This window comes from Pteronotus mesoamericanus, unplaced genomic scaffold (genome assembly GCF_021234165.1).
Source record: "Pteronotus mesoamericanus isolate MK-2021 breed Mesoamerican mustached bat unplaced genomic scaffold, CSHL_Meso_final contig_347, whole genome shotgun sequence".
In the NCBI taxonomy this organism is placed as follows: Eukaryota; Metazoa; Chordata; class Mammalia; order Chiroptera; family Mormoopidae; genus Pteronotus; species Pteronotus mesoamericanus.
Window position 1 is genome coordinate 11,143,928 of NW_026555137.1, and position 53,668 is coordinate 11,197,595.

Consider the following 53,668-nt stretch of genomic DNA (forward strand, 5'->3'; position numbering starts at 1 on the left):
AATAAAATCTTTTAAAGTAAAAGGCTCAGCAATGCTGCTCATGCTGCTGGGTAAAAATACAACGCCTTTGACAACAACCTGTCCAACCCACAACATGAAAGAAAATATTTGCAAATCATATAAGGAACTGATACCCAGAACACACGAAGAACTTAAACAAATCAACAAGAGGAAAACAAGCCGATTTAAAAATAGGCAAAAGGATTTGAATAGACATTTCTCCAAAGAAGATACACAGAGACAATAGGCATGTGAGAAGATGCTCAACACCGTTAATCATTAAGGAAAATCAAATCAAAACCACAATGAGACACCACATAAAAACAAGTGCTGGCAGGAAACTGGGACCCTTGTGCACTGCTGGTGGGGATGTAAAATGGCAGAGCCACCACGGGAAAGAGTGTGTCAACTCAAAAAAGTGAAAATAGAGCTATCGTATGATCCAACAATCCCACTTCTGGGTATACAGAGAGATGTCTGACATCTTTTACTAAGGAAATACAAATTAAAACCACAATGAGACAGCCCTTCACAGCCATTGTGATGGGGGGGAAAGCGCTGGAGGGGTTGTGGAGGCAAAGGGACCCTCAGACATTCCTGGCGAGGACGTAAAATGGAACAGCCACTGTGGGAAATAGTGTGGCTGTTCCTCAAGAATTTATACGTAGAATTATCATATGACCCAGCAATTCTGCTCCTAGGTATACACCAGAAACGAAAACAGGCATTCAAACAAATACTTGTTCACACATGTTCCTAAAAGCCCTATTCACAGAAGGCCCAGGGATGGAGACAACCCAAAGGCCATCGGAAGAGGGATTATCATTCGGTCATAAAAACAATGAAATGCTGACACATGCTGTAGCTGGATTAGCCTTAAAAATATTATGCTAAGTGAAAGACATAAAAGGTCCCCTATTGTGATGCCTTGTATATGAACTATCAAGAATAGGCAAATCCATTGGTAGAGAGATTAGTGGTTGCCGAGTGATGGGGGGGTGTTAAGAAGAGGGGGAACAGGAAGTGACTTTTTAATGTGTGTTCTAGTGTGAAAAAGTTCTGAGGTGGTGGTTGTACAATACTGCAAATGTACTAAATGCCCCTGAATTGTACTTTAAAATGGTTAAGTGTATATGATTTTCACCTAATGCAAAGAAAAAAAAAATCCAAAGATGAGTTCTATGTATTGATTACAGAGAGGTTACCAAAACAAGTTCTTCGGTGAAAAAAGCTATAGAGTGTATTAGGTAGAGGAGAAGTTATAAATTTGTATTTATCTACTTGACTATGCACAACATACATAAACCTGGTAACACTGCTTGCCTCCAGGGATCGAAGTTCGAGTCCTTGGTGGCTGGGGACAAGATGGGAAGCTCTTTTTTAAATGAGTCTTTTGAATTTTGAATTATGTAAATGTTAATATTTAAAAAAACTTAAAGGGGGGAATAAAAATAAAATACACATGGAAAAACAAAGGATCAACACTAGTCAAAACAATTTTGAAAAATAAGGGGGAGGTGCTGGTCAGTGCAGCTCACTGGACTGAGGAACAGCCTGCGTACCAAAGGGTCACCGGTTTGATTCCCAGCCAGGGCACATGCCTGGGTGGCTGGCCAGGTCCCCAGATGGGGGGAGGGGGTGCATGAGAGGCAACCACACACTGTTTCTTTCCCCCTCTTTCTCCCTTCCTTCCTCTCTCTCTAAAAATAAATGAATGAAATTTTTTAAAAATTAAAAACAAAGGAAAAATAATAAGGGAACTTAATGTACCCAGATATTAAGCTTATTTTAAAGCTAAAGTAATTAAGAAAGTGTGACATTGGTACAGTAGACAAAAAATAACTCATCAGAATAGAAAGCCCAGAAACAGACACACACACGCGAGGATACATGACTCATAAATATATAAATAAAAAAATATATATATCAATATCCTATTGCCTATTTGTATATAGGAAATACACAAATCTTTCTATAAAGGACAACTAGTCTATGAATGTTAGTGGAATAAATTTAGTTCCTATACAGAAATAAAGTAGTAGCAAACTCCTCACGGACACCAAAAATAAATCTCGGGTTACTTTAGACCTAAATGCAAGGCTCATTTTAAAATAGAGAAGGTATCTGTACATCTTCAGGGCTGAGAAAAACATATTAAAGAAGAGATGGAAAACACAAAGCGTAAGAGTTTAATCCATTTCAACTAAAACTTCTAAACAATGAAAGACATTATAAACAAAGTAAAAAGACAACCTGAAGTGTGGCACCAGTTATTGGTGCCGAACGTGACTCAGAGACTGTCATATGCAGGTGAAGGACTCTTACAAATCAGGTCAAAGCCCAACAGAATGATGATGTAAGACATGCCATTCACAGAAGGCCAGTAACATGAAAGGGTGCCTATCTTCACTGGCTAGGAAAATACAGATTAAAGCACAGATACGATTCTGTTTTGTACCCACTGAACTGGTGAAATTACAAAATCTGACAGTAAGGATGTGGAACACAGGAACTCCCGTATATTGCTTGTGAGAGTTTAATTGGTATAATTGTTTGAAGAGCAATTCTGCATTATCTAGAACAGTCGCAGACCTACATAGCTTATGACAACTCTATTTCTTTGTATAAACATGAGAGGAATTCTTGCACATGAGCTGAAACAGGCACATCCAAGAATGCTGTGCAGTGGGAACCGGAGGAAGACCCTGAATGTCCCACAGCAGACGCGCGACGCGGAGCTGCCCTTGCGACAGACAGCCGCATGATGCCAACCTAGGGGACAGAGGAGAGCAGGGAAAAGTCAAACGCTATCATTCCACATGCAAAACCATACTATCGCCTTTTTCAGCAACAGTTACAAACACCATACGGCGGAGGGTGGGGCTGGGGACTGATGGAAAGAAGGTAAAGGGATTAGTCAAAGAACCTATAAAAAGGATCCGTGGACACGGACAACAGTGGGGGACTGATTATGGAAGTGGGGCAGACTGAGTGGAGGGAGGCTAAGGGGGAAAAACTGGAGTTGTAACAGCATAAACAATACAACATTAAAACCTACAAAAACAAAAAAAAAAATCCACTAATGCAAAACACCCCGATAAACATCAAAGTCAAGACAGCACACACTTTTAGGTTGCTAACAGAAGTTGGGGACAGACGCAAGGGTGGCTTTTGGTTGCAGACTGCAGCACTCAAGCCCCAGGAAACAGCGGCAACGACCCTCGATCCCGCGAACAGGCGGCTGTCCCTCCTCCATCGGATAGGTGGCTCGGACTCCGCTGTGCGGATCCCCAGGTGCGCTGCACAGCAACAGCGTGCGGGACTGCTCTCGGGTCTGGGTCCGTGGTTCCCCCGCACAGCACAAACCAAGACGATGGCCTCCTCCTATGGCTCCCCTGTCCGAGACCCTGCATTTCAGCGAGGGCACGCCGCTCAGCGCTGTTCTGCGGGCGGCACACCTCGGCGGGGCCCTTCCACGGTAGGCCGCTGCCTTGGACTTCAAGGGGCGCACTGCACACATGGGGGGGGGGGGGGGGGGGGCGGCGGCGGCAGTGCGTGTGCGGGAGGGAATCTTATAGACGTCACGGTCAGTAAGAAGCCAGTGCTTTCTTTTCAACCATGAAGTCTGAATATATTTAATTTGTGTTAACACACTGGGGTAATTCACAGCAAAAACTAAATAATCAGCCAGAAATAGTTTTTCTTTTTAACCCTTTAAAACAAAAAAGATCACTTAAAACATTTCTTCCTGTGCCACCCAAGTGAAGAAATGCAGAACTAAGGCTTCAAGAGAGAAACTATATTAATGAAACATCAACAAGTTACAGATAAACATTTTAATTGATTAAATATATTATTTTCAGGATCTTCTTTGAAGTCGCATTTGAACTGTCCTAATCAACAGCCAAAGGCAACATAAAAGTTTAAACCCGAAATGCTCTGACATGGAGATGTGACAGGAGCCGCTGCCATGTGAAGTGACACACGCTGCTCCCAAGAACAACGGTATTTTTAGAAGATAATTCATTTAACATGTGCAAGGACAAGTCTGTAATCAAAGGCTGGAAGAAATATATATTAGTGCCTGCTTTTAAAAGTTTATTTTACATTTTAAATACAGTATTTTCTCAAAAAACAAAAACAAAAACAGAAACGCCAGGAGGCGCCTGGCCCCGCGGTTGCGGCCGCGGCCGCGTGCACGCTGATAGCCCGGCCGGGGCTCCGCCGCGCCAGTGCGGGCGCCCGCGAGCAGAGGCCACCGACTCAAACTTAGAAACACAGGGTGAGCACTTCTTAGGGAAAATAATCCAGTTTTTAAACAACAGTGAACAGAGTTAGGTATGTACAAAACCAGGTATTAAAAAACAAAGAAATGCAGCACACAAAAACAAACAGCCCCATCCTTATGTAGTGACCTGGATATACTGCAGCTAATCAATGGAGACCCTCCTACAAGAAGTGACTTATGATTTGAAATTTAAAAAATCTAAGTATTTCAGTAACAACATATAGTAACAACATGTGTGTATTGTGATCGCTGTCATTTTCTATCTGCACTACCCTCCCTGCTGAAAACAAGAATCTCTACACTAGTCAATCACACATATTTGAGGCAATTAATGAGCCCATATTTGTTTTCAGTAAAGAAAACAAAGGTGTACCCTTTCCCATCAATAAAGACATAATACAGATTAAAGCTATAAAAAATTTCAGCACGGGCATACGCATTTCTAATTCCCTCTAGTAATTTCCAAACTGGACCTGTGTAGGGGATGGGCCTAAGTGGTAACAAATTAAAAACGGACCATCTCTGGCAGTGACTTCCATTTTAGTGCAATGTTATTCTTCATACACTGAATTGTATTTAAGTGATTTTTGTCTATTTTTATCCAGTAGGTGGCAATTTGAGTTTACAAAATCCCTTACTATATGTCTGTGTAGAAAAGTTTCAATTTGAGATGCTCTATAAAGCCAAATCAAGACAAAAATGAGTTAATTTTGCTTTGCTACTGGTAGTATAAATACCAAATGAAGAGAAAAGGACCGCGAGTGCGTGGAGGCTTGCTCAGGTGGATGTTTGAGGTCTCCTATGCATACTAATACTTTAACCAGCAATCAGGTTTGGACATTCTATTTTTGGATTATCTCAGAAAATAACTCTCTGTAACATAACTCTGAACTAAATGGCTGTAACCCAAAGCAAAAAACAACCTGGGTCATTCACAACCAGATTAAATTGAGGCAATTTTTTTTTCCTATTATAATCCATGAGGTCTCAAGTTTTTAAGTTTTAAAAATGATGACCTTCGAAGTCTGCTGTACCTCACATAGACTGTAACATAAAGTGGGCCCTGTAACTGTGGGCTCTCCTAAAACAGTGAGCAGGGAGCAACGGACTAACCATCAGCCAGCGGGGGCCAACCTTGGGATACTTATTTTGGAGACTTTAAAGATTTAACACGTAGCTCATTTCACTGCGGTACCCACTAGTGACTGCCAGTCAGCGCCCGAGGGCTGGATGAGGACGAGGAATCCCCTTAACCCCGAAGGATTAATGCTAAAGAGTCTCGAGGAAAGCCTGACCCCACCGCGAGTTCACAAACCATCGGACCACAACCAGCGGGCAAACACTGACTGCAACGCTCCACCAAAGTCGAAAGAAACTTTCAAATTAAATGACATCTTCTGCCCAACCCCAGACTCCAGACTCTGCAGTAACATCTTTATCTAGTATAATAGACTCTGTAGTAGACTGATTTTGACCTCCACAAAGAATAGGAGTTGTCAAACTTGAGGAGATAGACTCCTCTCCCTGGGTATTGGTGGCTGCCGGCATACACCTCTTCGTGACAGTCCCGCCGGTACACAGGCACAATCTCATCCAGCAGGGGCTTGCTGGCGTTCTTTTTGGCTTTCTCTTCACTACTGATGTTTTCTGTGAGAGAGAAGAGAGCCACGTTAGATCCAGGGAAACCACACTGCACCAGGCGCTGAAACACCACCCTTTCTTTCAAAACTTCTCCTTAGAAATTCACTCGACCGCCACCCCCCACGACCTGCGCGCATTCCACAGGCACCGGCCGGCTGACCAGCTCCCTCGCTCACACGGCCGGGCCCTGGGAGCCCAGTGTGGAGCACGAGGCGGGGAAGCAGCAGCTGCCCCTCTCTGTGCTCTGACCACTGCTCCTGCTTCTGAGCCCCCCTCTTTCCTTCCACAGCCATTCGATTCCCAACTTCTCCCGAAGGGAGCACTCTCGCTCATCTGAACCAGAACAGGGGGCTCCTCCTCTGCCTCCTCGACGGCCTGGAAGTTGTCTGCTTAGGAAGGAAGAGGGTCTGTGAAGCCTTATATTCTACCCGTCTGAAAGATGAGGTATGAAACGAGAAAACCACGAGAAAGGCAGGCATTCAGAGACGCTCCGGAAATTCAATTATTTTCACTGGGCCTGTGTAAACTAGGGATGGTCCCAGTGACAAAAAGGCGAGCTCTGATTCCAGGTTTGCCCCAATCAATAGTTTTCTGAACTGTAACGATATAAGGTTAAGGGGAAGAATACCTATAGATACCTATAGGAATAAGAAAATGTTAAATATAAACAGCCTCAAGGAAAATAGATCAAGGGAATATTCAGCAGAGCAGATAAAAGACTTTCAGGTTTATAACACGGCAGAGTGAATCTGGTGACTGTGTTAACCGTGGGACACTTGTCAATGGGTACGGCCAGGAATTTAAACAAGGAAAGTCTGACACTCTCAGGGTCTAGAGGAACTTAAGGTGATATGACAATGAACTATATATAACGTGGCATCCAGGATGGGATCCTGGAACATCAGGTAAAAACTGAGGAAATGTGAAAACGTCTGTGCTTTATAAATGATAATGTACCACATCGGTCCATTAGTTAGGATGAATGTACCACAGTGGGACAGAAGATAGTGACAACAGGGGCAACTGGGTGCAGGGGGTGGGAGGGCGGGGGCATGACACGGGAGCTCCACATATCACCTCTGCGACTCCTCCTGTAAGTCTGAAACTATCCTAAAATAAAACACTTGTTAAAAAAGCAGACGACATTCATAGGAAGTAGGCCCAAATCAGATCTGCTTCATCACAGCAACACTTAAAGCTACCTGTCCACTTACGACACACACAGAGCCATTCAAAACGCACGCTACTGCCTATTACAAGGACATCCATGAAACTGATTACTGGGGCGGACACAAGCCCCGCGTTCTCACTCTTCAGCTAACACTATTAGGGAGACTCTCCTCTTAGTTGGTAAGCCATACATTTTATACCCTACTTCCTAGACCAAGATAGTTAGACTCTCCTTGGAAACAATTTTGTCTACGTAAATAAACAATTACATTTTAGTAAAACAGGGAAGAGCAAGTGAAAAAAGATTTTTTTTAGGTAGGATGTTCTGGTGAGTTTCTATATTTACATTAAAAAACTAATATCAGAATAAAATTTAAATAAATTCTGAAGTTTGCAGAATTTACTTTCTCCTTTAAAATTTTTCAGAATGACCTTGCACATTTAGCTTTTCGCACACACAGGGCCAGAAGTAAGAGTATTCGGAAGGCAGAAAATAGCTGGTTCCACAGACCCTGGCATTCAGAACACTCCCGGTCAGGCACTGGTCCCCACGGGAGACGGGCCTCCCTCACCCTCACGGCCTTTCCGGCCACAGTCCCCGCCCGCCCCAGCAAAGGGCGTGACCTCTGCCTGGGAAGTGCTAGTAGGAAGCTTAAGGCCGGCTGCCCTCTGAACCGCTGCTATTTCTGCCAACACACCACCCAGCCAGCTACTGACTATGGACCAATGGCTGTACCTTCTTCCTCCTCGTCGTCATCGCTGGACTCACTGACATGCACGCTGACAGCAGTGTTTGGAGAGTCTGTCCATTCAAAATACACCCCAAACCCAATGTCATAACTGTCTGTAGCAAATTCCCAGAAGAGATAGGACCCTTCTTCATGGGTGGGTACTCGAACGGTGACGACTTCTCCTCGGCCCACCGTAATCACAGAATCCGCGTCCTGTCGAATCTTCTCTTTAAAGTCTTTGATCTGGGGCCGCGTCCACATGGATGGAGCTGCTATAACTGGAAGAGACTCTAAAGACAACAGGAATTACAAAAGCTGCAGAGGAGCCTGCACCTGCGGGCAGCAGTACTTGCACAGAACCACCTGCTCAAGTGCAACATGGTCTTCCCTAGGTCATGGGCTCAGAGGAACACGAAAGCCACCCCCCCTCCCCGCCCGTTACCACACTGACCGATGTCACAGGTATTCAGAGGCCATCATACCACTTCAAGTAAGACAAACGATCCATAATCTTACAAGTGAGTCTCTTTCAACACTCTAATTACACGGGGTGCCGGGGGAGGGAACCTAGGAATGACCCTGGACACTGCCTCACCTGAGCTCTGTCCGTTTTCATCCCATCTCTAACAAAGAAGAAAGGTCTAGACTTAGAAATAAGTTAACTTCTGGATGTGGACAAAGAAAGCTGGGCTTTGACTTCGGTCTCTCTGTCGAGGGCAGTCTCAGCCTCCCGGCATCCACAGCGCTAGAAGCTGCGGCAGGAACTCAGGGAAGCAGAACTCGGGCAGAACGGGTTGCCAGGGACTCGGTAAAAAGGAGGGACGTCTTGCTGCTGAGCGGCATCCACGTGCCCCAGGCTACTCAATGGGTTCCCCAGAGTCAGCCACAGAACTTTTGACAAGGATTCATTTGAAAATATTGACAAACTGTTAATAGGAAAAAGGGGGAGGGGTGAGTCAAGGCATTTCAAAGTCTTTTCTGATTCTATTTTCTGTTACGTGTTCTCAAAAGACAAAGGTCTGAAACTGCCGCCCCATCACTGTCACCAAACCCTCTCCTCTTCTCTGTTACTGAAATGCCTCTTACTCTTGCTTCAGATTTCTCAGTTCGAGGGACCCTTCCCCGGAGGGCCGCTGGTGACTGACCTCTCTGACCAGGTCACAGCCCACACCACCAGCTCTCCAACTGGGATGCCCCTCTCCCCCCGCCACAGTACGCACTCGCCACAGCCACAGTGTATGATCCCGTGGGTTACTCTGCCTCACCACCCGACTACGAGCACACAGAAAATCTTCAACCAGTTGTTGGATGAAGGGATCAGTTGCCCGTGAAAAACCAGTAGACCTCTGAAAATGCTGTTATCTTTCTGGGTAACGTGGTACTTTAGCCTCAAAAAACATACTGTTGTACATGGCAGCCAGCCTCCAAGATGGCCCTCGCCTCCGGGTGTTCCCGTACTTGTGAAGCCACCACCCCAAATGTATTAGGGCTGGGATGTGCGACCAGTGGAGCGCAGCTGCAACGCGGATGGGTGACTCCCAAAGTCAGGGTGTAAGAGACACTGCCGCTTCGGCGCGCGTCACTCTCGGATCCTGTGCTTGGGGGGCAGCCAGCCTCTGCGTGGCGGACGCTCCAGCAGCTCTCCGGAGAGGCTTCCCAGGCCAGGAGCCGAGGCCTCCTGCCCGCAGCCAGCCCCAGCTGGCCCATCCGGCCAGAGAGCCCTCTGGGAAGCAGAGCCTCTAGTCCCAGCCCGATCTCAGCTGCAGCTCGCAAGAGGCCAGGACCCCCACAGTGGCCAAGCTGTTCCGGAACGCGGGCCCACCGAAGCTGCTCGTTCTTATTCTAAGCTGCTGGACTTGGGTGCAGTTTGTCACACAGCGACAGATAACCAGCATACACAGTAAGACAACCCCAAGTGTCCAACGGACCTCTGCTCTCCTGCACTCTTCCGAAGGGTCACCAGAAGCATCAGATTTGGAATGAAAAGAGCGAAAGCGCATTTAGCTCTCCCAGAGCTGTGACTGCTCTCAGAGGCTGGTTAACCTGACATCCTGACTTTCGCCTTCATGAATCCGAGTTCTGATATCAGGATATCATACCTTTTGGTCCATTCTCCAGGGCTTCTTCTGCAGCTTCTGGTTCAGGCTCTTTCTCAGAGGTGTCAGTGTGGGTTTTGGCCTGTCCGTTAACTGACATCGCATCCCCTGGGACAGCTGCATTCACTTTTGACGACGTGGGCAGAGAAGCCCCCGCTACTGCTACTTCTTGTTGTTTCTGTAACGCTGCCTACGAGCCGAGAAAAGGTGAAAATGCTCTGACCAGGAAGCTAACAAATGAGGCATCTGCCCTGGAATGCACTCTGACCCACGTGGGTACCCTACCAACACACTCTGCTCCAAGAAGTCATTGATACACTTGATCAGTTTTTAACCTATCTAAAATGGGTATTAATAGAACCGACAGCTTAAAGTGATAAAAAATCAACATGGATGAAAAACTGTAACTAAAAATCACATTTTTGTAATCTGAGGGTCAAGAGAAAAACTAACAAGAAGAAATTAAGTAGGTAGAAATAATCAACCCAAAATAAAATTATTAAGGACAAAAAACTGAGCCCAGTAACATCTGCTCCTAAAATTGACAGAAGAAAATCTTGCTAAAATTCAGGTATGTATAATTTGTATCAGGAAAATGAAACTTAGTAGAAATAAATGGTCACAGATAAAAATTCACATAGGCAAAAGCTATAATTGGCAAAATCTGATATTGACCCCCAAAGTAACCAATAAATCCAATATGGACAATTATTCTAATATAAACAAAAATAATCAATCAATTAAACCTTGCCCTGGCTGTTGTGGCTCACTGGATTGAGTGCCGGTCTGCAAACCAAAGGTTGCAGGCCAGCTCCGTAGTAGAGAGTACGTAAGCAGCAACCGCACATTGATGTTTCTCTCCCCCCCCCGTCCCTTTCCCTCTCTAAAAATAAATAAAATCTTAAAAAAAAATCTTCGCTATAAACTATAGACAGAAAAATTCTTACCACAATTAAATTGAAAATTGTTAATCATGTAAGAAATATAGACCTAAGAATTAAATAGGCTTATAAAATGGATCTTGAGGTCAAAATACTTTCTCAATGAAAACTCATCACTGTTTATATAATTATGATTAAATTATGTGTATTCATAAACATGAAATGAATAGGGGAGTAAAAACATCTGAAACTCAAAGGACAATTATTTGGGATAGTCCTCTCCTATATCAAGATGACAACAGATGTTACTACTACTAGAAATACTGAAGTAACCTTAAGTAACTTTGGGGGACTCTGAATTATACCTATAGAAAAGTGTACAAATCATAAGGGTACAGCTTGATCATTTTTCATAAATCAAACCTACCCATGTAACCAACACCAAGACCAGGACATTATCTGCATTCCAGAACTTTCCATGCTCCCCCCACCCAGGGAAACAACTATCCTGATTTACAATGCTACAGACTTCTTTGCCTATCTGTGAACTTTATGTAGATAGAAATGTACAACATACGCTCTTTTTTTGTGTCTGGTTTCTTTCACTCAACATTATTTTTGTGAAGTTCCATCTACAGCGTTACAAATAATTGCACTTTGTTTGCATTGCTATAGAATACTGCATTGTGGAAATACAAAATTCATTTATCCATTCTACTGCTGACATGCAGTTGGGTAGTCAAGTATAACTCTTTAAATATAAGCAAGCCCACGTTTACAACAGTAAAAAATATATACACATGGACAAACACCTTTATAATCTCATGGTTTTGGGATGACTTATTTTGGCTTGTCTGTATACACACTTCACTTAACTTACAATTTACAGACCAATTACTCAAACAGCAGCACCTCTCGCTGCTGCCTGTGCAGGCTAGTAACACACTGAAGATTTTAAAATTTCTCTTTCCAAGGCCTAGATTCTCAGTAATTTCCACATGAGTTTTCTAGAAAGACTAGCAGCTTCCAGAAAAAGTGCATACGACCCAAACAAATCAGCACCCTAAGAACATTCACGGCATGACAGCAAAGCAAAGAAAGCATTTCTGCTGATGATGAACCGTCCAGTCGGACAGCCCCTCCCCAATACACCTCTCCTGGAACCCCGCAGAAACTCCTCTTCCTGGGACCCCACTACCCATGAATACGCGCTGCTTATCTATAATAATACATAGACTGTAATTACTTATACACGTCACCTTTCTTTTATACTTCAGGAAGCTTTTAAAAGCGCAGAAAGTTGAGGAGCAATGTAACAGCTATGTACCTATACCCCCAAATTAGTAAGATGTTCACATATTGTCATTTTGCTCAGTATTTAGATGGAAATTAATTCTTTCCGGGGCGAGGTTCCTTCGCTCCTTTCCCAGCCCCTTCCTTCTCTCCCCAGAGACTACCAACCGGCTCGATGCAGCGACGCTGGGCGCTGCAACCTGAACTACGGCTTCTCGGTGTGGCTCCAAGCTTCTCGGTTTTGCCCTCCTCGACTGACTTTGTTCTCAGAAAGCAAGAGCAACCAATAAATAGGAAGGTGTGGCGGCTATCGTATTAAAAAAGTCATCTCGATACCCATCAAAAACGCAGAAAAAAGGGAGTGGTGATGCTAACATAGAAACAGGTCTCAGAGGACAGAAAGGAAATCCCTCAAAAATACCACACGATCCCGAATAAACTCTGGGCTGACATCTTTTCCTCTTCTCATGGGTCACACAAACCCTGCAGTGCTTTTCAGCTGCGCACTAATGCAAACGACTCAGAGCAAAAGGTGTTTTAAGTAAGAATATTAATTTTTAAGGAATTTAAAGAGCTTGGCAAAACAAACATTTGAATTCATCTAACAAGAAATGTTGAGCAACTATAAGGTAACACTTTCCTTCACTCAGATTTTCTGAAAGGTGTTAACTGCTTTATAAGTGAAAATTACTTAATTAAGTAAAACTTAGCTAGATTAAGTTTAAAGAGGCATTTTATGCCTCTTCAAGATGCACAAAGGATGGAAAAATCAGTTCCCTTCCAAAGGTACCAAACACTTCCACAGAGAAGCTGGTTCCTCATTTTGTCCCGACGGTCCTGTGAGGCTGTAACAGGACATGTACCGGATGCCATATACCATCTAACCGACTAAAAGGCAGAAAAATCAGAGCAGCAGGTGACTTGTCTGAGATCAAACCAGGTACTGGCAAAGGCAGGACAGAATCCAAGTGCTATCTGATCCTGGCTGCACGTTCCGCTCCCTAAACCACGGACTCACACGTGGGAGCGAACTACTTGGGGGCAGGGAGCGGGCGGGGGACTCTGCTGTGCTGCAGGGAGCCCTCTCCGGCCACTGCACTTCACACAAAAGCCAAGGCGGACCCGCCCCAGAGCTGTGGAGCCAGTTGAGCGCTTCCAGGGCTGGACCTCCCCCGGGGGGCTGCCCAGGCCCTGGACGGGACACTGCCCGAAGGGTGCCCTTGCCCGCATGCCCGTTACTCAAGCCCTCCTGGGGCCAGGACAACCGCCAGAATCTACGTTGGACTCGCTGGAATGACGCTCCATCCACACAGCTCCCAAATACGCCTAGAACGATACGGTAGCAGCCACATCATCTGCTGTTCTAGGATGGCACATTTTCTTTCATAATTGCCAGTGTGACACTCAAGTCTGCCTTAATAAAGGTCACTTAAAAGTTATTTTATACCAGAAAGGCTAATACAAAATTCATTAGCAACTGTTAAAAAAGAACTCGGGTTCTGGATGAAACTAAACCCCCGCCCCCCACTCCCTCCACAGCTAAGTGCGGTGCTGCCTGTCATACCTGCTGCTGCGCGAGCTGGACCTGGTACAGCTGCTGCATGTACTGCTGGTAGTGCTGCTCCTGCAGCTGGCGGATGAGGATCTGCTGCTGCTCGAAGTTGCCCGGGTACTGCTGAGCCGCATACTGCTGGAACTGCACAGCCGTCTGTGAGTTTAAAGCTGCCATGATCTGCTGCCTGAAAACAAGCACGTACACTGGTCTGGCTTCAGGAGGTCGGGCACAACAAAGTAAAATGTGCTTCTCACTTATTTTTATAATTTTTACAACTCTTAAAAATGACTAGGCTAGTCATGGACACCCATCAGCTTGTGTCCCATGCTCAGAAGGAAGACGTAAGAAAATAAACGTGGTTGCTAATATTTTACTTAGGTTTTCCAAGGAAAATCTGGGCTGGAGAGAGAATAAGCGGCACACCATCGTCCTGACCATCACCACCGTCACATTCGCTAGCCTTTTGTGCCCTTACAATGTACCAGGCAGCGCTGGGGGCGCCTCACTGGCCGGCCCGCCCGCTCTCACGGCCGCCCGGCTGGCAGACGCTGGGCCGGGACTGAAGACCAGCGCGTCTACTCTAACCACAATGCCGTGAGAGGCAGGAGGCGCTCTCGCCTGCAGCAGTCAACTGCTGGCCACGGCTTCTCTACCCAAACACCTGAAAAGCAGCAAGAGGCCGATGAAAGGCTTAAAGATGTTACAGGCGACCTTGGTAAGAAGAAATAAAACCGGTGAAACTTTGAGGGTTCTCAGCATTTAAGTTAAAGACTGCCTTAAAAAGGAACAATGAAAATATCTGGGCACACTTTGTTCAAAGATACTAATTTCTGTAAACTATTACAATTCTCTTTTATCTTTTGTCACAGAGGAATCGCATGCTTAAGTGATATGACCACCTTAACAAAAAGGCCTCAAAGCCATCTCTTACCAGGTAAGTAACTAAGCAGAGTCTCCCAGCTCCCAGCAGCGTACGCACTGGGCCCGCCCTGCGAGAGCAGCGGCCGCAGCTGCTCTCCCAAGGAGAACGGGGCCCTGGGTTGGGCTGGTGCGAAGCTTTCCTGAGAAGCACCTCAGAAATAGTGAAGAGAATCCATGGGCTCCAATGTCCCCTGGTTTACACCACATGCCCCGCCGCCCCCGGGACACCATGCCTTCCTCCCGGTGTTTCATGGGCGTCGGTTCCCTGCTCCTCGTGCCCAGAAGCCCCTCTCGAAGCAGCAGCAGCTCCTGAGACGGCCGCTCTCACAGCCCTTACTAAGGAGGGGTCTCAGCGCCAAAGCCCTGCCCTGGAGAACGCCTGACACAGGCTGCGCCGACTCGGCTCCCTGTCCCAGGAATCTCACACTGGGTCTCTTGGATTCCAACCAGCCTCCATCGGGGGAAGGAAAACAACACACACCCAGCTGCGGCCGGACCAGCCATGCAGGCCGCAGCAGAGGCCGGTGGGGTGCAGAGAACAGGAAGACTGAAACAGGGGCACAGTGGAGAGGCAAAGCCGAGAGAGCCCGCGGGCTCACAGACGGGGAGCAAGCGACAACCTCAGCTCCTGCTCTTGTCCCTTGGCTCGGGGAGCACATCCAAAGCCCTTCCAGTACATTCCTTCCTCTTTTTGCAACCGAATGATGCTTAAGATGAAGCGCCCTTTGGCAACACATCCATGGTATGAATGGCGAGTAGCTAATAATGATCTTTCTGCCAGTCACACAAATCACACAATTACTCTAAGGCACAAAATGATAAAAGGTCAAGTCCCCGCAGCATGGCGGTCCACGTCTCACGCGCACACGGACGCCCCGCAGCAGCCTTACTTCTGCTGCTCCAGCCGGAGCCGCTCTTCTTCCAGGCGTCTCCTCTCCTCCTCCTCCCGCCTGAGCCTTTCTTCTTCTTCTCTCCTGCGTTTCTCTTCCTCCTTTTGCAGACGTTCTCTTTCTTCCTCTTCACGCCGCCTTCGCTCCTCCTCCTCCTTCCTACAAAGTACAGGGCAGAGGGGATGAGCCCTATACACAGAATCCTGTTTAAAAACATCAAGATTTATTTTACAGTGAAAACTGACACAATCTTTTCAGAGAACTATGTCCATAATATCAAAATCTGAAATGCACACACTTACCCTACGGAGTTGATCTCACAATATACATGCTCATGGCAAGAATAATTACTGCTGCCCAGTGACAGAAAAAGGCGTCCATCAGTAAGTTACTACTCAAGTCACAATCATGCACCCATGCCCCAAGGTTCCCCTCTAATACAGGCTCACCACTAGCTCTTCCCTTATGCTAGTTGCTGTAACCGCAACTGAAGTCTGTGGTAACTCCGCGGCACACCCGCCCTGCGCATGGAAGCACATGCTGCACGAGGGCAGAGGTGGCCCATCTCACCCCGCTACGTTCTCGGGCTAGTGCCGGAGAGCACACGCGGCCTACGAGCCTGGAGAGCAATGACTAACCCATCCTGGAATGCCACGCAGCCACAAAAGGCTAGAACTAATGGCCGAGTATGTAAAGACAGTTAACATACTTGTCTCATAAAAAAAGCAGGTAAGTACATGGAAAAGGGTCTATAAGATACACCTTACGTCTGTCAAGTGTTCTCTAGAAGAGAAGAGTGAGAGTAAAGGTAAGGTGGGAGGGAAGGTTTTAAGTATGTGCTTCCTATATGGAAATAATTTATACTGCATACACCTGTGTATAATTGCTGAAATTAAAAATCATTTTAAAGCTTTTAAGAAAGAAAAGAGCACTGGGAAGGCAAGGCGCAGCCCCCCGCCCCACCCAGGACAGACTCTGGCACAGGAACGGGTGCAGCCATGCCTCAGGGCGGTCGGAGGACAGGGAGGCTGCGGACTCTCAGAAAGACACGACTCCTGGTCCTACCAGGAGCACTGTCTGGGTTACCGCACTTTTCTTCCCAAACCCCTATTAAGTGACAACACACTTGAACCCCAGTCCAGGCTCAAAATATGGTAATAACATGACCTACTTTTAACGTTTTGCAGCTGCTCCACAGGGCAAGCTGCTCCACAAGCCAGGGCTTAAGCTTTTGGAGAGGGAGTCTCGTCTTCAAATGTTTTAAAAGAATTCTATATGGACTTCATCTCATGAAAAAGTATATTTTTAAAAGGAAAAATGCAGTTTTATATGTTGAATAGTAACTTAAATATTCAAACTTATTAAGAAGGATCTCAAAAAGCACACTTCCAAAGTTACTAGCGCTGTATCTCATTGGTTCCACATTACTACACAATAGACTGTAGCACGTAAATCAATTTTCCAATAAAGAAACCTCATTCCATTCTTACATAAATCCTAACTTTTCCTTTGGATAAAAATGAGTGTCGAAAGCGTATTAAACTGCTGCCTATCCTCTCACACAGCACTAAATGATACCCGGCGCCCTGTCTTCCGACGGCGCAGCTGTAACTGCCACCAGGAAGCCTGCACGTGCCGTGACGCCGTGACACCGTCACAGAGAGGCTCGCCCTTACACCGCCTGGCCCTGGCTACCACCCTCCCCTGTGGCTGTGTCTGTCCCCCGACCCAGGCTGCTCCCTCACTGTCGGGCAATTTTCTCTTCTCGTCTATTATTTCCATGCTGGTTAACGTGAGAAACCAGAGGACTGGCTGTTTCTAAGTAAGTATAACATAATCTGAGAAAAAAATAGGTTTTATAGCAACATTTTCATTATGGAGACAATTTAAACAGTCAAAGTTATTGAAAATGAAACCTCTAGATAAAGAAGGTGCTAACTATAATTCCGCTGCTTTCACGATCATGACAGAATCCCATAAACATAAGCAGTGCGTTCAGCAGCCCCTACCCCAGCCCCTGGAAATAACGAATAAGCCCTCTGGAGGCCAGAGCCAGCGCGGAATGTCTGTATAAGGCCTGACATGTAGCACGGCTGATAACCATGATACGAAGTATGAATATTCTAGAAACTCAAGGGAGACAGCCACAAATGGTGTGTTAGACCAGAAGGTGAGGAGGGGAGGGTGGCTGAGTTTATGATGTGTGTTCACAAATTCAGTGTAATGCCACGAAGAGAATAATGCATGATGGATGGGCGGTTCCTCTTAAAGGCAGAGCCAGACGGAGGCAGCAGGCCCCCGCTCCCCAAGGTTCATAAATACCTGCTCACGTCGGGAAGTTTGAGTATTTGCCATCACTGGGGTCCAAGGGAAGTGAGAGACCTGATCGAGAACACTCCATAAAGCAAAGCAGAAATATATTGGGCTATACAAGGACAAAGTGTTTTTTGCCCTCAAACTTCACCTTTTTTTTTCTTGCTCTTCCTTCTCTATTTTGTGGGATGCAACATACGTTGAGAAGAGATGGCAGCACCTATTCAGAAGCTTGACAAACTCTACCATGGCATCCTCCTTAGACATGCTTCCCAGGGCTGCCCACTCTCTCCTGCGAAGAAGAACAGGAAAGTTACCGCCTCTTCTTAACAGGATGAGAATTTGATTTAATTGAAACCTACATATGAACAATTCTCAGTCACTACTAAAATGAAGAGTAATTCTAAGATAAACAAAAGGCTCAAAACTTCAAGTTTCAACAAGCATGTACTGATTTACTAAATTAAGTATGCCACGTAAATCCAAACTTACTTCATAAACAACAATTTAACTGCATTGCTGATAATTTCCATACTAGCAAAAGCATCTCTAGGTTCTGTTTTACTTATATTTCAGCCTTAATTGAAAAAAACAATCAATGTATTCTTTTTGCCACAGCTCTCCATATGTCCCAATAAGGGAATCAATCACTACATATTTTAAATGGCTGCTTTTAATATTATTAGGAAAAATCAAATGAAGCTGTACTTGTCTTATGTTCATAATCAGATGAGTAAGCTTCTTCCACAATATTTAGCCATAAACATCTCCAAGCCAAAAACAGATAAACATCTGAAGACTCCAGAAGCTGCAAGCAAAAATGTTTGTTTCAGTTCTAAGCTAATGAACCAGCTATTTACATCTTAACCAATTCATTTTGTACCATTTTCAACACTATTCTCATTAAATTAATTTTACAGCAAAACATTGTTACCTCCTGTCATTTCCCAGCACATCAAAGAATCCAACCTCAGGACACGTGTCTGGATTATATGGGCCCAAAAGGACCTGCTTATGCAGTGCCACAAGCTTCAGTTTTTCTTCGTAAGTTGGATGAAAGGCTTTGCCATCTTTTTCTACAAGAAAAAAACACAAAGAAAATACTAGCACTGGAAAAATAAATCATTTTCAGCACTGTATGCTGAAGTTTTGCTATAAGGTATGTCACAAACTGCCTGTGATAAACACTATTACAGTGACCTTTTTCCCCCCAAGTACTAAATTTTAATAGACTTTATGCTGAATTTAAAAAAAAAATGAAGCCAAGTACCAATATTTACATTAAAACTACTACAAAAACCCAATCTGTCAAGCTACAGTCAGACACACACACACAAGTATACACTGACATCTTTTACACATATAAAGCATGTTCAACAATCATTTTTAAAAGATTTTTCCCCCTCACCTGAGGACATTATTCATTTGAGAGAGAGGGGAATGGAGGGGGAGAGAGAAACACTGATCGGTTGCCTCTCACATGTGCCCCAAATGTGGACCAAACCTGCAACTTCTTGATTTATGGGACGATGTTCCAACCAACTGAGCCACATCGGCCATGGCTAAAAAGTTTTTTTGAAAAACAATTTAGTATCAATCCCTTTTAATATTATCATACATGTTATCTGCATGGTTAGATTCAAAACATACCCATCCCATGCGGCAGTGGTGTGGTGGAAGGGGCTCTGGGACTGGACGGCCTGGGTCAGTTAAATCCCACCTCCAACACTGCCTCGACACGGAGCCACACCCCTCTCTGCTTTGTCAGTACAGCAGGCGCCTCTGCTGCTTCAGAGGCAACAGGCATCATTAATAACAATAATACCTGATCTTTTTCCTTCCCTCATACTGTGGTGAGCTGACAGGTTGCCAATGGGCAACTAAGAGTGAAGCCAGTTTGACCTGTAAGGACCTAACTACCAATATTCAAATGTAGTATCAAACACCAAAAAAAAAAAAAAAAAAAAATCCAATTTAAAAATGGGCAGAGGACCTGAATAGACGCTTCTCCAAAGGGGACATAGAGATGGCCAATAGACTTATGAAAAGATGCTCCCATCACTCATCATCAGAGAAACGCAAACGAAAACCACAATGAGGTATCACCACATGCCTGTCAGAATGGCCCTCACCAATAAATCAACAAACAAGTGCTGGCGAGGATGTGGAGAAAGGGGGACCCCCGTGCACTGGAACGCAGGCTGGCGCAGCCACTGTGGAAAGCAGTATGGAGAGACCTCAAGATATTAAAAATGGATCTGCCTTTTGACCCAGCAATCCCACTTCTGGGAATATATCCGAAGGAACCCAGAACACTAATTTGAAAGAATATATGCACCCTATGTTCACTGCAGCGTTATCTACAATAGACAAGATTTAGAAGCAGCCTGAGTGCCCGCAGGTAGATGAGTAGATAGGATAAAAAGGCTGTGGCATATTTCTACAACAGAATACTACTCAGCCATGAAAAAGGAGGAAACCTTATTTTTTGCCACAGTATGGGTGACCGTGGAGAGCATTATGCTAAGTGAAATAAGCCGCTCAGAGAAAGACAAGTACCATGTGATTTCACTCATATGTGCAACCTAATGGACAAAACAAACAAACAAACAGAAGAAAACAATCTAATAAATAAAGTTAAATAAAATCTAAGAGGCAGGTCCTCCACCGCCCGTCCCCACCTGGCCCCCCCAGGCGGGCGGGCGGCTCCCTTGTGCCGACTGCAGCGGAGGCCTGGGTGCCCACCCGAGGGTGTCAGGTGGGAGGAAAAGGCAGGACTAAAAGCAGGACTGAGACGGAAGGGTTCCCTACTAAATGCTAAACAATACTGCCACCACCTTCCTTTTTTGAGAGATAAGGGGTGGCTATTTTTAATTTTAAATCTTATAGTACAACTTGACTTTTTAAATTGCTTTGGTTTCAATTTTGGTGAAATGGTCAGATGAGTAAATTCATAATGCACTCAATTTCAGTAATCAAAGGTGTTATAACATCCATGGAAGGCATAATAATAACAACCCCCTCAAAGACATCTACATCCTCACCCCAAACGTGTGGAATTGTATTAAAAAAGGGGAATTAAGGCCACAGCTGACCTATCCTGGATTGCCCACGTGGGCCCTATGTAATCACAAGGGTCCCTATGCACAGAGGCAGAGAAAGACGGGTCAGAGGGAGATTTGTGGACGTGGTGCTGCCTGCTGCCTTTGAAGAGGGAGCAAGGGGCCAGGAAGGCAAAGCATGCAGGGCGGGGTGGGGTGGGCGGACTCGAGAGGCCAGGAAAGGCGAGGCAACAGGTTCTTTCCTAGAGCCTCCGGAAGAACACAGCTCTGCCGGCCTCCCCGCCTTTTTTAACCCAGTGAGACCCATTTTGAACTTCTGACCTCAAAAATTCTAAGACAGAAGGTGTTTTAAGCCACTAAACTTTTGGTAATTTGTTACAGGAGCAATAGGAAACCACTACTGTACACAAGACACATTTTCCCAAGCAATTAAAAACAGAAATGGCTTCTACAATAGATTTTGTTCTTATTAAATTCCTAAGTATTTAACTTTACAGTTCTAATAAGACAGAGTATATAATTTAATAGTAGTATTATAACCACAGTGACCAAGCCGAAAGGTCTGAAAGATTAAAATTAAGTCCCTTCCACCTGAAATTAATCATACACAAGGTTATTAGTCTCACACCTCAATTGCAAGAATAAGTTTACAGAGAAATCGTATTTTCCCCCTCTGTCTGGAGGTAAGGGAAGCGGGATGTACCAAATTATTTTAATGTCCCATCTAGCCTTTATTTGATGAAATGAAAGCCATAAAATATATGGGTTGGAAAATATATTAAAGACAGGTGACTGAACTGCACAACCAAAGCTCCAGTAATTTGTTACTGGATATACAATATAAAAAAGATGTAAATTGTAACATCAATAACCTAAAATGTGAGGGAGGGAGAAATAAAAGTATAAAATTTCTGTATGCTGTGGAAGTTATGAGCTTAAACTAGCAGAACTAGAAAATATTTTATGAAAGCCTCACGATAACCACACACCCACTGTAGTAGATACACAGAAGGAATCAAAGCATATCCACCCAGTAACTGCTGACCTGTGCTTGAACACTTCCTGGTGACGGTAACTCACTGTCCCAAAGCAGCCTCCCCATCATCAGGTAGCTGTGATGTTCACTCCTTTATCCTGAGTTCACCTCTCTCATTTCTAGCTACAGGATCTATTTCTAGTCCTCAAACACATCTAACAGATCAGACCTCAAGAAAGCCACACAATTCCCGCCACGGTCGCCCTGAGTTCTCTACCCTCTAGGCTAAACATCCACAGCCTCTACCTCCTGCCTCCTAAATCCCAGATCTGTTATTTACTACCTATATAGCATGGGACAATTATGTCACCTTCTCGAGCCTCCATGCTGTTATCAGTAAAATGGAGATACTGACCACTTCTCCAGGGGGCTCCGGTGGGGGCTGGAAGTAACAGGCTCCAAAGCCTAGGTACAGGGCCCGCAGAGCAGATACTGGCCAACCAGCAGCTCTTGGGATCACGGGAACAGGGATCTGAATTCCCACGCTGCACGAGTGGCCCTCTTCTGAATGAACTCCCTCTCCATCCCGGCTGTACCCCGGCAGGAGGATGCTGCAGACACAAAGCAGTATCCAGGGACTGCGTGATCGGTGCAGGGGGAACAAGCCCGTCCCCACCTTCCCTCATCCTGCGGACCGCAATTCCACCACAGCAGCCTAAAACCAAATGTCTTCTTTCATGACCCTTATCCCACTGTTGCCTCACAGGGACTATATTTTGAATAGAACCCATCTTTTAGAAATATTAAAATTAAAACCACATCTCTCTCATACTGGGCTGAGAAAAAACACGATTGATCGATTCTTGTATCAGTTATAAGACAGTGTAATACAATGCAGTATTACTGAGTCAATGAACATAAAACACTGGAAAGGGCCTAGCACGTGCACAGTGCTTAATAAAAGTTGGCTTTTTACCCCTGTGAAGTCAACACACTCCATAATAAAGTTCCATAATCTCTTCAGCCACAGAAAACCAGCTGCCAGGTACTCTGCTCTGAGTTTATATACATAATTTCTTATAATCCTCACAACCCTCTGAATACAGGAGCTTAAATAACGGAGTGGCAGAACCAGGGAAACACCCCCGAGGAACTGCCGACTGCAGAGTTCAGGTCCCGACACACTGAGCGGAGCCGCTCTCGCTGGGTCATCTGGCCCCAGTGAGCATCAGGTCCCCGGGCGTCAGCGGCCTGCGTGCTCACTCTGGGAAAGTTCACCAAGCTATGCACTTGTGAGCTGCTTGTTTTCTGCACATGTGGCAGATAAAGGGGAGGCCTCAGGCAAACGCTAAAGTCATTTACATTAAATACGCACACCCCACCCCGCTGAATACAGTCTTCAAAGGAAAATTTTAGTTCAGCTCAAACATAATATAAACTAGCAAACTAAAAAATCAGATGTTTAAGAAGCATCACTATTGTTGGTGGCTATAATTTTCTTTCTTACAACTGTCTCTTAGGTTTATACATCTTGCTATACTAATATACACTATGTCTAAAGAGAAACACAATAGGAGGGGAAAAAATAAACTCAAAATTTAAGATATCCAATGGTAACAATTAAACTTGAAATTATATAAGGCTGCCACTTGAGTCCAGGAAGCACACAGTAATTACATATGTTACCAAAGAATAAATTACAGCTGTATAGTATTTTAAAACATTAACGGGGCCATTTATAAAAGTTCTTGTAGATGTTTATGTTTAAGGAAGACGAAAGGAAATGGAACCATTTCAGCACAACCGTATGATTACTTCTTTGCTATCAGTAACATAACCAAGTGAAATCGACAGCAATGAGAGCAGAAACTGAGTCCGAGACTGAAGTTCTTCCAAATTCAGCTTGTTTCCTTTTACATATCATAACCTCAAAAATACTTCCCTTATTACAACCCCATCTTTCTGTCTACTGCAAAGGCCTAGAAATGACCAATCCCGTAATGGGCACCCAGCTCCTGTCACCAAGGTTATGGCTCCTCTACTGTCATGTCCCACTAAAAGGAACCAGGTCTCCCTGGATATGTGTAAGATGCATCTGGGACGGCTCATCACACCAGACAGTAAAGATGCTATGGAAGATGATGGACTCGTCATGTCAAAGGAGCTTAGGAGCCAATCTGAAAAGCCTCCCCCTTTTTCTTTTTTTTCCTAACTTAAAAAATTATTTTTAACTTATTTACTTTTAGAGGGGGAGGGAGGGAGAAAGAGAGGGAAACATCAATGTGTGGTTGCCTCTCACACGCCCTCTACTGGGGAGCTGGCCCACAACCCAGACATGTGCCCTAGAGTGGGAATCAAACTGGGCACCCTTTCGTTCGCAAGCCGGCACTCAATGCACTGAGCCACACCAGCCAGGGCCCACTTTCTAAAGATGCTACAGTTTGGGCATCACTAATAAGAGGAAAAAAAAAAAACCCAAAAAGAAAACCCCAAATATGTTTAAAGCATGAGTACATAATGACCTTAAAAAAACAGTCACCTTTTGAGTCTGTTAGGGACACTCATTATTTTGGGAACTAACAAATAAAGGGAAAAAAGTATTTATCTTTCCTATTTGAGCTGTACCCTGAATCACACAGTATATAAGAGTATTATAGTGAAGAAAAGACAATTAGAATATCATTTTTTAATCCTCAGTGAAATTAAAACATCCATTTTTAATTTGTAAGAGTAAAAAACAATCATTAGGTTAGCTAACTGTAGGCCTCCTAAAAGGTCCACAACGTACTAAGAGCAATGGGATTTAGCACAGCAATATTCTTGATTGGCACACTTACCCCAGTCCTTTGAAGGGGACTCCCCCGACACCCGCCCCCCTCCCCCCACTGCAATGAGTATTTCAAACCTGAGAGCAATGTTATGTAGCAATTGAGAGTAGATGCTTCTTCCATGCTTTACTTTCCCGGGTATCTGAAGTGATTCTCAATAAAGTGATCTTGTGTAGAAAAACAAAATGAATCTTTCCATCAGCTCTTAATGTTTTCAAATAAATACAGGGTCTGGCACAAATAACAGCCCTTTTTTATTACAAAATCTTATATTACAAAATTATAAGCATGGGATTCTGTAACATAATATCACACTCAAGCACACCCTATGACATTTCAGGTGACAGGTTCAGATTAAAACTATAAATTATTACACCCATATTATTGCCCCAGCAACCACACTCAGCAGGCGTTACTTCTGCCAGGCCCTGTATATTAAATAAGTTCCAAGATGTGGTAAGGCTACAAGGGAGGAACTCCAAAATACCTTCCTCAGAACACTACCAGAGCCCAGGGTCCCCTCTTGCTGTTCATCTCCTGTTGGGGGAAGGACTGCCTGGAATCACAGACCCAGAACCAACCCTGCCTCTTACTAATAATAATTGACTGGCCTGGGGAAGCTCCTCACCTAAGAAACAGGGATCACACCCTCACTGAAGGGCTTGTGGAGGATTAAACAACAGTGTATATGTAGCTCTCAAAACAGTATCAGACTTTGAGTGAACATCTGCTCGGTAACTGGTGGCAATTACTACTCTGGAATTTTAAGTTAATGCGACCATCTACCAGCTTAATGAGAGGAGGTAATAAAGTGTTGGAGAAGGGAAAAGTCACCCCTAAGAACTCTAAAAACCAACTACAACTCCCTAAGTTACTTCCATCCAAAAAGTATGAAGGCTACAATACAGCCAACCAATTTAGTACTTAACTCAGAGGTAAGAAAACCAACTTAACCTCGCGAAACGAGAGCTGAGCAACTTTGTTCCTCACTTCAGACCCTGTCCACGGCTCCTCACTGAGCTCCTCACTGAGCTCCTCACTGAGCACCGACGAAGAGGCTGCTCACAACGGCATTGCGGCGGGCGCAGGCCCCACAGCTTACCTTTGCGGCCCTCTCCGTCACCCTGCTTCCTGCCTGCTTCCTGCCTGCCGTTTCCCAGACGCAGGCCCCTCGCCCTGCACTTGGCTCTTGGCCTCCGCCCCTCTGGAATGGCATCTGCTCCCTGGACCCTCCACCGTGCACTGCAGTTGTCACTGGGTCTTTACCTCCTCCTCTGGCCTCTAAATTCCTTAACAGCAAAAGGGAATGTACTACTCATTTATAGCAGTCACCTCATATGAAACTTTAGGCATAATACTCAACAATGTCTGAAGTTTAGGTGCAGAGATGCTAACTTACATTTCCTTGTATTTTCATCTACTATTTTACTTTTACCTTCATAAGGTTAAAAGGGCAGCTAGCTGACATAATGGGTTCATTCACCAGCCTGTCATGACTGGGACAGGAATGGAGTGCAAAACAGGGTGCCTGGTTCCCAGTCCAAGTCATTTTCAATGGTAAGCTTTCAAGATTCATATTTATTCCACAGTGGAAGATAAAGTGTAATGTTATTTCTAATTCTTGTGAAACACTAGTACAAACCCACAAAATAGTGATGTATTAGAAGTTCTTACAAGACTGAAAAGAATGCCAAATGTTGTGCTGGAAAAATTCACAGATTAAAACAACCTTCTTCCTCCCCCTCTCTCTAAAAGCAAATAAATAAAATCTTTTTTAAAAAAGTCAGCAACCATTATTCACCCCACTTCCCATAATTCTTCTGCTTTTAGATCCTTTACCCCTTCTTCCCTAAAGGCATCTCACATACTAACAGCCTCTTCATTGCTAACTGTGTAATGATCGACGCAGAAAGGTAGCCTTTGATTGTTACATTGCTATTTCTGCTTTTAAGTACCTGGAGACTGCTTTACAGCCTAACTCAGAAAGTGAGTGAACCATACCTGTCAATGTAGCTTTTTCCTCTAAGGTCACCAGTAACTAGACCCTCCAATTACAGGTTCCCCGAGGAGTCCTACCAACTCAGCGAAATATTAGGTTTAGACCACCAAATCTTAAATCTGAAGCACCAAATTTCACTTAATCCAGCTCCATATACATAAATGGGGAGAAAATGAGTCTGGAAGAGAAAAGTTAATTGTCTAGGCATTTATACAGTAAATGGAATCCAGGACTTCCTGCCTCCAAAGCAATGCTGAGTATGCTGCACGTTATATAGTGTTTTAATTTTTCAAAGATGTTAACTTCTGTATTCAAAGAAGACAGGCTCAGAAAATGAAATTACCCTTTTTTTTTTGTTGTTAAGTCATGCGGCAAAAGCTAGGATTACAAGTTGGTTCTTTTCTATTCTTACCTACTTGTGCCATAATACACTTTATTCAACCTTATTGAATCTGGAAAAGTAAGTTCTAAGAATAAAACTTTAAAGTAAAATGTAGTTATAAGAATTGTACAGAAGCCACCAGAATTTTATGTAAGTGACAGTAAATCATCACTGCGGGAAACACTAAATTCAAGGGTCAAGTGATCCAAAACCCATCAGCCATTTCCATTTCCATTTCCCCAGCTAAGCAGGGCGCACAGGGCTCGACTCACTGTGCAATCACATGAATATTTCAAGAGTAAACTTTTTAACACGAAATGCAATGAATGGGAAATGATCAACTGTTCTGGAAAGTTTATAGAAGAAAGGCTTTCATTAGTTCGCCCAAAGTATTTTGTGAAAAAGCAAATAACTTTTGCACGCATCACTACATTGAACTACTCAACTTTAGCTAGTAATATATGTACTCCAAAAGATACTCCCTCTGGTTAAAACGTCATAAATACGCTGTTTTGGAATCTACAGGGAACCTAGCAACCACTTTTAAAGTTGCATTTGCGGATGGCTCTCTTTGCCCATCCAGCCCACGAGCTCTAAATTATCTCTAAAGATTAAATCTAACGGCCCCTCATCAGTCTTTCCCACTGACAAGATCATGTGACTGGTGTGACCACCATTTGACTAAGTGAATCACCCAATTAAACCCACACACCACAATCTTGCTCTAAGGCAAGGGGCACTTTACATTTGATTCTGCGAGAAGCACAGAGGACACTTTTAAACCCTACCCTGAGAATTCACTCTTGGCCCAATGCTTACAAGGTAAAATTCTAACCTTCTAGAAGTTACTAGGACATAGTGGGTATCCCTCCTCTTTACAGTTTGACAAGCCAGGGGGAATGTGTTAGCCTAACACTTCCTCTTCTCTGCCACACCAACGCTGCCAGGTGAGCAAATCCTATTCGAGCGCATGGTTCCCCAGACTGAAAAGGGTACGTTGCGACCTACGGAAAGACTTCTTGCACTACAGGAAAAGGGTAAAAATCGGTGGGGTGTGATGTGTCATGGTATAGGAAACACAAAAAAGGATGCAACGGTTAAAAAAAAAATTCCAGAATGGGATCTTCTGGTGTAGAGAGGATTCATTCTTCCATCCCGGCTCACGCAAACCCTAGACGCTAAACCGGGTAAAATGCCCCGGTAACCTCGGGAAGAGGGGACTCGGTCGACTAAACCAAGGTTCCAGGCCCCGCAAGGGTGTGACCCAGACCCAGTAGCCAAGCTGCTGGTGACAAACTTCGGGTACCCCCAAGGACGGAGCCCTCTTCCCGTGGCCGCGGCCCTGTACGGTGGGGGTAAGACTGGTCCAGCCTCCTGCGGGCCACAGCCCAGGCCGGGCTCCCACGGCCGGGCAGGGGCGGCGGGGCGGGGCCGGTCGGGCTCACCTTTGAAGAAGCGCAGCGCCAGGCCGTACAGCTCCTCCAGGCCGAAGCCCCAGCGCTGCTCCAGCCACCGCGCCTCCTCCGCCGCGCCCCCAGCCGCCGCCTCCCCGGGCTCCGGCTGCTTCCCGGCTGCGCCCGGGCCCCGGCCGGCCCCGGGAGGCGAGGGCGGCGGCAGCGGCGGCGGCAGGAGCGGGGCGCCCTCTGCGCCAGGCCGCTCCTCCGGGTCCGGGCTTAGCGTGAGGCCGTCGACGGAGACCTCGAGTCGCTCAGCGTTCAGCACCGCCGCCATCTCCGGCTGCTGCGCCTCCTCAGCGGGGACAGGCGGCGGCCACGTATCGACTTCCTGCTGACCTCTGACCTCCACTTACCAACACCGGAACTTCCGGTGCTGAGTGGGCTGCAAAGCTCTCCGCGAAAAGTGCCGAATCCCGGTGCCCCGCCCCTTCGGCACCGTCTGTTTCGCAGCCTCCGTAACCGCGTGCCACGCCCCCCAGCTCAAGGAGGGTCCCGAACGCTCTGCCCGGTTACCCGCTCTGTCTTCTCCGGCCCCTGTTGCGCCCGGCGGTGGATGCTGCGCCCTCCTCGCCGCCCTCGCCGCACCGCTCTGTCCCGCGGGTTTCGATGGCTGGCAGGGCGGCGGCAGGCAAGCCCTGCGTGTTGTTTGTGCAGGGAGGGTGACTGTCAGGACAAGCGCCCCTACGCTCCAGGAAGGGACCCTTGACATCTGCAGACCTCTTACACCACAGTTTTAGTATGGTCTTCCTAGAAACTCAGGAAATTCCAGGCATAATTTTTTTTTTTTAAAGAGGAAACTGACGAAGCAGAGAAATTCAGTGGCTTCTGTGCGGTTGTTGTAAACTGGCAGATCCTGGATTTGCGGGAACTCAGCCTCATACAGTTGGTGGATCCCTCATTAGGGAAAAGATACAAAAAACTACAAGCAGCCCTACCCGGTGTGGCTCCGTGGGTTGAGCGTCGACCGGCAACGCGAATGGACGCTGATTCGGTTCTGGTCAGGGTACAGGCTTGGGTTTCGAGTTAGGTCCCCGGTTGGGGCATTTGCAGCGAGGCAGCCACTGGGTATTTCATCTCTCACATTTCTCCCCCTCTTTTTCCCTCCCTATCCCTCTCTAAAAATAAATAAAATCTTTTTAAAAATTATAAGCCAAAAGTTAGGAAAGTGAATTATTTAGAGTGAAAAGAAATCATAGATGACATTTTGAAAAGTAAATCCACAAACATCACACAAATAACAATAACATCTTTAGCAACTGCCTGACCCACTTCTACAGGGCACCCCAAAATCCAGAAACATCATTATTTCATTTTACTTTTTTAAAGACTGAAAAATGCCTTGACTACATTATGCATTTTTGCCTGTGTTTCAAGACTTAAGGGCATCATTTATGATCATTTTCCCCACATTCTTTGGTTGCATACTTTAAATCATCTTTTTCTATGACAATTATTTGGTGATATTTTCTATAAAGAAAATAGATTGGTCCTTTTTTAGCATGGTGCTGAAAACTTAGTTTTCTTATTTTTTCATTGTTTATAGATTTCAGCTTCATAACTCATTACTACTTCAATGGCAATTTTGTGTATGGTTTGTACTGGACCTCCAGCATTTATCTGGACAAGATTTGTCTGCTACATTAAGAGGAAATCTGATCCAATAAAATGAATAAAACACATGACTTCACATACAGATAGGCTCACTGCGGTTCAACTACAAGCTTGTTTCCCATAAATAGGGATTCTTATATATTCCATTTAGCACAATGCACATAAAAACAAAAACAAGTATGGTGCATTTATAATTGTACACATGACATTACAAGATAGCTTACTGATGAGTGAAAATCTCCATTTTAGGTTAAGCTTTTTAGATTAGGCATTGAGGAAACAGATCCTTCACTTGTAATTTTTTACTTCTGGTGGCTGGAAGGATTTTCTACGGACTAATTTTCCCTTTCTTTCAAATACTGTTTCTCCTCTACAACCCACGTATTTCCTGTGCCAGGCATCACAGAGCTCCTGTGCCCTCTGGCCCTGCACCTTTGTGACATGGTGCTGGCTGAGTTGGCGTAATGGGCAGTAGGTGTATTCCAGAAAGCCAGTCCTACACTCACACTGAGCAACCATTTAACAGTATGCGGAAATGACTGCACACCACATACATGCATGCCAGTGAACCCAGATTAAATGTATCCCTTATTCAATCACTCTCCCTTTAGCCAGATCCCCCAAAAGCCCATGGCCATTCCTATACCATCTAATGTTGGGGGGCGGTGGTGATGGAAGGAAGCCTTAAACATCTTACTCTAGAAACTTTTGCAGAAACATTTGACCAAGTGAATGTGCTGCTAGGGCTCCTCTAAGGGCCTTGGATGGGGCTTGTGTAAGTGCCAGGCCCTGAAGCTTAAGCTTCATTAGTTTATGGTAACCCATTTCTAGTTGTGCTGGACTCAAAGCATATGCTGCTCCTCCAAGCTAAGTGATTTGATTTTTTCCACTAGCTTGGACCTTTAGATTTAGCTTTAGTTAGTTTTAAAATGTGCAATTACAAGGCCTAACCTCTAAGAAGTCATAAATATATTACCTAGCTGTATCTAGCTCAGTGTTCTACCTTTAGTATTCAATAACTTTCGAGGATGATGATGAGATGTAACAATACTTCATGGAATTATATATCCTCTTTTCTTTTTTAAGACTTTATTTATTTTAGAGGGGAAGGGAGGGAGAAAGAGGGAGAGAAACATCAATGTGAAACAGAGAGAGAGACATCGATCAGCTGCCCTTTGCATGCATGGTGACCAGGGACCGAACCTGCAACCCAGGCCTGTGACCTGACGGGGAATCGAACCAGCGACCATTTGCTTAGCAGAATTAGGCCCAACCAACTGAGCCACACTGGTCAGGGGAGTATATATTCTATTTTCCAAGTTTCCTGCTTAAGCATTTATTTTATAATCAGAAAGAGACATTTAAAAAAAACAGTATAAATATTAAAAGCTGTAGAATACACCTGGAGAGATGGACAGGTAAAATATCCATCATTATTGTCATTTTTTATTCTTATGGAATTTAACATATTGAATATTCTTTCTTTTTAAGATTTTATTTATTTTTACAGAGAAGGGAAGGGAGTGGTAAAGAGAGGGAGAGAAGCATTGATGTGAGAGAAATATCGATCACTCCAACCAGATACCAAACCTGCAACTCAGACACGCGGCCTGACCTGGAATCAAACCAGCGACCTTTCGCTCTGTGGATGACACCCGACCAACTGAGCCATACAGTTGGGGCACATTTTGAAAATTCTTGAAAAATTTGCTCATTCTCTAGATCAAACATTTAAACCTCCTAATAGAGCCATCAAGGAATGTCCTAGAGGTAGTTGCTCTTAGTGACCTAAAAATATTAGTGAATATAACTTCCCTTTAACAACTCAGTGTGGGAAATGAATTCCAGACATTCACTATAATAAAACATCCAACTTTAATGTGCATGAAAATCACATGAGGGTCTTGTTAAATTGGAGATTCTGACTCAGAAAAGAATCAGAAGGGGAAGTCTGCATTTCTGATATGCTTTCTGGGCTGCTGCAGATGCTTATAGACTACATTTTTAATAGCAGGAGTCTAGGAACTTTTTTAAAAAGCTTCATTGAGAGGTAATTGATGTCCAATAAACTGCAAATATTCAAAGTTTACAATTTGATGGGTTTTGACATACGCATACATATATACCTGTAAAACCATTTCACAATCAAGATAACAAACACATCCATCACCCCTTCCATAGTCTCTTCCTCCTTCCCTTCCTCCCCCAAGACATTTCGATAGACATTTGTTATAATGTGCTTGTCACAATAGACTCTGACTTCTATAAACAGCTCAGAGAAACTGCCTGTATTTCCATATTTTGGTCTTTTCTCTCTGAGCAGGCACACAGAGTTAGCAAAAAGGTTTATTTTCTGAAACCTTTCAAATACCTTTCCAAATCTGTTCCTATACAAAAGAAAACCCTTTTCAACCAACCATCTTTGTGGTGTGAATTTCAGTTACGCTTCATTTCATTCAATCATTTGTCAGAAGAAATATAACCATTTCCGAAATGCTTTCTTAAGTTTCTTCCCTAAAATCAACCTTTCCCTTTGTTCTCTCCACACATTTTCATCTGCTTTGTGACATATTATTAGATCATCCGACAGAGACTGGGTTAATTATATGTTTCCTGCGTTATCTGGTGAATTAATAATCACTGCTCAGTAAAATTTTGCAGTTAGTCTTGTTTAGTAATACAGTACAATTTAGGAGTGATAGTTATTTTGTGCTCCTGGAGTGCATGTACTTGAGGACAAAGGCCATGTCCCTGGACTCCCAGGGTCCCTAACACAAGACAGGAAACACAGTAGGCACTCCGAATGTTTTACTGAATGAAGGAATGAAGGTATAATTATATCTACTACATGCAACATCAATTCAGCTCAGCGTGCATTTAAAGAGTGCCTTGTGTTCCAGCCACTGCAGGAAATTCAAAGGTGGGAGACTGTGGTGTCCAGGAGTCATGGTCCGGTAGATGACACCATGTGAGGGTCCCATGTCAGGGTCGGGCTGCCAGTCCTGGGGTGGATTTACCAGCCCATTGACCTTGAGCAGATTACTTAACTTTTGTCTCCTTTCTTGTAAAATGAGGATAATAATAGCATCCACTCCTCGGGTTGTTGAGAAGCCTGGCTGTGTGAACACCTAGAAAAGATCTCGCCTGGCACATAGTGAGCATTTAGTGAGCACTGGCCACTGTTAAGCACAATGTTCCACTGAAATGTGGTGGGGAGGTTACACACAAGGCTCACAGGGTTAGTGACGCCCAGTCACGCCTCTTACTTGGCTTACAAGAGTTGGCCCTTAGGTCAAATGTTTTATTTAGAAGAATTAATAATCACCTGGTTTACATTTGCTCAGTTACTATAATGCTGTGTGGTGCACATTTTCATGGAATATAGGCTCTCAAAAGTAATTGATTTTGCTCGATAGCTTATAGACTCCTCAAATATATTTGGCATGTTGCTTTGTTTGTTTTTTTTATTCCTGTAACAAGTACACATGTGAATGGAAGAGGAGATGGAAGAGGGTATGGGGAATAAATGGTAATGGAAAAAATACAATAAAAAAATAGAAATAAAAAGTGTAAATGGAAGAATCTTTATATTAAAAAGTAAACATTACAAGCTGCTGTGGACTACTAACACTTTGCTTGCCAAAATTCTTGACTTTTTTACTTTTCATGTCCATATATGACAGTGTCTAGAAATCCGTTGTAAAATCATTTGAAAAACTACTAAGTAATGTTTTTCTTTAGAAGCCTAAAACTTTATTTTTATTATAAAATATTGTAAAGCATTGTCTGCAACTTTTAAGTACACTTTGAATTGTTAGTTGTTGGTGATCTCATTATAAACACTAAATTCTGTCACCTCCTGCCATTTTATCTTTTATTCATTTAAATGTTTTTTCCTTATGTGTATTATAAAAAATGTATTTTGTGATCTCTTACCTAAGTAAATAACTGTAAATGAGGGGAGGCGGCAGGGAAGAGTTGGCCTCTATAGTGTTTTAAGTCTGAATTGGTTGCATTTTAAACGGCTGGAATTTTAATGGAAAACCACAGATTTCTGAGTTACCTTTTAAACATTAAGAAACTTGATGACGCTGGCCCTGGCATTGCTGTTAGACCACAGTGACCTGGAGCTAAGTACAGGCTGTCTCCCTGAGGAGGGACAGGCACTCTCAAGTTCTCAGCAGTCTACCCAGTCCGTCTGTCCGTCCGTCTCTCCCTCCCGGGGATCCCCCTCGCCTCTTCTCCCTTCCTCTGTGTCTCTCCGCCGCACCCAAGACTGTTTTTTAAACTTCAAGGCCCCTTAGCCCCCCCTGCTGGCCAGAGGCGGTAGCGCTGCCCCAGATGGACTCACTCTCTTGGGACTCCTGCGACTGCCAGACTCTCATCAGAGGCTCGGTGGCCACCTCCTGGGTGGCGGAAGAAGGATGGGGACATCTGCCCCAGAGCTGCAGAGCTGGGACAAAAGCTGGAGCTGGGCGAGGGCTGGGGGGCGGGGGGCTGTCTGCCCCAGGCAAGACACTGTGGATGATGAAACTTTTCGAAGTGTTGGATATTAAAACCAAAATTCAATTAGCTATGCTAGAAGAAAGACTGAATTATCCTTCTGTTCTCTCAATAGAAAATTAAATTATGAAACTGGTATCATATGGAGGCCGAGGAGTATGCAGCCAAAGAAACACAGGAAGAAAAATAAACATAGGGACGTGCCAGTAAGTCCCATAATAACAACAACCATAGTTGTTGTTATTACTGTCTTTTGAATTTTGTCATACTAGTCAGCTTTTTTAACATTTGTGATTCATTGTGATTTTATTTCTCATTCTAAATAAAATTCTTTTTTTGCACCTAATTTTCTTTTTTCTTAAAGAACTGTTCCTCCCTTGCCCCCCCCCCCGCCCTAATAATTCAATAAAGCCTCAGGCCCCACAAATTCTGGATGCGCCCTCGCTGGGGTGGGTATACTCAGGGGCTGCTCTTGAAAGAGCACAGAGCTAAAGGCAGAAACCCCACTTCAGGGACCGGTCCTGTGACTCTGAGTCAGCCTGTGCTTCCTTCCACACACTCACTCCTGCAGAGTGAATTTCCTACCCCTGCACCCTGCTTGAGCTCCCTGGTGACCGCGCTGAAGACTAACCGAGGTTTCCTGGCAGATTCTGGCAGATCCTGGCGGATCCTGGCAGTAGCTTGGGAGTGCTGTCTTCCGTTTCCTTATGCAGCGCCTGGGAACCTTGAGTCGCTCTCCAGAAGAGTGAGAACACACCCCAAAACTGGCACGTGCCAACGAAAAGGAAGCCTAGAAACTGGGCCCCCAGGTGCTGACAGGAGGACGAGAAAGGGGGGATGCAATTGATTGGTGCAGTTTGGGAAGACTTCCTGGAGGAGAGAGATTTTTGAGCCTTAATAAAATCAAAAAGCAACAAAAGCAAAAAGTGCAGCTAAATGGAAAGGGGAGAGGGAGGCGGAGGCTGGCGGAGAAGCCTGTCTAGGAGACAGCGATGGCTCTCCTGACACATCCCGACGACGCTCGAGGACGGGGGCTTCTCCCATACTCAGGGGTGGCTTGTCCTAATCTTCGGTGGTGCTCCAGGGTCTGCCTGGTCCCTGACACACAGGACACGCCCAGCCCAGGTTTGCTGAGTAACTGAGAGGACACGCAGATTCCACAGCAATCAGAGGCGGTTGCTCCTTTTGGGATGCCCCCCACTTTGCCTGTTTGAGACGACGAGCCTCACTGAAAATCTATTTTGACAGAATTTCAATGCATCAGTCGATTCATTGTGTGATCAGTATGTGTGTTTTTCTGTTTTTGTGTTAAATAGTCTGTGGTTCTTCTCAGTTCCCAAAGATATATTTGACTGTGCTAAGAGGTAAAAAGCCACTTATCAGAGGAGAATCAGGCATCATGTTCGCCTCAGAAGCATCCTCCGTGTCTGTTTAAATTAACATCTCGTTATTTCCCCAAAGCTGGAGACAGGATCTCAGCACAGTGGGGACTATGTGACTTCTGTGCACTAACAGCTGAGTCGATGTGCGCCATGTACCACTTTCTCTTAACTGTAAACATAACCTGAGGGACCAGTGATAATAAATGACTGGTATCAACAGAAATGCAGTCAGGAGGTTGGAGCAAGATAGAGTGGGGGTCTGTAGATAGAAGGGAATAAAATATATTCTGCTCGGAGCTAGATCCTCATCAACATTTTTGCCATGAAGATGACCTTGTCATTGAAAAGAAAATTCCTGGGACGAGAAGTAGGGGGGATGCACCAGAGGACCAGGACCTACCACAGAGACAAACTAGGAACCCAGTGCAGTAGAACGTGCTGTCCTTTCATTTCACTTGTCACACGTAAAGAGAGCCTGAAGTTTTTACCTCTGTGTTCGTGTCTGTGCGTACGTGCCGTGGGGACACTGGCCGGGCCAGCTCCCAAAAATACAGGCTCTGGTGAACAAAACCCTCATCTCCCTTTTAAAGTAACATAAAGAGAGCTCTTCCTCTATGAAATGAAAAGGAAATCTGCATAAACTCCAGCTGTTTCATTATTACTACTTTTATAGTTTTTATAGAAGCCTTCTAGAGTCCTGAGTCAGCAAGAAGGTAAGAAAACTCTTGTCACCAAACCTCCAAAACATGGTGACAAAGCCCAGCTCCTCCCCGACATCTGAGCTGCTAGAGGCGAGGCCTACACATGTTTGTTGTACTGATGGAAAATTTTGTCACTATGGAGTAATATGAAGAAAAAAAGATCACGCAGGACTCTGCCCCCTGGGGAGCCACTGCAAACTGCGGTCCATAAACGGTCTCAGCGTGGTTTCCCAGGGGCGCCCTCCTGGCCCAGCCCAGCAGAGGCTGCTCTTTGAGAGACAAAGTTGCCTCCCCGGGCCTGGCTGGCCAGGCGAGGACAAGATTTGAACTGTGTCTCTTGTCCAGGGCTGCTCAGAGTCCCTCAGAAGGGTACCAAGGTACGGACACAGGAATGTTAATTACAACAGTGCTCATAATAGAAAAAACAGTAGCAACCAAAGTGCCCAGCGATTACAGACAGCAACGTATCTAATGGCGCATCCATTCGGTGGAGTTCCAGCCGCTGTTAATAAAGATGCCCCAGCGTGAGGAGATCTCAAAAATATGTTACAACGTTAGAAAAGCAGGGGACAGAGCCACGTTTGCAGTATGAATCTTTGGGGTTCAAATATTCGTCTAGCTAAAGAAATCCATATACATGAGGTAAATGAGGGAGGCTTTAAATTTCATTTTCTACCTTTCTGTACTGTTTTGAATTTTCTAATCCTATACAGGCATTACTTTTAAAATGACACTGAGGATTATCTGGAAAGGAAGATTATAGTTAGTTTTTAAAATTTTTTCTATTGCATATTTTTGCATGAAAAACATGAATCTTCTATTCTTATAGTAAAAATAATCTACTCTTATTGTATTTAAATAACCTTCTTTTCAAAGCTGATTGTAGGAAGTTTTGAGGTGGCAGCTGCTACTATGACTGCCACACTTCCTAGTGTCTGCACACAGTAGATGCTAAGTAAACATTTAGTCGGTGACTAAGTTTGGTGAATAGGTTGTAAGCATTTCTTTCTGACCTGAATTTTATTTCCTGAATTTAAGTCACTGGACCAATAAAGTGCAGCCCCTCAGCCCCTCCCACAAGCTCTGAAGAGCAGGTTAAGTGACAAAGTTATTGTAAATGTGACCTTCGCTGCCTTCCTCTTCTACCCGAAAAGCTCATTTTCACACGTGCATTTATGACACAGTTTATTTGTCACTTACTATGTGAGCAGGACAGAGCAAGGGGCAGGTGCTAACGTCCCCCAGCTGTTTTCAGCGTGAAGTTATTCCTTCGACACTATTTGCTGACCAACAACAGAGCTGCGGGGGTTTGAGCGCGACTCCCAGCGCAGACGGGAAGGAGCCCATCCGAGGAGCCACCTTGGAAGCGGCCGGGGCCGCGCGGAGGGCGGACAGGATTGCCGCTGCTGCTCAGGTGACTCTTGAAACCGTGAGCAACTGCACTGTCTGTTAAAACAGATCTCCACAGACGGCTACCCGGCGGGACGTGGGAAGTTGGGCGAGCTGACAGAGCATTATAGGATGTCCCGTGCCCCGGGCCCCACCCCCAGAACACCAGGCCCTTGTCCCCAAGGCTGAGAGAGGCTGAAATGCCTGCAGGGGCGACACTGCCCCAGAAGGACACACAGTCCCAGGGCAGCCAGGTGAGGCCTCAGAGGCCGGAGCTCTGCAGGGCCGGCCACACCGCTTATCTCCACCCAGCAGGCGGCCCTGCCGCGCAGGAGAAGCTGGCGAGCGGGCCGAGCAGGGCCGCGGGCGTTGGCTTCGCAGGTGTCAGACAGCAGGATCCTGGCTGAGGCAGATAGAAAGGCGATAATCAAATAAAACCCTCCTAGTAAAGGATCCTAAAATAAGCACCACAAGTATGCCAGCCATGCCCACACCTTCGGCACATGGAACTGTGTGCCAGGGGACGGCTACCTATTATTATTATTACTATTTTTTAAAACCAGCCCTGGCTGGTATGGCTCAATGGATTGGGCACTGGCCTGCAAACTGAAAGGTCACAGGTTTGGTTCCCTATTGGGGCACATGTCTGGGTTGCGGGCCAGGTCCCCAACTGGGTGGGTGTGAGAGGCAACCCACTGGTGTTTCTCTTGTGCATTGATGCTTTCCTCCCTCCCTTCCCCTCTCTCTGAAAATAATCATCATCTGATGGGCATTTAGGTTGCTTCCAACACTTGGCTATTGTAAATTGTGCTGCTATGAACATTGAGGTGCATAGGTTCTTTTGTATTGGCGTTTTGGTGTTTTTAGGGTATAGTCCCAGCAAGGGAATCACTGGATCAAAAGGCAGTTCCATTGAAAATAAATGAAGTCTTTAAAAAATAATAAAAACCCAACAATTTTCGAGCGGCTTGGGAAGCCCAGCTATAGGTGCTCTTGTCTCAGGGTGGGGACCAGGGCGAAAACCTCCAGGAACGTGCCCCCAGCCACAAGCCAGGTGGCGGGACCAACAGAACACCCACTGGGCATGCAGCCACCTCTGCCTGTCACCTCTGTCGCTACACAGCACTCACTCTTTCTCCATGACCCTCAGCCGCCTGGGGCAGATGGCTTGGGTGCCACTGGGAGTCAGGAGGCCCCTGCACCGTGGTGGGAAGCTGTCAGACCCTGAGGTCCTTTCCTCTCTGAAGCAGACTCTGTTAGAGAAATAATGACACTTGTTAACGATGGCGAGGCAGGTGTTATTCAGGACCTATTCAGGACCGTCTTGATAGATCCAGGGACTGCCACCCCCACAGAACTTCGCAGGGGCCGGGGAGAGATTGGTCTCAGCCCCAGGCGCAGCGCAGGCAAGTGAGATTTCACAGCCCCGGGGCAGGGTGGGGGACAGTGCGTGGAAGATCACTAAGAGGTGATTTGTAAAATTACATTAAAATGACTAAAACTCTATCAGGAGAAGAGGGGACACTGGCGTGAGTGATCTAACAGGATTCTCACTGAAGACAGGCCAGAGCGATCAGACATCCCTGGGGGAGGGGGAGGAATTTGATCCGTATGGAGGGTAAGGGGTTCTTATTAAAACTGGGTTTCGCAAAGAAGTGCACAGGGGCCCAGGAGCAGGTTCAGCAGCCTGACGAGGGTGGCAGAGTCCTCGTCACCCTCGGGCACTGCACTCTCCTTCTGCCCAGCCAGGGTCCTGGGGAAGGTCCAGGGCCCCTCGCGGGACTTGGCGGGAATCTGAAACCAGGGTCCCTCCAAGTCTGCGCTGGGCGGTACAAGCGTTGATGTGGGGTCTCTGGGGCAGAGAAGAGCCGGAGAGGAGCTTAAACCCCTCCCAGCTCTGCTGCCTGAGGCACTGGGGCTCCTTCCCGTCCCTGCTCCCGGCCGCTGGCTGTTCTGCGAGGCTGCCACCACATAGGGTCAGTAGAAATGAAGACATTGAAAACTCCAATCAACCTCCTGGGATTATCTCCTGGCAACTTGAGTTGGTCCAGGAGGAGGCCGTAAAGATTTTATATGGATCTCAGTTCTGCCATATTCTGCCTTCTAATGTACGATTGAGCGGTGGTGGTAGACACATTCATAACAGTTCTGCACACAGAAGGCACTTCAAAAGATTTGGGTTTCCAGGTTACATTCCCAAAGCCCCAGGCGTCTCCCCAAGAGGCTCTTCGCATGGTGGGAAAGTGGAGTTCTGATTAGCGGGTGAATCAGGGAGTTCTAGAAATCCTCCATTCCAGTCCTCAAACTAAGGCTGCACAGCGGAACCCCCTGGGGAGCTTTAGAAGCCTCTGATGCCAAGCCCCAACCCCCGGAGGCTCAGATTTTATTTCATCTGAGGTGCGGCTTGGATCAGTGTTTTAAAAATCTCCCAAGGCTATTATGATACGCAGCCAAGTTTGGGGACCTCCTCCCGCACTCAGCTTCGTCCTCTACACACCAGGAAACTGAGGCTCAGAGTCTCCGCCCCTTGGGCCCCGTTTCTTCAGCACTTCAGCCCAAGCCCCTCCTGAGGGAAATGACAGATCTTTGCCCCCATAAGGGCCCTCACGCCCTAGGTGTGGCCCATTGGCATGCTAATTCTCCAGCGGCCTCACCTTTGGGCGGCTTCACAAGTACCTGTCAGCTGACCACTTCCTCCAGCCGCTTCTCCAGGGCTTCAGAAACTCAATGGGCCCCAAGACCCTTTCATCCCACCAGTGCCTTTCATCTGAGCCCTTTAAAGGGCTGTGAAAAGTTTCAACGATCAAAGAACCCGGGAAGAAGGTGGGAGGCAGGTACCACTTTCCCCATTTCACTGCTGGCAAAACTGAGGCTTCTGGGCGGCCTGTCAGGTGTCCCCCGCTCTGGGTCCTCCTGAGATAAATCAGTTGACAGAAACCTGCAGGGCCTGGAAGGAACCCCTCTGAGAATCTTCTAGAAAGATAGTTGCTGAGCCAGACAGTTGCTCTGGCATGGATGCCAGCCTGTGATCTCTTATGTCTGAGCACCCTACCTGGGTGCTGTGATCCTCGCTTGTGCACCTTTGGGAGCTCACACCTAGCCTCTTGTATATCCACGGCCTGTGCCGCCACCGTTGGGGCTGGTCCCCAAGTGCAGCACACACCTGGGGCCCTGCCCGCCGGGAGCTCGCAGGCCAAATGGGAGCCAAGATGAACACACCTGAAAAAAAAAATCGACTTTGCAAAAACAGTGCATGAGATGTGACAGACTTGCAGCTTTGGTGCCTACCAGGAGCCCGGCTCGGGGAGGCCACAGAGGTGGGAGCGGGTGTGGACAGAGCCCAGGGTCCCTCACGCAAGCCGCAGCGCCGCCAGGAATGTGGTAAGGATCACGGAGACGCTCCGCAGGCAGTGCTGAGGCTTGTACCTTTCCACACACCTGCCGCTGCTCTTGGCCCGGGCTGGCCAGCTTCAAAAGCGCTCTCCTAAGTGTGCTCCTTGGCCCCTCAAAGGCCCATGGAGCAGGTGAGAAAATCAAAGCTCAGAGACAGCTGATGAGGGATGAAAGAGAAGACAAACTCAAGAAGCTGCACCTGCCTGTGTTGGGGACCTGGCCCAGAGTGGGCAGGGACTGCCTGAGGTCACAGTGCATCCGGGGCCCCACGGGGTTATTCCTAATGAAACGTTCACGGAGCACCCGTGTCACGTACCAGACACCAGGCTGATGCCGGGGGAGTGGAGGACGAGTCAGACTCAGCTTCTGACGGTCTCCCAGGGACGGAGACAGTGACAGAGGGACCCAGCCGGGCGCGATGGGTGTATAAGCAGGAGGGCGGGGAGTCCGTCCCCTTCCAAAGAAGACCCTGGCCTGGTGGTGGGGTCAGGGCTCCTTGTGGGTGTCCACACCCACACTGCTACGTGGGACAGGATCCCAGGCCACCTGGCTCAGGTCAGAAACTTTGGCGACTGGGTGGGGGGATGGGAGAGTCGCCCAGATGGGGCCACGTGTTGTCCCATCTGGCTCGGGGCTGTGGACCGATGCCCAGGCACTGTTCAGGATTATGCCTTGAATGCATGCCCCCGGTTGTAGGAGAAGCTGTGGTGGTAAACCAGGGAGAGGCTTTTTAGAGGCCGGGAAGGATGCTCCCCAAACAGCCTCAGCCAGCCCATCTCCATCCGGCCCTGGAAGCCTCCACCCCTCTAGCCCCCAGACTCAACGTGCATCCTGGACCCCCAAGTAAAAGATGCACCGGGTCCTCCAACCCCGCTCTCCACTCAGCCTCGCTCTTTTCAGATGCACCAGTAGGCAGAGGCTGCTCAGGTTTGCAATCCTCTCCTGGCCGAAAGGCTTTAGAAACATCTTTGGGTCAAGACAAAGGCCGTCCCCAAGGCCCCAGCTCGGACCAGATCTCACTCCAGCCCTTCCTGGAGTGAAATAAATTACTTTCTTCTCCTACCCCCAAGTCAGCTTCAGACGCTTTCTGAGCAGGTCTGACTCCAGGGAAGCGGAGTCTTCCCAGAACTGGTGCATCCTGGGCGTATCTGGAGTCCTTCCAAACCTAGAACGCAAAGCAGATTTCAAGAGTTTAAGAATGATTGCCATACAGTAAATACAGGTACTTTAAAAGCACAAAAGGGAAAGTGTGAGTCCCTCTCCCCATTCATCTACCCCTTTTCCCCACAGAAGGGCATACACACAGATTTTGGATTGTCAGCTGTGAGATTTTTTTCCAATGAATCAATGTGATACGTACTGAGAGCCTATTATTAATTTTATAGTGTGCTCGGCTCTGAGGGAGGTGTAGATAAACCAATATTACATATTAATGCCCACATAGAAATCATCTTCAGGTTATGGAAACAACATTAGTTTCATAGACATGAAATTTATATATACATATAAAAACACCCCCCCACACGTACATGTGTGTGGACCCACACATACATACATGTACACACATAGAAAAGGTTTTACATGAAAGGGTTGATAGCAGCCTCCCTCAGATTTATTTGCGGGTCTTTTCCTTTCCTCTGTGGTTTACGTTTGATTTCTACAGAAACTAGGACGCCCATGAAGTGACTGGGAAACCACGGAGCTGAGGGCAGGTCCTGAGAGACCTGTGGTTTGCAGGGGAAGGGGGCCTTGCACGGGGTCTGGCAAGGAGGTGGCGTTTGGGCAGAGTGTCAGGAGAAGGAACCAAGGTCCTCTTGAGCGGTGCCCAGTCACCTGAGAGACTGGAACCGTTTATTTAAAAACATTCATCTTCGTGCACCCTGAAGTAGATGAGAATCTATCCGAGAGTGCCCAATTACACCCCACGTCCACCAAGAATCTGTGTTTGCTTGGACCAGTTCAGGGCGGTACTTTACATGCACAGATGTCTCTCAGCTATTGTAGACTTCGAATACTTAGCAGGGGCAATAATTTGAAAATACACACCCAATCCATGCTGGCTGGGACACAGAGTCCAGAATTGATCTTAGGTTACTCTAGGTACCAGCTGACACTTTAATAAATTATTTGGGGGCAGAAAGGACAGGTATTGGCAGATGCTGTGTTCTCCTGATGTCTCTCTCTTTACTTTTTTCTTGCTCAGTGAGACCTCATCGAAGGTATGTGATAGACACTAATTCAATACAACGTCACATCCCCTCAGGAAAGTCAGAGAACTTCCAAAACAAAGCTAGTTTTGCTGGATGGTTAGAAGAGAACAAAGTGATCATACGAAATGGGGTTTAAGTCAAATGACAATGTTAAAGAAACTTTTTGTAATATCATAAACCTTTCACCAGCCAGTGCTCTCACATGGTTCCTTTTGAACAAAGACCACTTATGAATGCTACAATAACATTGTACTTAACACACAAATCTAGATACGACTGTATGGTATGAAAACAGACCCCGAGTTCTGTTTTGTACTCTATTTAAACAATACAAGTGAGAGTCCAGAATTCAAACCTAGCATACGATATTATGCCAACTAAGTATCTCTTTGTATCTACATATAAAAAATTATAAAAAAAAAAAAAGAGTGGTCTCTCAGATGGTGAGATAAAGGCTCACCCAGAGTGGTCTTTCCTTACTCAGAAGCTTTGGGTAGAAAAAATTGAAAGAAGAAAAGGAATCAGAAGAAACCCAACCTGTTGGGTTCAAGATCTACTTTGTATTTGTTATTTTAATGCATATGGGGTTTGCTAAGCCACAAACAAAGCTTCTTAACATGTATCACTGTCCTGGCACATCAGTACCATTTGGGGGTGTTGTCTCTCAATCTCTCATAACCACTGGTTCTGAAATACACTTTGGGGACTGAAGAGGCCTGGGCAGGAGAGGAGATGAAATCAAAGCGAGACTGGGATCAAAGGGGCCAACAGCTCGGGGGTCTCAGGGTGAAAGAAGTAGAGCCATCGGCTCCCCTGGGCTGCCTTTCCTGGCTCTCTCTTCAATAAACACCCAGCACTGCAGAGCCAGGTCTCAGGGCAGCGCAGAAGGACTAACTTAAACAACAAAGAGATCTGGGGAAGAGAGCACTTAGCACTTGGGGAGGAAAGGCAGGTCCCTGAGAGATTTGGGGGAGTCAGGAACCGTGGTGGGAAGTGTGGTGGGGAACATAGAGGACACAGGACAGGAGAGTGTCCCTGATGGCTCCATCCTCCCCAGCCTGGGCTGCTCCAGATAACGCCCTTTTTTTTTTTTTTTTTTTTAAAGTGTACTCCTTTTCTCCTGCATCTTTACTTCTAGTCACTGGCCTTCCCCCATTGTACCGAAAGCATCCTTGAGCCTTGTCTTCTGTTATCCTGCCCTCTCCTCGTGTCTATTTCAACAGATGTTACTGACAGGCCAAATATCCATAGTGGCCGAAGCAAATCAAGGGGAGAGCCAGTGAGCCCCGGTGCTGGTGAGGAGACCCCTGCCCCTTGTCCTCAGTGGCAGAGTCCTCAGCTAGTGCAGGACTTCACTGAGCGATTCTGAAACTGGCTCACTGCCTCCTTTCAATAGAAGAAAGCCTATTCGAAGTGTATTTCAATTTCACTATTTGGCGAAAGTACATTGCAATAATTGCTTTTTAAGATATTGCCCCAAATTGGGCTCCTTCCATTTTCCAACTTGGGATACAGGTAGAGAAGAATTAACACATTATTCATTGTACATTTGTGGCGGGGGAACTGAGTAAGGCATCTAGAAATTGTGTTTAGTGAAAATCACTTATGATTCTATAGGTGTCTGTCAAACCAAAGAGAAGTGGAAAAATAACTTGACTTTTGAGTGAGCGCACACATCAGAGCTTCCATAGTGAGCTGCGGAGGCTCCCGTCTGGCTAACTAACCCGAGTCAATGAAAACCCCAAGGGCGCGGGGAAATCTCCTCCTGGGAGAAGGGCTCTCTCTGTCCAGGTTCATCCCAGTGCACCCTCTGCTTTGCGTTTGTTTGTTTTTAAATTCCGATCTCCCCAATTTTCCCACTAATGTCCTTTTTTGTTTTCTAAGGATCCAGCCCAGAACACCACATGGCATTTAGTCATCAAAACACTAGGTTTTAAAAATAGACTCATAAAACACTAATCCACGCACATGATTGAAAAAATAATAATAATAAAAGCTGCACTGAAGGGAATAAAATAAAGAGCCCCTCCCCAACCCTTCATTCCCAGTTCCAACCCTGGGATTCCACTACAGCTTCACCAAGGCTAGTTTTAGGTCCGTACAAGCTACACAATTAAAACTTCATTTTAAGCAAAAGAAGTAGAGAAGGGGAAAGGCTAAAATTTTATTTCAATATAGATTTTAATACCACACAAGCTCTCAGGAAAAGTCATAAAAACTTAATGCTTGTTTCTTTGGTTTTGGAGCCACAAACAGAATGGTGGGGTTTCTTCCCACTCGCTTAAAAGACAGAGAAAAGACCGTCGCTGTCCCTGGTTAGATTGCTTCCTCGGGCCACCCGCAGTTTCCACGTGTGGCCGGTCGATTCCTTCGTCTCTGCAGGTCCGCTGTCCTGGCCTGCGGCCAAACAGACCCGCCCGCTCGGGGCCTCTCACCAGTGAGCCCAGCAGCTGAGGAGTGCGGCTTGGCCAGAGGCCTTGGGAATTTCCACACAGGCCGGAGAATCCCCATGACTCTCACCCCTTGGCAGGGCTTCTGGGTTGCTGGGCCATCCCTGGCTGTTAAACTGCAGCTGGCAGCCAGCAAACCTCTGGTCTCCTCCAGGGGCGGCTCCCTGGTCCCCAACACTACAGCAACGGAACTCAGGTCTGGTCCCATCACTGCTGCCCGCCAGGGGGAACCTCCGGAGCCCCGTGTGCCTGAAAGACAACACCCCCCACCCCCAGCCCAGGAGTGGAGAGGGACAGGGGGCAGCACCTCCTCCCTGAGGTGGCAGGGAACTCAGCAGGGAGCTGGGTGTCCTGGCTGGAGGCTGGCGAAGCACAGTGGCTTTGGGCCCGTCTAGATGGCGAATGATTTCCTGATCTATAAAGATGGGAGAGAAATACCTAATTTATAGAAACACACTTAAAGCATAGCCTAATACAGGGGCACTTCAGAAGTGGCTTTTGAGTCAATGAAAGAATAAAAGAGTACAGAAAAATAGAGGGTCTGCCTTCCCATCCCGTATACCTTCTGCCTGAAAATCCCCGGTGACTGGGCGAAAGAATAGGGAGGAAGGGCAGAGAGAGGGAGAGAGAAGGAAGAGGGTGGAGGCTTGGGGTAGACGGAGGAACAGCCGTGGGTAGTATCAGTCTGTCTCTTTGAGCCTCAGGGCCTGTGCCAGGGTCTGGGACACAGTCCCTGACTCGCCTGCCCCCCGCCCCCCGGCCCAGGAGAAAATCAAGCACAGAATTCCTCCAGCATCCCCGAGAATCCTTCCTGCTTTGACAGCTGCAACATCCGCTCAGGGCGACAACACCCAAGCCCTTCCCAGGGTTGCCCTGCAGCATTCTGAGTGGAGGGTGACAGAATGGGGACTCTGAGAATTCCTGCTGAAATCAGGGCTCAAGGGCTGGGAGCAAGGAGACCTGGCTGCCTGAGTTCCTCTCCTGAGGGCCTGCACTGGACGGTGTGTTCGTCTTCCTAGCAAGTGAACCAATGCAGTGCTGGCTGATTCCACGGCATTCACGGAGGGCCCAGCATAGGGTCTGATGCACAACAACAGACCTGCAAGGCGGGCACGCTGGAGACTTCCGTGAGAGAAATGGGTCCTGCTCCCCGAGACTTCATAGTCCAGGGGGAACACAGATACATGAGCCACAACCATACTACACATCAGGATGAAAAGGGACCCTGAACAGAGACCTAAAGGGCAGAGGCTCAAGGGAGCGGAAAGGACACGAACCTCTTTCATCTCCTCCCTTCCAGCTGCACAGGTCTCGAGCATCACTGGACGCCTTCAGAAAGGCACAATCATGCGTTTGCTAAATGTGACCATATTTCTGACCCCGCGTGCCTAAGGAATTCTTATTCCGATGCCCCCACAGACAGAAGGGTCGCTCCCCCCTGACCCCCGTCGCCCCCGCCTGACATCTCCCGGGGTGAGTTCACTGCCTCCCTTTGAGGTCCCTTTATCTGCACCCCCTCCTTCTGACTCAGGATGTGCTAGGGAGGCTTGAGGAGGTCAGGGGCTGGGCTGTTTGAGCAACCTGGTCCAGGGTCTAGCACATAGCAGGGGGGGTAAATAAATACCTTTGAAGATGACAGGCGGGACAGCGGCAAGGCTCACCGCCAAGCCCTGCGAGAGATAGGCTGGCCCAAGGCCTCTCGCGCCGCCGAGTGGGTGACCTGACCCCTGGGGGAGGGGTCGTCCTGCCCCACCGGCCTAGGCAGCCGGGCCCCTCCGGGCGCCCTCCCAGAGCCTAGCTTCCCGGGGATGTTGATTGCGCGGAGGCCGGGGGCGGGGCCGGAGGGGGCTCGGGCCCAAGTTCGCGCCTCCCTCCCTGCCTCCCACGGTCAGCGGAAGCGATTATTCCCACCGGTGTCTGGCGGGGCCAGGGGCGGGCTCGCGCCCCGAGGGCCACGGGCCTCCCTGCGTCCACCCCTTTGATCGCCCGCCCTCCTGGCCCCCTCCCTGGGCACTGGGGCCCGTATAACTGTAGTCTGTGCCCCTCTCGGTGGCACACCAGGTGGGGCAGCGATGGCCGCGGCAGGGTCCCGCCAGTGCCAGTTCGGGGGCAGCGCCGCATTCCCGGGGTACCGGCCCGCGCACACCGGAGGGCCGCTCCTGCCGCCCCCGAGCCCCGCCACCGCCCTGCTGCCCGCGAACCCCGCGGGCCCCGGCCCGGGTCGCAGCGCCGCGGCCGCTCTCTCCGGCTTCCTGGGGAGGGGTCCCGGGCCCGCCGCCGCCGCCGCCGCCGCGGCGCGGCCCCGCGCGGGCGTGGACCCGCCTGCGCCCCCCAGAGGCGCGGCCGCGCCGTCGGCGTCTCAGCGCCGCAAGCGCACGTCGTTCAGCCCGGAGCAGCTGCAGCTGTTGGAGCTGGTGTTCCGCCGGACCATGTACCCCGACATCCACCTGCGCGAGCGCCTGGCGGCGCTCACCCTGCTGCCCGAGTCCAGGATTCAGGTGAGCGGCGGGCCTCCTGGGCACCCCGGGTTCCGAGGCCCGGGAGCCCGCGGCCAGGGCTCCCAGCGCAGCACCGTGGCGCCCGCTCACGCTCCTGAGCCTCGGCGTCCTCGACTCTAAAACAGGGACAACGACAGTGCCGCCCGCATAGGGACTTTGTGAGGCTTAAATGAAGCATAACTCAGAAGTGCCCTCGCTGGCTTCTTTCTCTTCCTGTTAATCAGGGCCCCTCCAAGGAGGCTGGCTGGCCCCTGGAAATGGTCAGAAAGGGAATCCTCAGCCGGAAGCTGATAGGAAATATTTTCACACTTTTTCCTGGAAAAAGAGACCGATGAGGCACGTTGAGGTCTCCCTCTGGTAGGAGAATGGCAGCTGAGAGAGGGCAGGGCGACCCCTGGGTCCCGGACCCCTGTCTTGGCAGGTTTGGGTCTGGAATTTTGGTTCAAAAGGACGTAGCATCTTGGGATAAAGCTGGAAGCAAACGAGCTCGTTTGGAAAACCGAGTGCAAGGTGCGTTTGCTGCTTGATAGAGATCCGCATCCTGGAGCGTGGTGGTAACGAGCAGCGCGCCTACTCCTTAGCGTGTTCGTCCGTGGGCCTTGGCCTGAGCCCAAGCGCAGCTGTAAGCAGGAGCGCTCGTTTCACCACCGGGAGGGAGGCATGTGTCCGTTCCAGCAGTTGGCACAGAGGCGCCCCAAGCGGGGCACCTTCAGCATCTGTGGGGACACAGTGAGCAGAACAGTGAAGGCCCCTGAGCAAAATACCACCTTGATTAATCTGACAGGGGAGTACATGTACTTTTCAAACTTGGTTTTCTAAATTATTTTAACGCCCATCGATCATCTTTGAGCATAATAGCGTTGCTTCCCTAAAATTAGAAGTGCTTTTATTTCTGGGCCCCCTTGTGGAGCAGGGAGCTGGAGCCCATTAATCGGGAACCCCTTATGCGGAGTCCAACCAAAAGCGCTTTTCTGTCCCCGCTCCAGGTGTGGTTCCAGAACAGGCGCGCCAAGTCCCGGCGTCAGAGCGGGAAACCCCTTCAGCCCTGCGCCAGGCCCGAGCTCCTCCTGCACCACCCGGCCCGCGGGACGGAGGCCAGGTGGCCGAAGCCCCAGCTGCCCCTCGAGGGAGATGTGAACTGCCCGCCCCATTCCAGCCAGGTCGGAGCGGGCGCCTCTGACCCTGGCGCCCAGGGTCAGAGTTGTGAAACCTGCTCTCTCCCTGAAGACATTGGTTCAAAGCTGGACTCCTGGGAGGAACACATCTTCGCCGCCTTTGGTAACTCCTGAGGATTGCAGAGTTCAGGATAAGCTCCGAGGAGCCATGGCTGACAGCCAGGGAGCCGCAGCGGACTACTGTCCTTCCCGGCTCCTATGTTAGGGACACATCCATGTGAGTCTTGGTGATGGCTTTGACAGTCATCTGTCGCCTGTGGAGGCTCCTCCCTTGGCCTAGGCTCATTTTTTTCCCCTCTGTGGCACACGCCCCCTAGGAGTTCTGGCTGTTTTCCCTGCATCTCCAAACCTGCAAGCTCATTTCGCTCTCTGTCCCCACTCCTTCTGGCCAGCGCTGTTCTCATTTTTGGGCTGGTTTTTAAAAAACTCCTTATCTTCTTAACAGGAGTGCCTCAGCCTGACTCAGTTCCTCCTGGGCTTGACTGCTGCCATCTTCTCATGCCTCCTGAAAGGTGTATAACATTACACTCTAATCCAGGGGTGTCCAACCTTTTGGGGTCCATGCACCACTCTGGAAGAAGAGTTGTCTGGGGCCACACCTTAAATACGTTGTGACAAGTAAGCACACAAAAAAATCTTATAATGTTTTAAGTAAATTTATGATCCTGTGTCGGGCTACATGCACAGCCGTCCGGGGCTGTGTGCAGCCCACGGGCCGCAGGCTGGACATGCCCGCAGTCTAATCGTGTCCATCAGTCATCAGCCTATCGCCAAGATTTACTACTTTTTTATTGGGCCTGTCATCTTTATACTCAGTTGTAGCTTCAGTGATTCTGTGTCCAGATCATTTCAAGAATTCCCTGCATCTAGGTTCTCAGCTTCCAAAAACTTACTCTATTGAGATCAGATAGGTAAATTGCAAAAGAGGAGTCAATTTTTGGACTGCTGAATTAAAGTACAAAGTTTTGTGTGTGGTTTTTAAAATGGTTAAGACAAAAAGTGTCAAATACTTTAGACTTTAACAAATGACTGATTTTTAAAAACTCGACATAGTTTTTTAGGAAGTAAAGCTAAAAATGGGTTAGAAAAAAGCAAATTAATGTAAAAGGGATAATAAAGACTCTAACATCTTCAGGACCAAATTAAAATAACTGGAAAAAAAAAAAGTTCATTGACTTCTTTAAGTTGCATAGCCAAAAGGTAATAAAATCGTATGTATAAAAAAATATATATTACTGTCTTTGGAAATCTGTAGTGGTCTCCAATTGCTATCAAATTATAAAAACCTTCAGTAACCCCCCAGGTAGCTGACAGCTATAACCTACAGAGCAGTTACGCAGACCTTAAGGCGACCCACCCACAAGTTATGCCGCTGTTTCAAAGCCTCTCCTTCCAGTTTTTGGAACCAAACAATACCTCTTTCAAAAACACTGGAGACCCCCTTCATTCTGAAGTCTGAAACTTTCACCGGTTGTAGTTTTGTACCTGTTACTTCAGTCACCCCAAATTAATGATCCTTAGCACTTGTTACTGTACTATCTAACTTTACTGGATTATTAAATGCTTCCCACACATGTTTCATTGTAATTCTATTTAAATAGCTTCTGTCCTTTGGACAGTGTGTGGTTCCAGAGTTGTTCAGTGTCATACGTTATGTGGCCATGAAACAAATTTCTAAAAGAAAAACATCTCTTATATCAGCAGGCCACTGTGCTGAGAAATTTAACTTGGTTAAAAACATACCTTTGGCTTGTTCAAAATTTAGTCTCATGAGTCTTTTGGTTTCAGGAGATCTCTCTATCCCAATTTATACATTAGGAAGGTAGGTAAGTTACTATTTCTAAGTTAGCCTGGGATAGATTATTGTTTTGCTATTTTGAGGGTTTTCCAACTCCGAAGGCCAAAGGAAGCCATATGAGGTGACCTTGGTCACTGTGCTTTGGGGAAGGCTAATGAAAAGCTATCGTTAGGGCCATGACTCATGTTTGGTGGTTCCTAGAAGAGTGTGATCCCTGTCGAATGTCTAGATTATACACTCCAATTGCCCTCGTATTCATAGAGGTGCGATTCGAATGGCTTGCAGTTTCCAGAGTAGGAAATGCACTGTTAAAAGCAACAAGGACAGAGTTCAGGCTTTAGCAGTAGACTTGACTTTGGAACCTTGAAAACTGAAACCACAAATGCGATGATAAACATGAGTGATAAAATATTCTAAGTGTTGGCTACGAGCCAAACATCTAGCTCAGGGCCGAGTGTGGGGGAGCCGGGTCTCACAGAGCTTCCTTTGCATTTGGACTCGTGTCATGGCCAAATAAGATATATTCCCTGAAAGACACAACTCTTTAGAGTCCACGAAGGATCACATTTAAAAGAAAATCTTGTAATAGCTTATTAGTTGTATTATTGCATTTATAGTGTTATGTTGTTTTCGCCAGGGAACAATTTAAAAAATTTCGTGACATGGATCTTCTAAGAACAGTAGTCAGTCTATACTTCTTTCAAACCCTGAAGAGACCCTACCTGCTAAATGCGTTACAGCTATGATCTGTATAGTCCTCACAACTGACAAATAAGGCAGGGCTATTATTTAAAGATCAAAAGCCTTAAATTAAGGAGTGCTTCACAACCATGCAGCTAAGGAAAATGACAGCCGGGACTCAAACCTGAGACTCAATAACGCCACCATTTGCTCACCACATCATGCCTCCCACACGGGCCTGGCCTTAAGAAATCCAGACTAGTGATAACATCATAGGTTTAAAGGCACCCCCCAATCAGAATTTCTACCTCCCACCGATTCCTGTCTCCCGTCTTTCAAAGCAATCATCATGACAGGACACACTTTTATTCCGGTGCCACTAATGTCAGAGCTCGTTTGAAACCCTCTTTTGTCCATTCCTTCCATAAATATTTGGTGCCTATGAACGGATGTTTTATACCAGGGCTTGGAAATAAAATAAGAAAACCGGAAACAGTCTATCCCCTCATTGAGCAAAGAAGGCAGTCGGGACACAAAGGAAATATAAAAGTTGCAAATGTGGCACATGCCGGCGGGGATGCGGGGTCCTCAAGGGAAGCTTCTGCGGAGGTGAGGCGGAGGGCAAGCCCTGCGGGCTGGAGCCGAGTTCCCACCGCAGTGGAGGAGAGGGGAGCGCGCCCGGGCCCAGGCCCTGGCCCAGGCCCTGGCCCTGCGGCAGGAGGAGCCGGCGGAGGACTTGGGAGGGGAGGCCAGGCCGTCCAGGCCTTTCAGGTCGTGTGAAAGTCCTGCATTTGTCCTGAGAGCCCCCAGACTTTAGATGGGGATGACATGGCCGATTCTGCGTTTTAAGAATATCACTTAGTGATGGAGGCTGCATTCGAGGGGGTGGGGGGCGGAGTGAGTCCTGGGAGCGGATAAATTAGGCGACTGCTGTGTGCCAGGCTGGTGACAGCGGCAGCTGGGCGGATAGTTGCGTTGACAGCGAAGGTGGAGAAAGGTGCATGGATTCAAGGGAAAATACGGACCAGGCAAATGTTGGTAGATTCTCAATGGTAGCAAGCCAATCGGGCATCTGAGCTAATTTCAAGTAATTTGGAACCAAACCTGCCTAACACATGATGTACTTGCTTGTTTGCTTAATCTGGCTTTGGGAGCTTTCTTTAGAGCTGCAGAAAGGGGTTAAGCAGAGGCAGTATCATTCAAATTCAGGTACAGATGACCCAAAATGGCTGCTTTCTATTGCGCTGACTTCCTCCCCACTCAGAAACAGAATTGGAATACACCCTTGGGCACAGCGCCTGCTGCCAAGACCAGGTGGCACTGAGAGACCTTGATGGCTCTTAAATACATGCACAGTGAGGTGTGGGTTAAGTGTGGCAGGTACGCCTTAAGAA

The 53,668-nt window shown here is 46.9% G+C and overlaps 2 protein-coding genes across 2 annotated transcripts; one reads left to right on the forward strand and one right to left on the reverse strand.

Annotated features, from left to right (window-relative positions):
* Positions 1 to 3,777: 3,777 nt before the first annotated feature.
* On the reverse strand, positions 3,778 to 28,808 carry ACBD3 (acyl-CoA binding domain containing 3). Its single transcript, XM_054576658.1, has 8 exons — positions 28,472 to 28,808; positions 18,714 to 18,855; positions 17,931 to 18,071; positions 15,467 to 15,625; positions 13,665 to 13,839; positions 9,930 to 10,116; positions 7,836 to 8,120; positions 3,778 to 5,935 (listed from the first exon to the last, which is right to left on the reverse strand). Exons 1-8 carry the CDS (start codon positions 28,755 to 28,757, stop codon positions 5,724 to 5,726), a joined length of 1,587 nt encoding a protein of 528 aa, XP_054432633.1. The 5' UTR covers positions 28,758 to 28,808; the 3' UTR covers positions 3,778 to 5,723.
* Positions 28,809 to 48,194: 19,386 nt separating this feature from the next.
* MIXL1 (Mix paired-like homeobox) lies at positions 48,195 to 49,909 on the forward strand. The gene is made up of 2 exons (XM_054576774.1): positions 48,195 to 48,620; positions 49,607 to 49,909. Exons 1-2 carry the CDS (start codon positions 48,195 to 48,197, stop codon positions 49,907 to 49,909), a joined length of 729 nt encoding a protein of 242 aa, XP_054432749.1.
* Positions 49,910 to 53,668: the final 3,759 nt, after the last annotated feature.

Bases quoted from the DNA above. Each gene is read 5' to 3' on its own strand.
- ACBD3 (XM_054576658.1), bottom strand. From the start codon at position 28,757: ATGGCGGCGGTGCTGAACGCTGAGCGACTCGAGGTCTCCGTCGACGGC. The intron at 13,840-15,466 runs GTAAGGCTGCTG...GCTTGTTTTCAG, and splicing joins CTCCGGCTGGAGCAGCAGAA to GCAGCAGATCATGGCAGCTT. The intron at 8,121-9,929 runs GTATGATATCCT...TGTTGTCTTTAG, and splicing joins CCTGGAGAATGGACCAAAAG to AGTCTCTTCCAGTTATAGCA.
- MIXL1 (XM_054576774.1), top strand. From the start codon at position 48,195: ATGGCCGCGGCAGGGTCCCGCCAGTGCCAGTTCGGGGGCAGCGCCGCA. The intron at 48,621-49,606 runs GTGAGCGGCGGG...TCCCCGCTCCAG, and splicing joins TGCCCGAGTCCAGGATTCAG to GTGTGGTTCCAGAACAGGCG.